The sequence below is a fragment of the Pongo abelii genome, chromosome 2, assembly GCF_028885655.2.
Source record: "Pongo abelii isolate AG06213 chromosome 2, NHGRI_mPonAbe1-v2.0_pri, whole genome shotgun sequence".
Lineage (NCBI taxonomy): Eukaryota > Metazoa > Chordata > Mammalia > Primates > Hominidae > Pongo > Pongo abelii.
In genome coordinates, this window is record NC_085928.1 from 19,656,444 (window position 1) to 19,728,532 (window position 72,089).

The window sequence follows — 72,089 nt, forward strand, 5'->3', positions numbered from 1 at the left end:
GTTAATGGCTTATAGAAAAATGCAAAAAGAGAGAAATGACTTGAAGACAGAATTCATAATTAAAAGGAAAGCAGAACATAAAGATTTGGAAATTTTTTAGCCTGGCCCTATAAAGAATAAAAGGAATGTTTAGGAGAAAAAACCAAAGGTGTGACTAAACAACTCTTTGATAAGGAGATTTAATATATAGAAGGAAGCTATGTGTTTTTCATCAAGAAAATGGGAGAATGGCCCCCAAGGCATATCAGAGATTTTTGGTGCTGCCATGCCCATCATGGGCCCAGAGTGCTAGGCCATGGGGGTAGAGGTGTTTTGGGATAGTGGATCGAGATGCCTGTGGGATATCTGTGCTCACTACCCAGAGCCATGTCAGGTCTTTCCTCCCCATATTCTGACACAGTGCTCCTTAGTTGCCCCAGTTGTGGCTCAGACAGGTCTAGATACAGGTCAGGCCGCAGCTCCAGAGGGTACAAGCAGTAAACCTTGGCAGCGTCCACATGCTGCTGATTCTTCAAAAGTTCAGAGTGCAAGAACTGTGGAGGCATGGCTTCCTCTACCTAGATTCAAAGAATGCCCTAGAAAGCCCTAGGACAGACCTGCCACAGGGTAGAGTCACTGTAGAGAGCCCTCAGTAAGGGCAATATCCAGTGTAAGTGTGGGGTTTGGGTGTAGAAGAAAACCTTCACTAAGGCAGTGCTCAGTGAAGCCATGTGTCAGGGTCTCTGCTAAGACCCCAGATAGCTAAAGCCACCAGTGTGCAACTCCTGCCAGGGAAAGCTGCAGGCATTCACTCCAACCCATGAGAGTTATGATATGAGCTGTGCCCAGCAAAGCCATGGGGCCTTTGGGGATCCAAATCCCACCTCAGTGTGTCCAGATGATGGAACATATAGTTGAAAAAAATACTATTTTTGAGTCTTAAGATCTAATGTTTATCTCGTTGGGTTTTGGACGTAGTTGGGACCTGTTACCCCTTTCTTCTTTACTAGTCCTCCCTTTTGGTATCCTATGTCTGTCCCATTGTATTTTGGAAGCACATAACTTGTTTGATTTTACAGACTCACAGCTGGAGGGAAATTTGCCTCAGGATGAATCATGCCTTGAATTTTACCCATATCTAATTTAGATGAGACTCTTGACTTTAAACTTTTGAGTTGATACTGAAACAAGTTAAGATTTTGGAGCTATTTGTATGGAATTAATGTTTTTTGTACGTGAGAAGAACATACATTTTGGGGGACCAAGGGCAGAATGCTGTGGTTTGATTATGTGCACTCTAAAATTCAGGTGTTGCTAATGTGATAGTATTAAGAAGAGGACGCTTTAGACCATGAGGGATCCTCCCTCATGAATGGGGTTAACACTCTTATAAACAAGGCCTCATGCAGCATTTGACTTGCTTGCCCTTTCACCTTTTGCCACATGAAGACACAGCAGTCCTCCTTTCTGGAGGATGCAGCCATCACCAGACCACGGAGCCTGCTGACACCTTGATCTTGGATTTTCCAGCTTCCAGCACTGTGAGAAAATTAATTTCTGTTCTTTATAAATTACTCAGTCTCAGGTATTCTGTTATAGCAACACAGACTAAGACTGGGAGTTTAATAATGAGAAATTAGAGAACATATTTTGGAATAAAGACAACAAAGTTTATGTTTGATGACATAATAGTAAAACTATCCTACACAATAGCAAGAAGCTGCTGCCTCACTGGTTCCTGAATCAGATTAAATTTAGCAGACCAGCCTGAGAGGGAAATAGATTGAAGGAGGCAATGATGAAGATAATCTAGTGAGGAAATCATCTAAACCCTCAAATTGTTATCTGAGATGTAAGGTATGTTTTGCTTTTGCACTTGCATGTGGCTTGGCTCAACAGCACCACAGGTTTCATTAACAAAGGCCACACCATTTGGTTCATAGTAGTAGGCCAAGCTGATTGAACCCTGGGGTCAGTGTGAGCCAACCTTTTCTAGATATTTGGAAACTGCTGATATAGAGCCATCAGCATTGTATGACTTGGAAACAGAACATTCTGTGATAGCCTTTATAATAAAACAGAAACAAGACTGTTTCCTTTGAAATAAAGATAAAATGTGTAACATCTGAAGCACTCAACAAGAAACACAACAGCACAGATCATAACCCCTAATGTGCCTTTTGTCATGACAAAGTTTCACTGAGTAACTTCTACAAGCCAAAAACCTTCAATGGTGCTTCTGATGGGAACCTAAGGAAATAGATGACTCAGTCTTGGCCCCCCAAGCACCCCTGCTCTATAGACAAAGAGAGCAAACAAGTGAAGTATACAGATTTATGATTCAAGAAATGTACAGATGAGGTAAGCAAAGGAAGGAAACTGTAATGAGATCCATTATATACATTAATGCTTAGTCATGAGAATTAAATCTCTGGATGCTGGAAGGGCATTTGGGGATAATCCATTCTGACTCTCTCATTTTAGGTAAATTGCTCAGGGTCAAATAGCTAGTCGTTCTGATAGATAAGATTGGAGTCAAAAGAGCTAACCCTAGCTCAGTGTATTGTTCTAGCAGATTAAACGGTGAATAAAGAAATTGGATGAGTGAATCCTAGGCAAAAATATAAAGCAATAATAAAAAGATAAATAATTGGAAACCTCTCCTGTTCCTTACAAAAATACATTTTAGCCAGAGGAGAAGAAAACCCTCACTAAAAAATATCTGCTAATAAATGGAGTAGGACATAAAAATTTAATGTCGATTAAAATACTTTGTTAGGCTAAACTAATTTTTAAATCTGTCCTCAAGAAGAAAACTATAGCCTATAAATCTAAACATTGAGAAATAATAAAGCAACTATTGACCTAAAAATGCAAAAGAGTATGTAGAAAATTTGAACATATGCACATCAAGTAAAACATTATTTATCTGCAACTACTGAAATTAGCAAATATGTATTAGCAAAGCAGATATTTTTGAAGAATGATTGGAAAAATTGAATAAATATCTCAAGGTTAGAAAGGACATTATTAAATTATTCTGAGACATAAAATCTCTTGACTGAACATTACACATCAACTTCCATATGTCTAATATGATATAAACAAGAGGGAAATCTCAGTTATATAGAAACATTAACAAAAAAGTATCTTCTAGATAAAAAACAAATAATTAGCATGGCATATATGCCTCCATAATGTGGTGTCTGCTTATGTGTCCAACCCATCTCCTTCCACATATTTCCTTTGCCCTACACTCTAGCCGTACTGAGTCTGACTGGTTCCACATTTTCTCCCACTCTTGGCTTATTCTTAGGTTCTTTACAATTTGCCCCCTTTTCATCTCCTTTTCCTTCTCAGCCCATTGCCAAGTTCAACATGTCCTGAAGTATTCAATTTCTATTTCCTTTGTCTTGTCCCCTTGCCCTGCCCTACCATTTGGATTGTTTTTTCTTTTTTCTCCGTGACTTCCAGGTTACATAAATTCTCTCATTCTCTTTTTAATGCTGACCTTTAATGTGTTCCTTTTTATCTAGTTGCCTGGTAGCCACTTGGTCTCATCTACTAGACTCTAAGAGTAGAAATCAGGGTTGAGATTGCTTCTTATTCTTCTTGTCATCACCAGCTTTGGAGCATGATTTGTCCCCACCCAAATCCCATGTTGAATTGTTACCCCCAGTTCTGGAGGTGGGGCCTGGTGGGAAGTGTTTGGATCATGGAGGTGGATCCCTCATGGCTTGGTGCTGTTTTCATGATAGTGAGTTATTGCAAGATCTGATCATTTAAACATCTATGGCACCCCCTCCCCACTCTCCTCTATTTCTCACTCTTGCTTTTACCATGTGAAGTGCCTGCTCCCACTTTGCCTTCTGCCATGAGTAAAAGCTCTCTGAGGCCTCCCCAGAGGCAGATTATGCTGTGCTTCCTGTACAACCTGCGGAACCGTCAGTCGATTAAACTTCTTTTTTAAAATAAATTACCCAGTCTCAGGTATTTCTTTATAGTAACGCAAGAGTGGCCTAATACAGGGCTATTAATTGAATTTAATAAAAGTTTGTTGAATAAACAATCAGACATTCTCGTCCTTGTCCCCAAAAAGGGGGTTGTAATGGTTTTGGTTTTACAATGAGAATGGATGGATATAGTCAACAGTCTAGATTATTTGACACTAGAGTAAAGAGACTAAATGTCCAGGTTTATTTGTTTCTCTGAACAAAGCAGCCTTTGTTGTGATTGGACTTACAAAGAAGGTGGTCAGAATTGAAAAAATGGAAACATCAGCATTCTAATCAGATGATTGAAGTATGTCCTCGCATGCCCAAGGGCTCATTCTTTTTATCATCTGAAATGGAAAGGAGCAATTCTTTCCCCTGTCATCAAGCTTATTACTAAATCATGTGTGGAATGATATCTCAGGCACCTGCTTGGGGACCTGTCATAAGCTCTGGAGAGCTTACTGCAGTGCGAGGGATTCAAGCAGCTTTTGATGATGTTAAGTTATATGGCCTTCATTATCCTTCCAATGGTACTGATGACACTTAAGAGATGAAAAGGAACAAGGTGAAATGAAAAATAAAGCTAAAAGAACAGCAGACTTAACTCACTTTTCCAGGGGTAGCATGTGAAGGTTTGGCTGCTAGAATGGGTTCACAAATCACATCTAAAAGAGGACAGAGGCTGGGCATGGTGGCTTATGTCTTTAATCCCAGCACTTTGGGAGGCTGAGGCAGGCCAATCATTTGAAGTCAGGAGTTCGAGACCAGCCTGAACAACATGGTGAAAACTTGTCTCTACTAAAAATATAAAAATTAGCTGGGTGTGGTGGCGTATGCCTGTAATCTCAGCTACACAGGAGGCTGAGGCAAGTGAATCACTTGAACCCCTGAGTGGAGGTTGCAGTGAACCGAGTACACCACTGCACTCTAGCCTGGGTGACAGAGCAAGACTCCATTCACTCCTCCCCACCAAAAAAGGACAGCAAAAGTTTGCGGGGGAGAAGCCCATCCCAGTCTACCAAACAAGGAGCTGGAAACCTTACCAAAAGCCATAAAACCTGAAAAGAAAAACTAAAGAACAATACAATAACTGGCCAGCCCACTTATGCAAAAGGACTCTGTGGAGCACAAACAAGCCTCAGTATTTGCATATAAAACCTGAATAATTTGTCAGAAACTTGAAATTATCATAGACTGTAAAGTGTCTTTAGTAACTTTTTATTGTATATGGACATAAATAAGCAAAAACGGTGCTTGTTGATATTTTAAGAGTCTGAATTATTGTCCAAATGTTTGTTGGTTAGTTATATATTTTATTTTGTAAATTATAAACTTACCATTTTCCTATTCTGGATGTTGTTTTTTTCTTAATGATTTGAATAAGTTATTTATTTAATAAAGATATTATTCAGTGCTTTAAATTTTCCATTCAAGAAAATTGAATATGTAATAAAAGAATTAATTTTTAAATAATTTATTCATTTTTTTTAAAGAAAATATTAACTAAACACCTGTCATGTGCTAGGTACTATTCTAGGCACTTGGAATGTATCAGTAAATGAGACGTACCAAATCCTTGTGCTTATGGGGCTTATATTCCTCTGTGTGCATGTGTGTGTGTATGTGTGTGTGTGTATGGAGGTGGAAAGTTCATAGCAAATAAACAGCAAACAAATAAGTAAATCAAATAGTTAGAAGGTGCTGTAGGTATTGTAAAAAATAGAAAAACAAAGCATGAGTAGAGTGCTGGGGGAAGGTAGGTGTTTCAGATTGCATTATTAAGTATGGTAGCTGAGGTAGTTTTATTGGTGGGTGATATTTGAACAAAGACCTGAAGAAGACAGGAGAGAGTCATATGTCTGGGATAAGATATCCTAGGCAGAAGAAGCTACTTGTGCAAAGTTCCTATGGCAGAAGCATCCCTGGTAATCTTGAAAAGCACCAAGGAGGCCAGAATACGGAATAGACTAAGTGAGAATTTTAAGGAATGAAATCAAAGAGAAAAGGAGATCAATTGTGTGGGACCTCACAGGTCATTGTAAGGATTTCCACTTTTCTTCTGAGTGAAACAGAAAGCAGTAGAATGATATGACTTAGGTTTTACCAGTGTCACTCTGGCTGCTAGATTGAGAACAGGTCATAGAGAAGAATGGTTTAGAGCAAGGAAAGCAACTAGGGGCTACTATTAGTTTCCTATTGTTGCTATAACAAATGACCACAAACATAGTGGTTTCAAACAACACAAATGTATGACCTCACAGTTCTGGATGTCAGCAGTCGGAAATGGTTTTCAATGGGCTGGAATCAAGAAGTTGACAGGGCTGCATTCATTCTAGAGGCTCTGGGGAGAATCCATTCCCTCATATTTTATAGCTCCTCCTGGAGGCTTTCTGCATTCCTTTGCTAGTGGCTCAATTCCAGAAATTGTATCACTCCAACTTCTGCTTCTGATATAGTTTGGATGTAGGTCCTTTCCAAACCTCGTGTTAAAATGTGACCTGCAATGTTGGAGGTAGGCCTAGTGGGAGGTGTTTGGGATCAATAGGGGTGGATCCCTTATGAATGACTTGGTACCATCCCCATGGTCATGGATGAATTATTGCTCTGGTAGTTCATAGGAGAGCTGGTTGTTTAAAAGAGTGTGGCACTTAGCCCACCCCATTTGCTCCTGCTCTTGTCATGTGACGTGCCTGTTCCCCCTTTATCTTCTGCCATGAGTGGAAGCAGCCTGAGGCCATCATCAGAAGCTAATGCTGGTGCCATGCTTTTCATACAGCCTGCAGAGCCATGAGCAAAAATAAACCTCTTTTCTTTGTAAATCACCCAGTTTCAGGTGTTCCTTTTTGGCAAAGCAAAGCAAAGCAGACTAGCATAGCTTCCTTCATTGAATCTGCTCTAAGTTTGATCCTGCTACCTCTCTTTTATGAGGAACCTTGTAATTACATTGGGCCCACCCAGATAATCTCCAGGATAATCTCCCCCATCTTAAGGTCCTTAATATAATCACATCTGCAAAGTCCTATCAGGTAACATAGTCACAAGTTCTGAGAATTAGGACACAGACATCTTTCCGGGGGGTGAGGGGGGCATTATTCTACCACAAGGCTGTTCTAGTAACCAGGAAGGAGATGATGGTGATTTATGCTAGGATGTTACAATGAAGATAGTGCAGAATGATCGGGTTTTAGATATTATTTTGAAAGCAAAGCCAGTGGTATTTCCTAATGGATTAGATTTGAGTGTGGAAGAGAGTTGAGTCAAGGCTGATTCCAAGTATCCAAATCCTGGTGATCCTGTGTTCTGTGAGGGCAGCCGCCATAGCTGTAACTCTTACCTCTATGTTTCCAAGGCCTAGCATAGTGCCCAACACACAGTGAATGCCTCGTAAGTATTCACACACTTAAAATTTTCGTATTACAAATAAGCATGAATAAGGAAAATTAGAACATAAAGAAAAAAACATCAAAAAGCATCATCCCCAAACCTGCAAAATTGCTTTAACATTTTTTATCATTTGTTTCAAAATTTTGTTTTATAAGCACATTTTTCTTTTTAGATTTTTGTGGTAGCACTAAACCTGTCATATTGAGCTCTTAAAATATATTTTAAATTAACATTTTCCCATGTTTATAGTCTTCATTGACATTCATTTTGACACCTTTTATACTATTCCTTTCAGTGGATGCTTATAATTTATGTAATCATTCCCTTACTGGTGGATATTCTGGTACTTTTAGCATTTTCACTAATATAAATAAAGTATATAATTCAAATAGTCTTTGAATATATCTCCCACCTTATATTTGTAGCATAGAGTCCCAGAAGTGGAATAAATCACTGACAAAAGTATGACATTTTTCATAAATTTTGATGCAGAGTACCCAGTTGTTTATAAAACAGTTGTTCTAATTGTTATTGTCAAAACCAATGTCTAAGTATACCAGCATCTATGAATTCTTCCAGTAAAAAGTATTGTCAATTATAATAAATATTCTCCTCTATTAAGTAAAAAAAAGTCTCATATTTTTTAAAACTGTTGATTCCTTTTCCTTTGTAATTCCTCTTTTGTGAGTTATCTTTTTATATTCTTTTCATTTGTTTATTTTATTGTCTTTTCTTATTGGTGTATCTGAACTCTTCAGTTAATACAATCATAAAGCGTAGATCCATAAAATATATTTTTAATGAAATTGATTATAAATCAGGAAACAGTACGAAAATATCTAAAGGACAACAAAATAAAATACAGTAAGAGGTACGGACACAAGGCCATGCTGTGTTCATCAATTTCAAGCAGGTCTGTAAGTCCCTTGGTGAACAAGCTAGTCTTCTTGAAGATACATTCTCACTGCATGTCTATTTGTAACATCTACTGGGAACAATAAATAACATCCAAGAGAGAAAGAGATTTTGGAATCTTTTCTAATAGAACTTTCAAACAAATAATTAGAAACCTTATTTTTAAATGAATGTAAGCCACATTTTATTTTTTATTTATTTTATTTTATTTTTTATGCTTTAAGTTTGGGGATACATGTGCAGAATGTGCAGGTTTGTTACATAGGTATACATGTGCCGTGGTGGTTTGCTGCACCCATCAACCTGTCATTTACATTAGGTATTTCTCCTAATACCATCCCTCCCCTAGCCCACCAACCCCCACAGGCCCCAGTGTGTGTTATTCCCTTCCTTGTGTCCATGTGTTCTTATTGTTCAACTCCCACTTATGAGTGAGAACTCGCAGTGGTGTTTGGTTCTCTGTTCTTGTGTTTGCTGAGAATGATGGTTTCCAACTACATCCTTGTCCCTGCAAAGGACATGAGCTCATCCTTTTTTATGGCTGCATAGTATTCCATGGTGTATATGTGCCACATTTTCTTTTTCCATTCTATCATTGATGGGCATTTGGGTGGTTCCAAGATTTGCTATTGGGAATAGCTCTGCAATAAACATACCGTGCATGTGTCTTTGTAGTAGAATGATTTATAATACTTTGGGTATATACCCAGTAATTGGATTGCTGGATAAAATGGTATTTCTGGTTGTAGATCCTTGAGGAATTGCCACACTGTCTTCCACAATGGTTGAACTAATTTACACTCCCACCAACAGTGTAAAAGTGTTCCTATATCTCCACATCCTCTCCAGCATCTGCTGTTTCCTGACTTTTTAATGATCACCATTCTAACTGGGGTGAGATGATATCTCACTGTGGTTTTGATTTACATCTCTCTAATGACCAGTGCTGATGAGCTTTTCTTCATGTTTGTTGGCCACATAAATGTCTTCTTTTGAGAAGTCTGTGTTCGTATCCTTTGTCCACTTTTTGATGGGGTTGTTTTCTTCTTGTAAATTTCTTTAAGTTCCTTGTAGATTCTGATTATTAGCCCTCTGTCAAATGAACAGATTGCAAAACTTTTCTCCCATTCTGTAGGTTGCCTGTTCGCTTTGCTGATAGTTTCTTTTGCTGTGCAGAAGCTCTTTAGTTTAATTAGATCCCATTTGTCAATTTTGGCTTTTGTTGCCATTGCTTTAAGTGTTTTAGTCATGAAGCCTTTGCCCATGCCTATGTCCTGAATGGTATTGCCTAGGTTTTCTTCTAGGGGTTTTATGGTTTTCAGTCTTAGATTTAAGTCTTTAATCCATCTTGAGTTAATTTTTGTATAAGATGTAAGGAAGGGGTCCAGTTTCAGTTTTCTGCATATGGCTAGCCAGTTTTCCCAACACCATTTATTGAATAGGAGATCATTTCCCAATTGCTTGTTTTTGTCAGCTTTGTCAAAGATCAGATGGTTGTAGATGTGTTGTGTTATTTCTGAGGCCTCTGTTCTGTTCCGTTGGTCTATATATCTGCTTTGGTACTGGTACCATGCTGTTTTGGTTACTGTGGTTTGTAATATAGTTTGAAGTCAGGTAGCATGATGCCTCCAGCTTTGTTCTTTTTGCTTAGCATTGTCTTGGCTATATGAGCTCTTTTGTGGTTCCATATGAAATTTAAAGTAGTTTTTTTTTCTAATTCTGTGAAGAAAGTCAATGGTAGCTTGATGGGGATAGCATAGAATCGATAAATTACTTTGGGCAGTATGGACATTTTCACAATATTGATTCTTTCTGTTCATCAGCATGGAATGTTTTTCCATTTGTTTATGTCTTCTCTTATTTCTTTGAGCAATGGTTTGTAGTTCTCCTTGAAGAGTTCCATCACATCCCTTACAAGTTTTATTCCTAGGTATTTTATTCTTTTTGTAGCAATTGTGAATGGGAGTTCACTCATGATTTGGCTCTCTGTTTGTCTATTTATTGGTGTATTGGAATGCTTGTGATTTCTGCACATTGACTTTGTATCCTGAGACTTTGCTGAAGTTGCTTATCAGCTTATGGAATTTTGGGGCTGAGATAATGGGGTTTTTTAAGATACAATCATGTCACCTGATTGTATATCAGAGACAATTTGACTTCCTGTTTTCCTATTTGAATACTTTTGTTTCTTTCTCTTGCCTGATTGTCCTGGCCAGAACTTCCAATACTATGTTAAATAGAAGTGGTGAGAGAGGGCATCCTTGTCTTGTGCCAGTTTTCAAAGGAAATGTTTCCAGCTTTTGCTTATTCAATATGATATTGGCTGTGAGTTTGTCATAAATAGCTCTTATTATTTTGAGATATATTCCATCAATACCTAGTTTATTGAGAGTTTTTAGCATGAAGCGTTGTTGAATTTTATGGAAAGCTTTTTCTGCATCTATTGAGATAATCTTGTGTTTTTTGTCATTGGTTCTGTTTATGTGATGGATTACATTTATTGATTTGCATATGTTGAACCAGCCTATCATCTCAGGGATGAAGCCGACTTGATCGTGGTGGATAAGCATTTTGATATGCTATGTTTGCCAGTATTTTATTGAGGATTTTCACATCAATGTTCATCAAGGATATTGGACTGAAATTTTGTATTTTCTTTTTTTGTTGTGTCTCTGCCAGGTTTTGGTATCAGGATGATGCTGGCCTCATAAAATGAGTTAGGGAAGAGTCCCTCTTTTTCTATTGCTTGGAATAGTTTTAGAAGGAATGGTACCAGCTCCTCTTTGTACCTCTGGTAGAATTCGGCTGTGAATCCATCTAGTCCTGGACTTTGGTTGGTAGGCTATTAATTACTGTCTCAGTTTCAGAACTTGTTATTGATCTATTCAGGGAGTTGAGTTCTCCCTAGTTTAGGCTTGGGAGGGTGTATGTGTCCAGGAATTTATCCATTTCTTCTAGATTTTCTAGTTTATTTGCATAGAGGTGTTTATAGTATTCTCTGATGGGGTAGTTTGTATTTCTGTGGGACCAGTGGTGATATCCCCTTTATCATTTTTTGTTGTGTCTATTTGATTCTTCTCTCTTTTCTTCTTTATTAGTCTGGCTAGCAGTCTATCTATTTTGTTAATCTTTTCAAAAAACCAGCTCCTGGATTCATTGATTTTTTTGAAGGGTTTTTAGTGTGCCTATCTCTTTCAGTTCTGCTCTGATCTTATTTCTTGTCTTCTGCTAGCTTTTGAATTTGTGTGCTCTTGCTTCTCTAGTTCTTTTAATTGTGATGTTAGGGTGTCGATTTTAGATATTTCCCACTTTCTCCTGTGGGCATTTGGTGCTATAAATTTCCTACTAAACATTGTTTAAACTCTGTCCCAGAGATTCTGGTACATTGTGTCTTCATTCTTGTTGGTTTCAAAGAACATCTTTATCTCTGCTTTAATTTCATTATTTACCCAGTAGTCATTCAGGAGCAGGTTGTTCAATTTCCATGTAGCTTTGCAGTTTTGAGTGAATTTCTTAATCCTGAGTTCTAGTTTGATTGCACTGTGGTTTGGGAGACTGTTTGTTATGATTTTGGTTCTTTTGCATTTGCTGAGAGGAGTGTTTTACTTCCAATTATGTCGTCAATTTTAGAATAAGTGTGACGTGGTGCTAAGAAGAATGTATTCTGTTGATTTGGGTTGGAGAGTTCTGTAGATGTCTATTAGATCTGCTTGTTCCAGAGCTGAGTCCAAGTCCTGAATATCCTTGTTAATTTTCTGTGTCATTTATCTGTCTAATATTGACAGTGGGGTGTTAAAGTCTCCCACTATTAATGTATGGGAGTCTAATTCTCTTTGTAGGTCTCTAAGAACTTGCTTTATGAATGTGGGTGCTTCTGTATTGGATGCATATATATTTAGGATAGTTAGCTCTTTTTTTCCATTGATCCCTTTACCATTATGTAATGCCCTCCTTTGTCTTTTTTGATCTTGGTTGGTCTAAAGTGTGTTTTATAAGAGACTAGGATTGCAACTCCTGCTTTTTTTTATTATTTCCATTTGCTTGGTAAATATTCCTCCATCCCTTTATTTTGAGCCTATGTGTGTCTTTGCACGTGAGATGGGTCTCCTGAATACAGCACACTGATGGGTCTTGATTCTTTACGCAATTTGCCAGTCTGTGTCTTTTAATTGGGGCATTTAGCCCATTTACATTTAAGGTTAATATTATTATGTGTACACTTGATCCTGTCATTATGATGCTAGCTGGTTATTTTGCCCATTAGTTGATGCAGTTTCTTCATAGTGTCGATGGTCTTTATAATTTGGTATGTTTTTGCAGTGGCTGTTACTGATTTTTCATTTCCATATTTGGTGCTTCCTTCAGGAGCTCTTGTAATGCAGGCCTGGTGGTGACAAAATCTCCTAGCTTTTGCTTGTCTCTAAAGGATTTTATTTCTCTTTCAGTTATGAAGCTTAATTTGACTGTATATAAAATTCTGGGTTGTAACTTCTTTAAAAATGTTGAATTTTGGCCCCTACTCTCTTCTGACTTGTAGGGTTTCTGCAGAGAGATCTGCTGATAGTCTGATGGGCTTCCCTTTGTGGGTAACCCAAGCTTTCTTTTTGGCTGCCTTTACATTTTTTCCTTCATTTCAGCCTTGGTGAATCTGATGATTATGTGTCTTGGGGTTGCTCTTCTCGAGGAGTATCTTTGTGATGTTCTCTGTATTTCCTGAATTTGAATGGTGGTCTGTCCTGTTAGATTGGAGAAGTTCTCCTGGATAATATTCTGATGAGTGTTTTCCAACTTGGTTCCATTCTCTCTGTCACTTTCAGGTACACCAGTCAAACGTAGGTTTGGTCTTTTCACATAGTCCCATATTTCTTGGAGATATAAGCCACATTTTAAAACATTTTTTCTAGGAATGTAGTTCAAAGGAGACTGGATAAAGAAATAATAAATAATAACAGTTATCAACAGAATAGTAGACTATACAGTTTGATAAACTGCAAAGGGGATAGAGGGTATTATGGACACTATGGAACAAAATACTGTTTCTACTTCTCTTTTTCAGCTCAATTAATATCTGCAGAATGAGCAGTACATTAATATATCTTGAAATGATGCTATATTAAGCAATGTTGTAAATATGGGTAACGACTTAGGAAATACTTATCTGGAACCTGAAAAGGTTATAAATGTGGACTCAAATCAAAATGAGATTAAATTGGGAGAATGTAAACTAGTACATCTGGAAAGAAATTGACTCAGATTCATTGTCCTCCTGAGAAATCTGGTATGTGAGATGGCACTGAGAAAGAGGGTAGCTAAATAAAAATAAATTTATAATGCAATATTGGAACAAAAAAGGTCAATGTGATTTGAGCTGTAAAAATTTTTATTTAAAGCAAAGAAGAAAATGAAATGGGAAGAGTAATAAAGTTTATTCTTAAAATTTTGGGGGTAGCTAGTGTATGAAACATATTTAGACAATAAAGCCAACTAGTCAGAAAATGAAGGAAGTTATTTAGAAAGAAAATGGCTTTAATAGACAAAATAGATCTATGTAAAAACCCAAAGCACTCACAGATGTCGCTGCAAAGTATGTTTCTGGTGTCTTCAGCATGTCTTATTTTTTAATTATTTGGTTTAAACTCTGAAACTACTCCCCACACTCCCTTTCTCATTCTCATTTCCATTGCCATTATCCTTGTCCAGACTATCATCCTTTCTTGCCCAGATTATCACCACTTAGTTGGTTTACCAGGGTTTGCTCATGCTATTGCTTTTGATATGGTTTGGATATTTGTCCCATCCAAATCTCCTGTTGAAATATGGTCCCTAGTGTTAGAAATGAGGCCTGGTGGGGAGTGTTTGAGTCATAGGTTGGATCCCCCATAGCTTGGTGCTAGCCTTGTGACAGTGAGTGAGTCCTCATGGAATATGGTTGTTTAAAAGTGTGTGGCACCTTCCTATACTCTCTCTTGCCCCTGCTCTCACCATGTGAACTGTCTGTTCCCACTTTGCCTTTGTCCATGAGTAAAATATCCCTGAGGCCTCTTCAGAAGCTAAGCATGCTTCCTATACAGTTTGCAGAACCATGAGCCAATTTAACCTCTTTTCTTTATAAATTACCCAGCTCAGATATTTATTTGTAGCAATGCAAGAGTGTCCTAACACAGCTTTAGACTGGAAATCCCTTGCTACTATCTCAACCTAAAAAAACCATGCTAGTCCTTCAACCATAGCATAAATACTATCTTTTTGCTAGCTTTTGTAGACTGCTCCCCCAACCCCACATTAGATTTAATTAGATTTAATTGCTTCTCTGTTGTACTATTTGTATTTATTGTGTTTGAAAATTAATTATATCCCTCTTTTCCCAGTAAATTTGAAGCTCTTCAGGGCAGAAAACAATTTTCATTCATATTATTTATTTTCTCCATTTTCCATAACAACTAACCACAGTACTTTGTATACAGGAGGCACTTACTACATGTTTATTGAATTCAACTGAATGGCAAAACTGCACCATTATTTTTAGAACTGAGGTTCAACCTCATAAACAAGTGACTTTCAAGTGAGCTGATCCATAAGCCAGATCATAAGACCTATAGGCCATGTACACCCACTTGCAGAGGGAGGAGTTCACTTTTACAGTAAACAATTGCTGTTTTTCTATAGTAGTTTCTTTACATATATTAGCCTATTGAATCCTCACATCTACTCTGTGATGTAGACACACACATCTTAGCCCCATGTTGCAGATTAGAAATCTGACTAGAAAATGGTGAACAAGATTTGAACCTTGATCTGCCTGATTCCAATACCCGTGGAAATAAATTTTTGTTTGTTTCTTTATTTTTTTTTGCATTCTATTATACATTGTTGCCTCTTTGATGTCACTACTTTTAAACACAAATATCACTACAAAGTAGGATAGTAGTTCAGGTAGTTTTGCATTATAAAATTATGAACACTATGAAGCTTTCCTACTATCTTTTACATTTATTTTATGCTTTACAGTGTGTGCATGGGGCAGGAAACTGGAAATTCCTCAAAGAACAACAAATGAAAAATTAGCATTTTTTTCATTAGCTATCTCTCTCTAAGTTTACTTGCTACATAGATATAGCTCCCAGTGAAACTAAAAAATTTAACTGAGCTACATTGAACTGATTGGTAAAATTTTAAGTATGTTAAAAATCTATGAGAATGAGAATTCTTATCTTCTTTAGTCACCATTAGAGAAATGTTCAAGTATCAATAACAAAAATGTCTACAATACCAAATGTAATGATTTATATAGAAAGAAAATCTTGAATTAAGGATAACAACAAGGTAGGGGAGGGAGCCAAGATGGCTGTGTAGAAGCAGCTATGGTGTGTGTCATTCACAGAGAGGAACACAAGGGGTGAGTAAATACAGCTACTTCAACAGAAACATCCATGTATTCGCATTGGGACTGATTAGGGAAACAACTCAACCCAAGGGAGAGAACAGAGAAAAGCAGGGCAAGGTGATGGTGATGGCCCACCTGGGAATGATATGAAGCCACCTCCACCCCCAGTCAAGAGAAGTGGTGAGGGAATGTGTGACCCTGGGAAGCCACTCTTCTCTCATGAATCTTTGCAACCCTTGGATAAGGAGATCACCTCATGAGCCCACTCCACCAGGGCCTTGGGTCTGACACACAGAGCTGTGTGGAGTCTTGGCAGAGCAGCTGCTCAGGCATGCAGAGAGACCTGGGAGTTTACATACTCTGGCCTCAGGATTACTGGCAAATGTGACTGCAACTCAGGTAAGGCAGGAGGTCTGTACATATCCTAGGAAGGGGGCTGAATCCAGGGGGCCAAGCAGAATCGGTTTACAGGCCCCATTTCCATGGCACCCAACAAGATAAGACTGACTGGCTTGGAATTTCATCCAGCAGGGTACAGTCTGCCTGAGATGGGACAGAGCTCCTGGGGGGAAGGGGTGGGCCACTACCTTTGCTGTTGGACAGCTCAGCTGTTCGAGCCTGTGGGCTTTGGAGAGTCCAAACAGTCTAGACAAGGAAGGGTTCCCTCAGCACAGCACAGGTGCTTTACCAAAATGTAGACAGAGTCCTTCTTTAAATGGGACCCAGATACATTTCTCCTCACTGGGCAGGACCTCCAAGCTGGGGCCTCCAGCCATCCTCATCTGTATTCTATGGACAGAGTTCTGATTTCTCCCTGGGATGAAGTGCCCAGGGGAAGGGGTGGGTCGACGCCTTTGCTGTTTGGGCAACTTGACCATTCCAGCAGGTGGGCTTTGGAGAGTCCAAGCCAACTAGCACAGAAGCAGTTCTCCAATATGGCTCAGCTATTTTGTTGAGGTATGGCCAGACTGCTTTTTAAAATTGGGCCCCGATCCATTTCTCCTCACTGGGTGGGTCCTCTCAGCTGGGGCCTCTGGCCACCCTGCCTGTGTTCTATAGCCAACAGAGTTCTAATATCTCCCTGGAAGATAGTGCCCAGGAGGCAGGAAGGGCTGCCACCTTTGCTGTTTGGGCATCTCAGCTGGTCCAGCCTGTGAGCCTTGGAGAGCCCAAACTGATCGGGAGCTGAAAGGATCCCCCAACATAGCACAGCTGCTCTACCAACATGCAGCCAGGCTACTTCTTTAAGAGGAACCCTGATCTCACTCTTCCTGACTGCTGAGACCTCCCAACTGGGGTCTTTATCCACCACCTTTAGGTGCATGTGGGCTAGCAACAGGTTAGGACCCCCCTGGGACTAACCTGGAGCTCCCAGGAAGGGGCAGGCTGCCATCTTTGTTGTTTTGCAGACTTCGCTGGTGATACCTCCAATTACTAAAGAAACCGAGGCAACAAGGGTCTGGAGTGGACCCCCAGCAAACCGCAGTAGCGCCACAGATGAGTGGCCAGACTGTTAAAAGCAAGCAAACAACAACAGTAAGAAAAATCTCCACCAAAACCCTACCCAAAGTTTAACAACCTCAGAGATAGAAGGTAGATAAGCCCACAAAGATGAGAAAGAATCAGTGCAAAAACACTGAAAACTCAAAAAGCCAGAGTGCACCTTTTCCTCCAAATGACTACAACACCTCTCCCGCAAGGGTTTAGAACTGTGCTTCAGCTGAGATGGCTGAAATGACAGGGGTAGGCTTCAGAACGTAGATAAAAACAAACTTTGCTGAGCTAAAGAAGCGTGTTGTAACCCAATGCAAGGATGCTAACAATCATGATAAAACTGCAGTAGGTGACAGACAAAATATTAATAGCAAGTATAGAGAGGAATATAATCAACCTGATATGCTGAAAAGCACACTACAAGAACTTCACAATACAATCACAAGTATTAATAGCAGAATAGACCAAACAGAGGAAAGTATCTCAGAGCTTGAAGTCTGTCTTTGTGAAATAAGACAAACAAGAATAGAGAAAAAATAATAAAAATGAATGAACAAAACTTCTGAGAAATATAGGACTATGCAAAGAGACTGAATCTATGACTGAGTGGGGTACCTGAAAGAGACAAGGAGAATGGAACCAATTTGGAAAACATATTTCAGGATATCATCTACGAGAACTTCCCAAACCTAGTTAGATAGGCCAACATTCAAATTCAGGAAATGCAGAGAACCCCAGTGTAGTAGTTTGTTTTCACGCTGTTATAGAGAACTACCTGAAACCGGGTAATTTATAAAGAAAAGAGGTTTAATTGACTCACAGTTCCACATGGGTGGGGAGGCCTGAGGAAACTTAAAATTATGGCAGAAGGTGAAGGAGAAGGAAGCACCTTCTTCACAAGGTGGCAGGAGAGAGAGAGAAAGAGAGTGAGGGAGGAAGAGCCACACTTTAAAACTATCAGATCATGTGAGAACTCACTCAATATCACGAGAACAGCATGGAAACCGCACCCTTGATCCAATCACCAGGTCCCTCCGTTGACATGTGGAGATTACAATTCAAGATGAGATTTGGGTGGGGACACAGAGCCAAACCATATCACCCAGCAAGATACTCCATGAGAAGATCATCTCCAAGACACATAATCATCAGATTCTCCAAGGTCAAAATGAAAGAAAGAATGTTAAGGACAGCCAGAGAAACAGGCCAGGCCACCTACAAAGGGAAGCCCATCAGACGAACTTCAGACCTCTCAATGGAAACTTTACAAGCCAGAAAATTTTAGGGGCCAATATTCAATTTCTTAAAGCAAGGAAATTCCAACCCAGAATTTCATATGCAGTCAAACTAAGCTTCATAAGCAAAGGAAAAATAAGACCCTTTTAGACAAGTAAATGCTGAGGGAATTTGTTACCACCAGACATGCCTTATGAGTGCTCCTGAAGGAAGCACTAAATGTGGAAAGGAAAAACTATTACTAGCCTCTACAAAAACACACTGAAATACTCATACTGGTGACACTATGAAGCAACCACAAAAAAGTCTGCAAAATAACTAGTTAGCATCATGATGACAGGATCCAATCCACCCATAACAATACTAACCTTAAATGTAAATGAGCAAAATGCTCCAATTAAAATACACAAAATGGCAGGCTGGATAAAGAACTGAGACCCATTGGTATGCTGTCTTCAAGAGACCCATCTCACATGCAAAGACATATATAGGCTCAAAATAAAGGAATGGATGAAAATTTACCAAAGAAAAACAGAAAAAAGAAAGGGATTGAAATCCTAGTTTCTGACAAAACCTACTTTAAACCAACAAAGATAAAGATAAAAAAGACAAAGAAGGGCATTGCATAATGGTAAAGGGTTCAATTCATCAAGAAGAGCTAACTATCCTAAATATATATGCACTCAATACAGGAATACCTGGATTCATAAAGCAAGTTCTTAGAGACCTTCAAAGAGACCTAGACTCCCACACAATTACAGTGAAAGACTTTAACACGTCACTGAAAATACTAGACCAATCATTAAGACAGAAAATAAACAAGGACATTCAGGATTTGAACTCAGCTTTGGAACAAGAGGACCTGAGAGATATCTACAGAACTCTCCACTCCAAAACAACAGAATATACATTCTTCTCATCCCCACCTGACACTTACTCAAAAATTGATCACATAATCAGTGTTTTACACTCCTCAGCAAATGCAAAATACCTGAAACTATAACAAACAGTCTCTTAGACCACAGCACAATCAAATTAGAGCTCAAGATTAAGAAATGCACTCAAAGCCATATAACTACATGGAAATTGAAAAACCTGCTTCTGAATGACTTTTGGGTAAATCATGAAATTAAGGCAAAAATCAACTAGTTCTTTAAAACTGATGAGAGCAAAGATACAACATACCACAGTCTCTATGATGCAGCTAAAGCAGTGTTAAGAGGGAAATTTATAGCACTAAATGTCCACATCAAAAATCTAGAAATATCTCAAGTTAATAACCTAATAAGACAACTAAAAGAACTACAGAAGCAAGAGGAAACAAACTTCAAAACTAGCAGAAGACAAGAGATAACAAAGATCCGAGCTGAACTGAAGGAGATAGACATCAAAAACCCTTCAAAAGATCAAGGGATCCAGGAGGTGATTTTTGGAAATAAGTAATACAATAGATAGACCTCTAGCTAGCCTAATAAAGAATAGAGAAGATTCAAATAAGCACAATCAGAAATCATAAAGGGAATATTACCACTCACCCCACAGAACTATGAAGAACCATCAGAGAATATTATAAACACCTCTATGCATATAAACTAGAAAATATAGAAGAAATGGATAAATTCCTGGACAAATACATCTTCCCATGACTGAACCAGGAAGAAATAATAATATGATTCATCATATAAACAGAACTAAAGACAAAAAACCACATGATTACCTTAGTACATGCAAAAAGGGCCTTCAATAAAATTCAACATCCTTTCAGGTTAAAAACTCTCAATAAACTAGGTGTTGAAGGAACATACCTCAAAAGAATAAAAGTCATATATGACAAACCCACAATGAATATCATACTGAATGGAAATAGCTAGAAGCATTCCCTTTGAAAACTGGCACGAGACAAGGATGCCTTCTCACCACTCCTATTCAACATAGCATTGGAAGTTCTGGCCAGGGCAGTCAGACAAGAGAAAGAAATAAAGGTATTCAAATAGGAAGAGAGGAATTCAAACTATCTTTGTTTACAGATGACATGATCCTATATCTAGAAAACCCCATTGTCTCAGCCCCAAAGCTTCTTAAGGTGATAAGCAACTTCAGCAAAGTTTCAGGATACAAAATCAATGCACAAAAATTGTTAGCATTTTTATACATCAAAAACATGCAAGCCGAGAGCCAAATCACAAACTCCTATTCACAATTGCCACACAAAGAATAAAATACCTAGGAATACAGCTAACAAGGGAAGTGAAGGACCTCTTCAAGGAGAACCACCAAGCACTGCTCAAAAATCAGAGGTGACACAAACAAATAAAAAAAATTCCAGGCTCATGGATAGGAAGAATCAATTTTGTAAAAACGGCCATATTGCCCAAAGTAATTTATAGATTAAATGCTATTTCCATTAAGCTACTATTGACATTCTTCACATATTAGAAAAATCTATTTTAAAATTAATATGGAACCAAAAAGAACCTAAAGAGCAAAAACAATTCTAAGCAAGAAAAACAGAGCAGGAGGCATCATACTATCCAACTTTACAGAGCTACAGTAACCGAAACAGCATGGTACTGGTACAAGAACAGACACATAGACCAATGAAACAGAGTAGAGCACCCAGAAATGAGACCACATGCCTACAACCATTGATCTTCAATAAACCTCAACAAAACAAGCAATGGGGAAAGGATTCCCTATTTAAATGTGTTGGGAGAACTGGCTAGCCATATGCAGAAAATTGAAACTGGACCCCTTCCTTACACCATATACAAAAATCAAGTGAAGATGGATTAAAGACTTAAATGTAAAACCAAAACCTTAAAAACCCTAGAAGAAAACCTAGGCAATATCATTCAGGGCATAGGGTCGGGCAAAGATTTCATGTAGAAGACACCAAAATCAATTGCAACGAAAGCCAAAATTGACAAATGAGATCTAATTAAACTACAGAGCTTGCACAACAAAAGAAACCAGCAACAGAGGAAACAGACAACCTACAGAATGGGAGAAAAGTTTTGCAATCTATCCATCTGACAAAGGTCTAATATATAGCATCCATAAGAAATTTAAATTTATAAGAAAAATACAAATAACCCTATTAAAAAGTGGGCAAAGGACATGAAAAGACACTTCTTAAAAGAAGACATCCATGGGGCCAACAAAAATATGGAGAAAAGCTCAATATCACTGATCATTAGAGAAATGCAAATCAAAACCACATTGAGATACCATCTCACACCAGTTAGAGTGGCTATTATTAAAATGTCAAAAATTAGCAGATGCTGATGAGGTTGTGGAGAAAAAGTAACATTTATACACTGTTGGTGGGAGTGTAAATTAGTTTAACCATTATGGAAGACAGTGTGGCAATTCCTCAAATATCTAGAGAGAGAAAAACTATTCAACCCAGCAATCCCACTACTGGGTATATACCCAGTGAAACATAACTATTCTTTTATTAAAATAGATGCATGCATATGTTCATTGCAGCACTTTTCACAATAGCAAAGACATGGAATCAACCTAAATGACCATCAATTATAGACTCGATAAAGGGAATGTGGTACATATACACCATGGAATACTATGCAGCCAGGTACATCTATGAGATCATATCCATTCCAGGGGCATGGATGGAGTTGGAGGCCATTATGCTCAGCAAACTAACACAGGAACAGAAAGCCAAATACCGCATGTTCTCACTTATAAGTAGAAGCTAAATGATAGAAAACATGGACACATGGTGGGGGAACACACACTTGAGCTTGTCAGAGGGCAGGGGTTGGGAGGAGGGAGAGGAGCAGAAAGAATAACTAGTGGATGCTGGTAATGGTATGATCTGTGCAGCAAACCATGGCACACGTTTACTTATGTAACAAACCTGCACATCCTGAATATGTACCCCTGAAAGTTGGAAATGAAACACGCACACATGCACACACACACACACACACACAATGGATAACAACAAAATTATGACAAGAATTGCCATCTCTTCAAGAAAATAAAAAAGTTAATGATCCAGACAAGATTTTGTCTACCATGTTAACACTGGGACCTGATTCTATTAGAATAAGCCTCTAAAATGCTCTATGTTTTTAATGATTTTCTAGGACTTTTCCTAAGAATTTCAGCAAATAATGAGTAGAAAAGATTCTTTCACAGCTTCAGACATCAACAGCAGAGAAGGTCAAGTAAATTCTTATTTCTGTGCTAACTGATAATAAAAGATGACTCAATTATCCAACACATATAAATAATCACCTATTATGTGCCAAGCCTTGTTCCAGGAAGTCACAGATACAATGTTGAACAAAACAGGTATGGCAACTTTCTTCATAAAGTTTCAGTCTAGTATAGTGTTTTACAAACTGTGTTAACCCCAATCGTGGACTATAAAATCGATTTCATGTATTTTGACCTATCATTCTTAAAAAAAATACAATGGATAAAAGAATACTAGAATACAGTGCATATAATAATGGTGACATTTGTGAGTCTTTTACTTCAGTGATATGAGTATGTCTGATATGGCTTGGCTGTGTTCCCACCCAAATCTCATCTTGGATTGTTGTTCCCATAATCCCCATGTGTCATGGGAGGGACCTGGTGGGAGGTAATTTAGTCATTGCAGAGGTTACCCTCATGCTGTTCTTGTGATGGTGAGTGAATTCTCATTAAATCTGATGGTTTTTTGGGGGGGCTTTTCCCTCTTTTGCTTGACACTTTTCCTTGCTGCAGCCATGTAAAGAAGGTCATGTTTGCTTCCCCTTCCACAATGATTGTAAGTTTCCTGAGGCTTCCCCAGCTATGCTGAACTGAATCAATTAAACCTCTTTCCTTTACAAGTTACCCAGCCTCGGGAATGTCTTTATTAGCAGCATGAGAATGGACTAATACAATGCCTATGTATTTGTGTACCATATTTCATTCTGTGGGTTACAATACAAAATATAAAATCTATTATTTTTTCTGGTGAAATTCAAAGCTTACAATTTAAATTATAATAGCTGGCACTTACATGATGCTTTCAATATGATAGAGAGTTCTATTTGTGTTACATAAAAAATAAACAATCTTCACCACAATTCAATGAGTTATGTACTGTTATTCTAATTTTAAAGTAAAGGCAACTGAGAAACAAACAATTTGAAATCTCAAGGCCATAGCCAAATAGAGGGAGAAATGGGATTTGAACCTGACTTCAGAGACCATCCTCTTAATTACTTCCTTGCACTCATTTGCTGATGTAATGAAGCACTTAAAAGCAATAGTAAGAGGCATGACCTGTCTCAAGAGGAGAATATCTTGCATTGCAGGCTGAATGGGTGAGATAATCTATTCTGTATTTGTATGTGTGTATGTCAGGGGTATTGTGTGACAAGAGTGGATATGGGCTGGTGTGCAGACTGATAGAGCAAGATAGGAGTATCCCAGCTTGAAACTAAGACATGAGCAACCCTGGGATACAGAAAATGTGAGGCACATGTTTAAGACCAAGGGGAGCTCTTGAGAGTCAGGAGTGAAGTCTCATAATTAGGCATGACTTAATGGAGACACAGGAGTCTGGACCAGTTGCAATGCCCTGTCATTATAAAGGAGAGTTGTGAGTAAAGCTTAGTATCCTTTTACTCAGGTTGACCTGCCTGCCCAATCTTTAGCTCAAAAGTGGTTCTAATCCTTATATCATCAGTTACTAGATATGTTACTTCAAGCAACATAACTAATGCCTGTGCCTCAGAGTTGTGTTGTTATTGTAATAATCATCATCAACTACATAATTATTAGAACTGAGTCTGAAGGAGAGGGTCCTGCAAATATAGATGGGGAAATGACTTTATTAAAAAGCCTGTGAGATGTTGGAGCACATGTTCTTAAACTTTAATGCACATAAGGATCAGCTGAGAAACATGAAAAAAAATGCAGAGTTTTGACCATTTCTCCAGAGACTTTGAGTCAGTTGTTATAGAAGAGGGCACAGGTAATAAATGAATATATGCTATTTGGGAAAAACTAGTATAGTACAATAGAAAATACCCCTGAGGTGGAAAAAAGACATTCTTGCAGGAGATCCCACTCAGTCTTGCCACACGCAGGCCCAAGTCACCACAGTGACTGTAGTGCCAGGGGCAGGAATGGCCTGCTGCAGTGGGACAGTTCTGTTATAGGAGAGCTGCTTTGCTGGGCAGGCCCTTGACTCAGGATAATACTGGGAGGTTGACAAGAGTGAACATGCACTCATGTGTAATGCTCTAGAAGATGCAATTATTGGGAGAGATTTTGAGAGGAATTGACATTCTCAACAGCGACCTGAAAATAGAATGTTTGCATTTATCATGGCCTTATTCATTATTTACCTGATATAATCTGCAGAATGACATGGCTTGGAAAACACGGGTCAAATATACCTATAATTTGTAGACAAGATACATTTTATGATTTCAAGGAGAAAAATAAAAAAGTAAAGAATAAATAAAAAACGAAAATGTAAACTTAAAGACAAATCTTGTAAAACTGCCTTCATTTTAGGTTCTTTACTTAAATATCTTAAACTACGTTTGAGGTGATTGTATCTTCTTAAAACTTGATAAATAATTCCCACATCAGACAGGCTATTTCCTGTCTGTGATTAGAATGGCCACAATGACCTCAGAATATCCTCAGATATCCATTGAGGTTTCCATACTGCATACATTTTAAATAATATCTCAGGTATGTCTAATGTGGTCTTATAAGTTAGTGGTAGAAGAGGAGAGGGAGGGGTTGAGGAAAGGAAGTGGAGAAAACATCACAGAGCATAAAGGGGGAAGGCTCTAGAATAAAAATTATATCAACCAATAGAAATCTAGAAATATAAAATACTTATTACCCATTTGCTTCCTTTATAATCATAATACATTTAAAAGTGTCCATCTTTTGTCTCTCAAATGATGGCTTTGATTAGGGCAGATTATTTGTTGTTGCTACCTGAGATTAGGCAGATAGACTACTGGGTTGCTTTTCCATCCTTAATAGCATTGTAGCAGGATGATATGGTTTGACTGTGTCCCCACCCAAATCTCATCTTTAATTGTACTGTCATAATTCCCACTTGTTGTGGGAGAAACTCAGTGGGAGATAATTTGAATCATAGGGGTAGTTTCTTCCATACTGTACTTGTGATAGTGAATAAGTCTCACACGGTCTGATGGTTTTATCAGGAGTTTCTGCTTTTGCATCTTTCTCATTTTGTCTTGCCACTGCCATGTAAGAAGTGCCTTTCACCTCCTGCCATGATTCTGAGGCCTCCCCAGCCATGTGGAACTGTAAGTCCAATTAAACCTCTTTTTCTTCCCAGTCTCTGGTGTGTCTTTATCAGACTAATAGACAAGATATCTCAATTTTGGCACTATCGACATTTGGGTGAATTACTTATTTGTTGGAGGAAGCTTCCTTGTAGGATGTTTAGTAGTACTGATATGAAAGTAGGGCAGGGAAATGCTGGGTAGAGAAGGTTGGGGTCCCTGGCAAAGGCTCCACCCCCAGGCCTGTGCCCATGGACCTAAATGAGGACAGGCATTTCTGTTTTCACACCCAAAAAATTGCCTTTTGGCTTGCCACGCCCCCATCCTGTGCCCGTAAAAACCTGAGACCCTAGTGGGCATGGACACAGTGGCTGGACGTCAAGAGGAGCCCAAGAACACACTGACAGACACCAGCAGACACTGGCAGACTAGCAACGGCAGAACAACATGGACGCTGAGGGGAATTCGGCTGGGGGTGAATTCCCAGGAGGAGAGTCTGGTCTCTGGGAAGTCCGACTCCAGGGGAAGACCACTTTCCCACTCCATCCCCCTTCTGGCTCCCCATTCATCTCATTTAGAGCTACCTCCACCACTCAATAAAACCTTGCACTCATCCTCTAAGCCTATGTGAGATCCGATTTTTCTGGTACACTAGGGCAAGAACCCAGGATGCATAAAGCCCTCTGTCCTTGCAATAAGGCAGAAGGTCTAATTGAGCTGATTACCACAAGCCGCCTGCAGACAGCAAGGCTGAAAGGGCAGGCTGTAACACATGCCCACTTGGGCTTCAGGAGTTGTAAACACTCACCCCTAGAGCTGCTGTGGGGTTGGAGCCCAAAAACACGCCCCACAACCTCTGCACCTGCCCATCTGCATGCTCCCCCTAAGGGTTTGAGCAAACCCCTTTGGGGTACCAAAGAAGCAAACCACACCCTTGTCCCATGTCCAGTGAGGGGGACAGGGAACTCTCCTGTTTCAGTATCGCTGGCCACTACCTATTAGATATTATTAGCACCCTTCTCCCAGTTGTTACAATCAAAAATGTCTCAGATATTGCCAATGGTCTTCTAGGGGCAGAATTGCCTCCCATGAAGAACCACTTCATTATAGGGGCACTAGTGATACAGCTACCCCTTTCCTTTCCATTGTGTGGCACCAGGCCAATAGTCTGCTGTGAAGCCTGCCACCATCCTCTTGGAGACATTTCCATAGTGCACCATAGCTGAGGTTTATGGATCTCAGTACTGTGCTACTTGACATTATTAGTTTATCTCTGACCTCTGGCAAAGTTCCCAAGCAATTTAAAAATAACTATTGTTTCTGGGTTGCTAAAAACATTGCCTCCAGATCTGAGAACTATTTATTATCCTACCAAGGCCCAACATTTCCAGTTTCTTATTATTTATGTATGCATTTAACCGATTTGGGAGCAACTTTAGGGTTCATGAAATTCAAAATCTAATAAGGTTAGCCAGGCCTAGTAGCTGCTTCTTCCATGGGAAATGCCTTTCTTCTTACCAGCAGTGTGTTGCTGCTCTCCAGGTCATGGGTTCTCTTGATTTACGTAAAGTGGACCTTTGTTCTGACCAGCCCTCTGCATTCAGAACTCTCATCTTAATGTTGCTGAGTCTGAATCAGACAAATTATTTCCTCTCTTCCTTTTACACTTTGTAAGGGCTTGCATTAACCAAAGAAATTTTTGATCATTTATTAGCATGACTTTGACTTTCCTGATTTGGTTATTGCTAAATTAGTGAAGCTTCAGAATAGGATAATAATTGATTTATATGTGGATTTCATAAATAACCTGCTTATAAATGCATTCTGTAGCTCACCTAAATAGGAATATACCCAGTTAAGGCAGTTCTTGGGAGGAGACTAAGTACTCATGAGGTTTCTCTTCTTAACCAAACTCTAGACAGGTTCCTAGGAGCCTGTTGTGAATTCTTATAATTTTAATTTTTGTCACCATCCATTTTGAATACAAGAGAAACTTTCTTATACCAGAAGCCAGGCTCAGTGACCCTTGACACAGCTTCCAGTTCCCACAGCCAATTTAACTTATGAATTTATAAGGAGCACAGAAAGGTTGATTGAGAAAAGTGAGAAGAGATAAATCTGTGAAACATGTCGTGCTCTCTGGTGTTCATGGATGATGGAGGGAAGAAAAGTTTACTAAAATGTTCTGTGTCCTTTAGAGATCAAACAGCTTCAAGAGAAGGAGCTTACTCTGGGGTGAGGTAAGGAAGCAGGGTCTGGCTCGCTTATTAGGAGGCCAGTGAGTCCTCACAAGTTAGGAGAGAAGGAGAATTTTGAAGAGAAGTGAAGAGAGCTCAGATTGTTGTGTTTCACCATTTCCCCTGAGACTTCCGTCAGGTGATAAGAAAATTAAAAAAAAAATTATTGTTCTAATCTCTGTAGGATGCTAGAATCTTAAGGATGGACAGTTTTGTGCCTTCTAAATGAATTAGAATAAAAGAAATAGGTTGAAGCAGGGTCTTAAACTTACACATTTGAGAGAAGATTCTTTAAGAATACAAAATTAGGTACATTGCCCTGAAAGAGATGGAGCAAATGAGGGGCCTTAAAACTCAAGCTTTGTCAGCATCATGATAAATATGACTCTGGATTGAAAGATCTTGGTCCTGACTCAAATGTTCACTGGTGCAGGATTCGAAATCAAAGATGTAATGTCGGAAATGAAAGCTGCACTGTTGTGATTAGGGCCAGGAGCAAGAGATAACTCATGCTGAGGACAGAATAGAGTAACTGAGAAATAGCGTAAGACCTTCACAGTGATCTGGAACTCTCCCAGCTATTGTTGGAGGCAGTAGAGGAGAAGGATTGTGTGCAGGAACCAGGAAGCCTGTATTTATGGGTAAGGAACCCAGGTAACCTTTTGGGAATCTCCAGAGTCATGAGGAATTCCATGGGGCTTATCATCCAAAAATGCGGTTAGTGAGGGTAAACCAGAGAAAGCCCATTTTGTTACCTGTCTTGTAGGTTCACTTTACTACCTTTTGCAGGTAGTGTGCCCCAGAATGGTTTGCATGAATGGGGTAAATTTTCATTAAAAAATGAAAGAAGATTTAAAATAAATTCTTGTTTTCGGAGGGTTGGGAGCACAGGGTCTCACTCTTTCACCCAGGCTGGAATGCAATGGTTTGACCACTGCTCACTGAACCCTCGACCTCCCTGGCTCAAACAGTCCTCCTGCCTCAACTTCCTGAGTAGCTGGGACCATAGGTGCATGCCAACATGTCCAACTAATTTTTGTATTTTTGTGAAGACGGGTTCTTGCCATGTTGCCTAGGCTAGTCTCAATCACCTGTGCTCAAGCAATCGTCTCACCTTGGCCTCCCAAAATGTTGGAATATAGGCATGTAAATTAACCTCTTTTCTATGAAGTTAGTGTAGGAAAATTTATGCGAAACACAGTAGACACCAGCTCATATTCAATGAGCTCCAATTAACTGCAATTCTTCATTCATTTGGTCAAACACGCTGAATAGTGTCCGTGTCAAGCTTGATGTTATAGCTACTATGTCCTGTCTAATATGCTCAGACATGCTTGCTCCCACCAGTCAATTTGTGTGCCAGTAAAGGTTCTGTTGTGTTTATCCCTAAACTTTTTTATTGCTTATTTTGTTTTAATCTAATAGAATAAAGCATAAACTGATAACGCACAGATGTGAAAAGAAAGGGATTATTGATTTTATAAAAACAGTGAAATGCTTAGGTAAGACTTGTTGGAAGAGAGTTATTAAAAATGTATAGACACAGGGGTGGGTGAGACAGTGATAATAAAAAAATGTAAAACTAGTAGGATTTTATATTCAGGTTGCTTTACAAGTACCCATAATTAGGTTATTGTTTTACTTCAAGATGCTGAAATAGAAAACAATTAACAATGCATGTGGCTGTGGTTTATGAAAGAACTGTGACTCAGAATGCAACTAACAGACCCTCAATAAAAGCTCTGCTCCTATGTCAAAATATTATATTTTTATGTACATTTATATATTTTACATGAAAATAAGGTATACAAGACATGTAAACATTATTATTTTAATACCTGCTGTTATAAATTACATTTTCTCATAACTGATTAATACCAGCTCCAATTACAAAATGATATGAACCAGGGTTCTGTCATTAATTTCAACTTCTTCCTCATTAGGACCTTCCTCATTAATAAGACCTTTGGTTAGATGCTGCCAACTGAATCCTTCGTTTTTGGGACCTTATGAATCTCCTCTCTTACCTACATGCTCTCGTGCATGGCTTCTGCCCCACTAATATTCTATATAGAAATGGTCACTTCCTTGTATAGGAGCTTCAATAACAGTACGTGGGACTCTCTGTTTTTGCCTGAGTTTGCCTATGGAATAGCAATGTTCTTGTTAATTGATTTCTAATGATTTATTTTCTTTCTGTTAATATAGTCTGCCAACTGAGCTCAGACAAAACCATTTTTACCTTTAGTTACTATCAGAACTGAGAGATGATTCTTTAGGTCCTAAACAGTTCTGAGGTGATTTGGCTAAGTCACACTAAATATAGAAATAGAAAGAACAAACTGAAATAAGATTATGGTTACAAAAATAAAATAATCTGTAAATGGTATTACACATAGAATCCCAACAATAAGACTTGTGATCACCACCACCACCACCACAATCATGCTTTCTTTAGGTGCCTGCAACATGGTCATTTACTGGAGAAGACTTGTTCATTGAGCACTATTCTTTTTGTGCACTGTTCTAGAAAACTATTTTTCCTGATAAAAAGGCCAATTACTATATTGCTTATTACTCCAGATAATAAAGGCCCATTTTTCTCCAATAATGTTACTAATACAGGCATTATAGATTAAATTTACCACAAATGCCAGAAGACAAAAAGTCCGCATTTTCCCTTTCCCTGTCTTAATGACTACAAATCTGAAATGTGGTAAGATGTAGGTTCTGAATGCAAAGAATCCGATCTGATCACCAACTTACTGAAACTTAGCATTATATATCAACTCTAGAACCAGCTTGTAGGACACAAAGTTTCTCATGTTCAGAGATTCGAGTTATTTGCTGTTCTGGCCATAAAGTAAAGTAATTTGGGTAGAGGTAAAAGTGCACTAACCATATGATGGTAGTTAATGTCAGGGAAGTTTTTTGAGTTATTCTTAAAATTGTATGTCTTTTGACTTCGATTCAGCTACTGAGAAAGACTGACCTTCTATATATTTATGTTTTTATTCCTATAGCTAAGGGCATGCAGATTCTTTACATGTCTAATTTCAACTTGACAGTCCCTTGAACTTTATAGTCCCTGCTCCCATTATCTGACACAATAATTTTATGAGGTCTAAATGCTAGGACTGGCTATGGTACTAACATTTTCACCTCTAGGACATCTAATTTGCAAGATTCTTTATGGGCCCACTCTTAGAGGGATAGCTGAATGCAAAGAAAATAAGAAAATACCTACTTTAATTGTTCCATCTGTGAGCATTCCCTAATAGAATTAAAAAGCAACTTAGGAAGAAATGCAAGGTGGAACATACTTTTCATCATAAGAAATGGTCAAGGATACCTATTGTTCATTGACTAACTGGCTTCATTTTGCTTATCATCATCTTTGAGAAGGAACTCGTATGTGAAGATATCTCTGTATTATTATGAACTTCAATGTAACTCTCTTTTTGCCTGTTTTTCTCATATTTAGAAGAGTGAGATTGAAGTACTAATGATATAGAGCTGGTGTCAACACTTTTCTATTTTATAAACAGCCTTGCTTTTTAAATTTTGTTTTCTAGGGACAATCATTATTGAGTCACATCACCTGTTCTCTCTGTCTCCACCAACCAAGATTAATCATCAGACAACGGCTTCCAAAAGTTATTATCTAGGTTTGAGCATAATTGCTGCTGAGCAAAAGAGGTCTTAGAATATATTACACACACACACACACACACACACAAATAATGAAATATTTGTTTGGGTTTGGTTTCTTTTGAGATATAAGTTGTTGTAGGTGAAAATCACCAGTGAGGAACAACCCTAAGTTTGAAATAGAAAAAAGATGCTGTACTTTGATCTGGTGTGTGATATGATACCTTGAGATGGCCTTGTTGCTATGTACATGCTTTATCCCTATGGGACCAGATAGCGTCTGCTTAGCTCTTTGGGGGAGAATTATTACTATGTGACAATGGTACTGGTTGGTCCCTTATGTGTATCTTGGGAAGTAAGTTTGGGGAAGTTAGAAACGTAGGCTTTTTACTACTGATGGAATGCCTAGTGAGGGCTAATGGGAATGCAGGTGTGTTGACTTCCTCCACTCCTGTAACATGGGGGAGTCTAATGACTAATATAATTTTAAAATAATGATTCTTTAAAGCTAAGTTTAGGCTTGCTAAACTATTGTCGTTGTCCAGGTTGACTTGGATTCCACGTACCATGACTAGAGGCTCTGGATTCAGCAGAATTTTTCTTTCTCATAGTCATTAGAAAACAGAAGAGGATGTGCCAGAAAGCTTATATTCTGTTCAATCATCTATAATTATTTGTTATGGGACTGTTGCTCTCAAACATAAAGGCACCTATTCTACCTTCAGAAATTGAAGTGTGTATACTTCTACTTTGGTCCAGCTTTCCTTTCATAGCAAGTTTTCAGTTTAGGCTTAGGTCTAGGCCATCTCAAAATCAGGTTCTCACCTTAGCCAACCTTACTTCTAAGTCTTTTTGAGCACTAAACTCTAAAAAGAGAGAGAGAGAAGGAGAAGGAGAGAGAAGAGGCTGCAATGGCTCAAGGACAGTTGTCAAAATGGAAGGAAGATTCTGAATATAACAAATCTCTCACTCAGTTTCTTTTTGCTGGCTCATGGTTGAGGAGGCTGCAATAAATAAAAGACTGAAAACCAAGTTTTTTTTTTTTCCATTATTGTCTCTGTAGCTTATTGATGGCACAGTGTTCCAAAGGAGATTGTAGGCAGCACTAAGACTAAGACCTGTAGTAGTGACACATGCCAGGGCCCTCCATGCAGACAGCTTAGCCTCATCACTTTAACTGGCTGCCTTCAGACAGACAGACGGGTGGCTGCAGCCAGGGTAGCTTTTGCATGGATCACTGTTAGCTGTGGCATTGCCTTCACTAGGCATTCCATCAGGAGGCCTTAAACAGAGAAAAGTCTAGTAATATATGCCATGTTATAGCTTAGAGGACTAGTCCATAAAATGAGCATGTAAGACACTTGCTGAGGGTTCCGCAGTTTGAATTTCTGCAGAGTGAGTGGGGATAAACCTAGAGATACTGAGGTTTGTGATAAATGTGATTATCTTTCTATATACTTATTATACTCATTTATACATATATTTATAAATTATAATATATTCAAATCGTATTTATTATGACTCCTTATATATTACATTATTATGTATATTAAGATCTACTTTTTGCTGTCTGTTCTTAACCACCAATTTATTTTTATTCTTATACCTTCACTACATTTGAGATTATTTTGCCTTGAAAATATGAATTATCATTTCATAAGTCTAGTTTCTTATACTCCTCAAAGTCACCTTTGACATTCTTAACTGTCTGTTCTTTCAGATGCTATAGGTTTCCGTTCTTATAAGCCTCAGATCCTTTGCAGTGGTAAGATAGGGAATAAATGAAACATTAATGAAAGAATTCACATGCATACCTGCATACATCCATGAACAAACAACCAAGCAGGCATGTTCTTCCTTAAAGATTTAGTTGTTTTCCTACGTCTATCAGAATAAGGTCCAAATCCTTTAGATAAATATCCAAAGGCTTCCAGAATCTGAGTTGAATTTTCCTTTACATCATTGCCATGGGTCTTTCCTCACACCAGGATGGTTTACTTCCTCCAAAAGCCAGCCCTTTATTTTTGAGTGTCTTTGCCCATGCTATGTACTTTTTTTTTTAACAGTTGCTCATTCTCCTTAACTCCATCTGTTAAACTATATCTATTTTCTTGCTCCACCACAGGGCCCAACCCCAGGGACCTTGAACTCTTTCTCCTTTGAACTCAGAGCCCACTCATCTGTACTAGAACTCAATATGTACCTGATGTTGATGTCCTGCCTTATTTGGTCCTTTAATGTTTATGCCTTGTGTCCTCAATAATGATGTAAGTTCTGTTATCAGAGAGAGCACCTCTCTATCTTCATGCCCTCAGGCCTCACATGGTTCCTGAAGCACAGTGGGGCCTGAATAGGCTCTTATTGCTTGATTGATTGATTGAAGTGCATAAAATAGGGGAAAGAGGCTAGTAACAAACTGGAATAGGGTTGAAAAAAAAAGAGAAATGGCAGGAAGGCTAAAATTCCTTTAGTTTTAACTTCAAGGTTTACTGCTTGCAATAGATAAGCTGCTATTACAGATAAGCCTCTTCAGTCCCAGAACTCTCCCTCAGTTGCTGCTGCTTCACCAGTGATAACACCGGAAGGGGAGGGGGAAGAATGAGAGGGAGGAGGAATTGGGACTTCACATCTGCCTCCCTCCCTGAATCCTGGCAGAAGACTTCTGTAATCTAGTGCACAGTCAAAACATAAGCATCTTTGAAATGCTTCCCTGACCCCTGTCATCCTATATTCACAGCTATTGGGATTCACTCTGAGGACTTTTTATTTTTTTTTACAGTCACTTCATGACTTCAACCACTTACAAGCATATACTTCTTTGCTTCATTTCCTGTTTAGTTTTTCCAACTGCTGCTCTCCTTTTTATCCCCTTCTCTCCACTGACTCTTCTTTAAATTTGCCAAATTCCATGTAAGGGAACTGCTTAGTTCTTCTGGTGGCACACACATTTAAAGAACTGCTTGGCCTAGATTATTTGATGGGGTCTTTAGAAGTTATAAAATGCAGTTTTACAGTATTGTATTAAGTAAGCTAGGAAGTAAATGAGGCCACGTTTGCGAAGTGAAGTGGAAATTTGTACATTACCTTGTAGAACTGGGCTGTAGAGTGTTAAATCAGATCATTCAGGCCATAGGTTTTTTTTTTTTCTCTTATCAATTATGAAATGTAACTGTCTATACCACCTGAATTTAATAGATATTAGCTGCTTCACAAGATTGAACTGACTTAATATACCTGCTCCAATTGGGTCCTTGGCCTTGAACAAGAGTTCTGGGCACCCTGGAGTTAAGCCACCAAGGGCTTAATTGCTTCAGATATCTCTGCTTGTTTGTAATTTGGATTTTGTTTGCTTCTAGTCCCTCGGGAGTGCTTTATGCTGTTCAGTTAATTGAAAGTGGCTAAAGCTGAATGAGGCAGCAGCATTGTAGGTGGCATCTTTGGGATCAATTTGAGAAGACTATTGAAATCCTCTTACTTAGTTTAATAATTATCTCTGATTGAGGTAGGATTTCAGTCTTGAGACAAATAGGAGATTCCAAAAGTTTCCCATTGGCTTTAGGGAATAGAAATTCCCCAAGCAATTAGCTTTTCCTAGAGGGTGTTTCTAGTTAATAGGGTAGTCGATGATGTTAGAAAATGGAGTAGAAATGACATGGGGGGAATTACACACAAAAGACAGGGAAGAATAAAAAGGCAGTTATTAAAGACTTGGAGTGAAAGATAAAAAAATTTACAAAGCTCAGTAAGGAGAGAAACTACAGAGGTGTATATAGAGAAAAATGAAGCCCATTTTAGGATTTTAAAAGAAAATTATTATTGTAAAAATATAGAAAAGCATTTCTAAAGCACAAAATAATACTAGCATTTCAAAATAATGTAAAAGGGATATTAGAACTAGCATGGACATGGATAGAGGAAAGAAAGGGAAAAGCTTTAAACAATAAAAAAGGCAGATTTTGGATAAATAATAAATAGGATATTGGTTGTTTTTCTTTTATATTTTTGAATCACTCCATTCAAGTTTGTATGTGTTGTACCCTCCAAGTTCTTGTAAAGTTTTGAAGCTATGCTTCTTATCTTAGCATTCTGGTACCTAGAGTGATATATGACTCTACCAACTTACAATTCTTGGCCAGGTATACATTAGTGACAGCTTAGAGTTGAAAAACATTAAAATATCACGTAGTCCAGTTTCTTGGTTAAAGCCGGTTATGTAATTCAATGGAGCCACTGAGTTCCATAGCAATCACATACATTTTTCAAGATAGTGAAGAAGGAAGGAGATAGCTCTTAGAATCTACTGTATGACAGGAACTCTGCTGATTATACACAATGCTTAGAGCTAGAAATAATTGAGAACTTGTGAGGTAGGCACTGTACTAAGGGCTATACACGTACAAATCACTCTCAAACTCACAATGACTCTATATTGTAGGTTTGAAGAAGAGCAAATTATGAATACACAATTATATGTGAAAGTAACATATATTTAGAAAAAGAAAAAAGTCACAAAATTTTGCAAATCACAAAATGCTGACAAATACCACAGATATCACATTTAAAACATAGTATCTTTATTAACTGCATAGTTGCCTTGCACACCTCTGTAAGTCTTTGACTTTGATATGATCAATAAGTATAAAATGTATATTTAATCTGAAATCAAGGCATAAACAAAAGGAAATTAAATGCATTTACAAAATGTGGCTATATTGTATTGAGCTACATAATTGTGTAATCACATTACTCTTAAATTGCATACATTGCCTTACTGATCAATATGCATGGGAGTTTTTGTCACTGGAGCACTTGGTTCTTCTGACTGTTTTGTTGCCTTAGTAGCAATTTCACTCACTGATTTGCCTGAATGTGTCAGAGAGTTCAGGCCAACATGCATCAGATATGCTAAGATATAGTCCAATACCTTGAGATACACATTGCAGACAACTTCACATTCTGATGTCCTGGCTCTTTGTAGCACTGTTAGAGGAATGTGCCCTATAAACAAAAGAATTTGGGGCAGTTCAACTTTGTGCCCAATTCTCATTTAAAAATGTGTTGTATGTTTATAATTGTACGTGCTGTGTTATTGAGTATATTCCAGACAGGTAGTATTTTTTGTTTTCTCTAGGCTCTATGAAATTTAAATGCACTGTTTATAATTTTATACCACTGATGACTGTAAGACATTTCCACAGGCTGCCTCCTGATCATGCAGATTTCAAATATTATTTCTTTTCTATTATTCTGACTTCCAATACTGAGAGATGTAGGGCATGTTCATAGAACAGGAACTCCAATACCATTTGTTTCATGGAACTGGGTGAGTTCAAACAGTGAGAGGTGCAAGTGTTCTGAAATCCATTTCTATACCTGGATGGTTAACAAGAAGCTCACTATACAGAGAACCAATTGTGAATCACATAATACATATCCCATTAAACTCAAATGAAATATATACTCCTCTGAAATTCTCCTTTGCAAGATCGCCAAAATGCCGACAGTCACTCTAGTGCCATCTGTCACAAGGGAAGAGTGATGAAAGGGAAGTAAGAGTGTAGAGAGACAGTAGTGTTTACTGATTAAGGTTAAACTATCTTTTCCAAATTTTCCATAAATGTGTGAACATGTGAACACATTTTTGGAACTTCTTCTAGGGCCTTGTAAGAGCTCCATGCAAGTGAGGGTCCCTGAGTCCTAAAGTTCCATTCATTTCATGACAAATCCATCTCTGGCAATGCATAATTTATTCAAGCAATTCAGGAAAGTTTCAATGGAAATATTATGACTCAATTTTCCAAATAGATTTTAATAATCATATATCACCTCTAACTATCTATTCTATTTTTAGCCATTAACTATTATTCAAATCTTTTATAAAATATAGTCTTTCATTTATTATCACTTCTTGTATGTTCCTAGAAGGCAATCACAATTATAAATTTTTCTATCCCCCAATATACCTAACTCAGCGCTTTGCATAATCAATGAATATATAGTGAATTGATTAGAAACAAATTAAATAATCAGAAAATGGACTACATATCTTTTCCTCATGGCAGTTAAGTGTATCACCATAGATATGAGAAAATTAGGCACCAAATTAAAAGCTAGTGAGATGGCCTTGGGTGTTTAATACTTCATAGCACAAATGACCAGTAAACCTCCTGACACTGTCTTGATTTCAGTGGGTTTTCTGTTTGCACTGGTTGAGGATAGATGTGATTGCTGCTGTTCTTTGAGCTTTTTGGCAAAAGTAATACAAACTAATACATATTGAATAATTATTTTGTGGCCGGCAGTATTCTAAGTGTTCTTTACGGGTATTAAGTCATTTAACTCTCAAAAGAAACTTAGCAGGTAGATACTATGGTTATATCCATTTAATTCTGAGGCAATTTATGCACAGAGGCTATGCAGTTTGGAAATTGGAGAGACCATGCTCTGAAACACTAAGATCTACTGTCTCACAACAGGAACACTGTAAACTCGAGAAACCAGTGGAATTTCCTTATCTCGGAACCCCTGTCATTGATCACCTTGTTGAAGTACTCTCACTGCGTCTGAGGCCATCAGAAAGAAATACAAAATTCAGATTGCTCTCCACTTTTTCCAAGGCTCCACTAGAGTCACACCTGAGGAATAAGAAATGTGTAAACTCACATGAACAAAAAGTACAGAAGAGAAGATAAATTTTCGAGGGTAGAAAATAGATGCACGTAGCAAACAAAAGAAAACTGGAACCTAAGTTAAGAGGAAGGAGATCCAGATGATTTGTAGGACAGAACCATGGAAGCCTCAGGAACTCCAGGCACCAAATACCTCTGAAGGTGCAGGCGGAGGGCCAGGTGAGGTGAAACAGGATAACTATATGGAAATCTGTATAAGAATCAGTTAGATAAACAGATCCTTTCTCAGTCATGTTTAGGACATGATAATAATAGGTAATAAAGATCAGTTCTTCCCACACTCCCATTCACAATAGCCACAAAAATAATATAATACCTAGGAATACAGCTAACCATGTAGGTAAAAGACCTCTGCAGTGAGAATTACAAAACACGGCTCAAAAAATCAGAGATAATACAAATGAATGGAAAAACTTTCAATGATCACAGATAGGAAGAATCAACATTGTTAAAATGGACTGCTGCCTAAAGCAATTACAGATTCAATGCTACTCATGTCAAACTACCAATGACATTCTTCAAAAAACTGGGAAAAAAAAAACTATTTTAAAATTCATTTGGAACTGAAGAAAAGCCTGAATACCCAAAGCAATCCTAAGCAAAAAGAACAAAGCTGGAGGCATCATGTTACCTAACTTCAAACTATACTACAAGGTTACAGTTATCAAAGCAGCATGGTACTGGTACAAAAACAGATATACAAATGGAACAGAATAGAGATCCCAGAAATAATGCCACACATGTACCACTATCTTTGACAAAGTCACACACACACACACACAAAGCAAAATAGGGAAAGGACTCCCTATTCAGTAAATTGTGTTGGGATAACTGGCTAGCCATATGCTGAGGACTGAAACTGGACTTTCTTACACCATATACAAAAATCAATTCAAGATGGATTAACAACTTAAATATAAAACCTAAAACTATAAAAATCCTGGAAGATAACCTGGGAAATACCATTCGGGACATAGGCCTTGGCAAGGATTTCACGACTAAGATACGAAAAGCACTTGCAACAATATAAAAAATTAGCAAATGGGACCTAATTAAACTAAAGAGCATCTGCACAGAAAAATAAACTATCAACAGAGTAAATGGTTGACCCACAGAATGGGAGAAAATATTTGCAAATTATGCATCCAACAATTCTCTGATATCCAGAATGTATAAGGAACTTAAATAAACTAACAAGCAAAAAACAAACTACCCCATTAAAGAGTAGACAGGCTGGGCATGGTGGCTCACCTTTGTAATCCTAGCACTTTGGGAGGCTGAGGTGGGTGGATTACTTGAGGTCAGGAGTTAAAGATCAGCCTGGCCAACATGGTGAAACCCCATCTCTACTAAAAATACAAAAATTAGCTGGGTGTGGTGGTGGACCCCTGTAAGCCTAGCTACTTGGGAGGCTGAGGCAGGAGAATTGCTTGATTCTGGGAGGTGGAGCTTGCAGTGAGCCAAGATTGCACCACTGCACTCCAGTTTAGGCTGCAAAGGGAGACTCCATCTCAAAAATAAATAAATAAAATAAAATAAAAATTAGACAAACAACGTGAACACTTTTTGAAATAACAGAACACATGTATGTGGCCAGAAAGATGTAAAAAAGTGTCCAGCATCACTAATGATTGAAGAAATGCAAATCAAAACCACAGTGAGATACCATCTCACACCAGTTAGAATAGCTATTATAAAAAAGTCAACAAATAACAGATACTGGTGAGGTTGCACAGAAAAGGGAACACTTACACACTGCTGGTGAGAATGTGAATTACTTAAACCATTGGGGAAAGCAGTGTGGCAATTTGTTAAATAACTTAAAACAGAATTACTATTTGACCCAGCAATCTCATCATTGGGCAAAATAAACTATCAACAGAGTAAATACATGACCCACAGAATGGGAGAAAATATTTGCAAACTATGCATCCAACAAATCTTTAATATTCAGAATGTATAAGGAATTTAAGCAAACTAACAAGCACAAAACAAACCACCCCATTAAAAAGTAGACAAACAGGCCTGGCATGGAGGCTTTCCAAGTACAATTACAAATATACCCAAATGAGTATAAATCATTCTACCATAAAGACACATGCACACATATGTTCATCACAGCACTATTCATGATGGCAAAAACATGGAATCAATCTAAATGCCCATCAATGATAGACTAAATAAAGAAAATGTGGTACATATACAGTGTGAAATACTATGCAGCCATAGAAAAATGAGGTTCTGTCTTTGGCAGCAACATGGATGGAGCTGGAGTCCATTATTAGGTACTATACTTATTACCTGGGTGATGAAATAATCTGTACACAAAACCCCCATGACACACAATTTGCCTGTGGAACAAATGTGCACATGAATGCTTGAACCTAAAAGTTTAAAAGAATCAGTTCTTTCAGTGAGATAAATTACAAAATTTGGATAAAATGCAAGATTTATCTTTTTAGAAGCATCAAATGCTAAAAATTAGCAGTGAAGTAGTTGGAGTCAAATGTTCCAATCGAGGAGATGGTATCCTCAGAGAAGTTTCATTCCCCATCTCACTCTTGATCCTCCATTCTCACTTCCCTGTTCTCTCCACCTGTTCCTACCTACTCTCTGTAGGTGATCTTTCTCATTTGATTCTAGTTTATCCTTTTAGTGTTCCATTTGCACAAATGAGCAGATTCCTATATATTTTGTGGTATCCTTTTATTTGTTATATAAAAGGCAGCATATACTATAGGTACACTTTTGCACTTTGCTTTTCCATTTGATTTTATATCTTGGAAATCACTCCCTATCCATTCATAGAGTTTTGCCTCATCATTTTTTGTAGCTGTATAGTATTCTGCTTTGTGGGTGCCATAGTTTATTCACCCATTCTCCTCATATAGGCATTTAGATTATTTTCCAAGTACAGTTACAAACAATGCTATAATGAATAACATTACATAGACATTTTCATATTGTTGGAGGTGTATGTGCAGGATAACTTCAGGAGTCAAAAGTATGTGCATAAGTAGTTTTATTAGATATTGCTAAATCCTCCTTTAAAAGTTATACCAAGCCGGGCACGGTGGCTCACGCCTGTAATCCCAGCACTTTGGGAGGCCAAGATGGGCGGATCAGGAGGTCAGGAGTTTGAGACCAGCCTGGCCAACATGGTGAAACCCCAGCTCTACTAAGGATACAAAAAATTAGCTGGGCGTGGTGGCTCGCACCTGTAATCCCAGCTATTCAGGAGGCTGAGGCAGGAGAATTGGTTGAACCCAGGAGGTGGAGGTTGCAGTGAGCCAAGATCATGCCATTGCACTCCAGCCTGGGCAATAGGGCGAGACTCCATCTCAAAAAAAAAAAAAATTTATACCGGTTTTCATTCTTAGTAAAAATGTATGAGAGTACTTGTTTCTCCACAACCTCACCAACAGAGTGGATTATCATACTTGTACAATTTTCAGTTATCTAATAGGTGCCAAATTTATATTTAAGTGTTATTTTTATTAACATTCCTTTTTCTTCTTTTTCTTGAGACAGGGTCTCACTCCTGTTGTCTGGGCTGGAGTGCAGTGGTGCGATCACAGCTCATTGTAGCTACTACTAGGTAGCCTACTAGGTAGCTGGGACTACAGAAATGCGCCACCATGCCCAGCTAGTTTTTTGTATTTTTTGTAGAGATGGGGCTTCGCCATGTTGCCTAGTCTGGTCTCTGACTCCTGGGCTCAAGGGATCCGGCCTCCTCAGTCTCCCAAAGTGCTGGGAGTACAGTCGCAAACCACGTTTTAACGTTTCTTTGATTATAAGTGACTTTGAATACCTTTTTGCATGTTTAAAGGACTGTTTTCACTTTTTATTTGAGTTGTTTTCGTACCTTTCCTCCATTTTTCCATCAGATACTTGGTTCTTTGTCTCTCAATTTTTAAGAGTTATTTATATATTAGGGATATTATCTATTTGTGATATATTTTGCAAAGATTTTCTCCCAGTTTGTCAATGTCTTTTGACTTTTGTATTTATATTTATTTTATTTTACATTTATTTTGTCATTCAAATACTTAAAAAAATTTATGTAGTCAAGTATAGCAATCTTTTGTTCCCTCTGGATTTTGAATCCTAATTAGAAAGACTTTTCTAGTTGGACCCTGGTGCTCATGCCTGTAATCTCAACAGTTTGGGAGGCCGAAGTGGGAGAATCACTTTAGCCCAGGAGTTCAAGACCACCCTGGACAATATAGTGAGATTTTTGCCTCTACAAAAAAAAATTTAAAATTTATCTGATCCTGATGGTGTGCACCCATAGTCCCAGCTACTCAGGAGGCTGAGGTGGGGGGGTTGTTTGAGCCTGGGAGGCAGAGGTTGCAGTAAGCCAAGATTGTACCACTGCACTGTGGCCTGAGCAACAGAGCAAAATCCTATCTCAGAAAAAAAAAAAAAAAAGAAAAAAAGAAAAAAAAGCTTTCCCTACACAAAAGGTAAAAGGAATTCAACTATAATTTCTCCAAACCCTAACAGCTAAGGAGACAAATAGTGTCTGACTTTGAGCTTAGTCAGTTTATTTCATTTAGGTCCCTGATCCAGTAGGAACTTACTCTAGTTTGTGGTGTGAAGTAAAGATACAATTTTGTCTTTTTCTAAATAACTAGCCATTCCAGGACAATTTAGAGTCTATCTTTGTCCCAGTGGTTTGAGATGCTACTTTTATGACATTCTAACTTTTCATATGCACTTGGGATTATTTCTGGGCCATTTTATGCTATTTACTGGCATATTTGTTTATTCATATTTTAGTAACACATCATTTTGATTGTATAAGTTTTACAGTATTTTAAAATATGCAATAAGGGAAAGCTACCCTTGTGGCTTTCTTTTTTGGTGTTTTCCTTTCTATTCTTGCATGCTTGTTGTTGCATATATTACTATGCATATATCCACATTGCTAATGTGGATTTGACACAATATCTTGATTCGTTCAGCAGATGTAAGACAACATTAGTACAAAAAAAAGTCTACTCAATGCACTCGTATCACCTTCCCAATGGAGAAAGAAACAGAATCCCCAAAGGCAAGTATTTAGGAACAAATCATTTATAAGACTATGAAAAGTTTAGGAGGTGGTCTGACATTTTTCCCTATTTCTGTTTTGCCTACACTTAACACCTTTCCCTAAGATTTTAAAAGTGTGTTAATGTTAATACAAGAATTGTAAATCTACAAACAAAAAAATCAACAAAAACATTTTTGCCTAAGAGGATGGAGCAAAGTGTCATTTAATGTGATTGCTGTTACATGTCTGTTATTGATTTCACCATCATTTTTTTCATGTCCTTCCTTCTCTCTTGGTGTCTCAGGAAGAACTTACTCCTGTGAGCAAGACAGTGGCCATTATTATTGACTAAGCTCAAAGTCAGACACTTACTATTGGCCTCCTTAACTGTCAGGGTTTGGATGACATTTAAACCAGTGACTTTGGAGGATTATGGATTTAGTTTTCTTGCTTCCTGACACTGCAACTTAAATGGAGTGAATTCATTTGAGGGGAAAATATTTGTTCTATTTTGCGTTACATGTGTAAAGTAATTTATCATTGCATTAGTGTTCTGGGTTGCACCAAATCAGTGCTGGAACTTCTAAAGAAAGTTAAGTTGACAATGATGAAGAATGTGATTTGAACAAATAGCCAGTAAAATAATTATTTTTTCACCTTCATTCTTCTTGATTTCCTCCACTCTAACATTTTGTTTCTTTTGTTTTGAGACAGAGTCTTGCTCTGTCGCCCAGGCTTGAGGGCAATGGCATGATCTTGGCTCACTGCAACCTCCACCTCCCGGGTTCAAGCGATTCTCCTGCCTCAGCCTCCAGAGTAGGTGGGACTACCGCACTCCACTGTTTTTTAGTGTTCCCAGCTTATGGGCAGTGACAGGCCATTGTTAGGAAGGAAAATAACAGAGTTCTTTGAAGCTAACTTACCAGACATTACATTTTTTAAAAATCACAAAAACACCACAAACATTTAATTATTATGAGGAAGAAAGCTGATTGAGGGATTTTACTAAACTTTAAGTCAAAGTACATATTGATGGTGGACCTATTTATTGTGATCAATGTCAGAATTTAATTCCATATTTTCCAACATGATTTTAATTTCAGAAAGAAGAGGCTGTTAATAATAAACTTCCATGAAAAATTAAAGAGACAGTCTATGTAGTTGAACAGATGGAAAATTTGAAAGAATACTCCAAAATTGCAGTCTCTTTCATTTTTCTAAAAACTTATTTATCAAATATTCACACCAGAATTCTTTCTTGTACATCTTAAATTATGAATGAAAAATGTGAACCAGTGGCATTCAATTGCAAACTTAGCCTTATTTCTTACCTTTTAAAAATATTCTTTTTCTTCCTGTGTGGTTCCTCTTCAAGATATTTATTTAACAATGCATTTTTTTGCGTAACAAAGTTACTATTTACATACTATCAAACTTACCATTCTAAAATGTACAACTTGGTTGTTTAAGTAGGTTTACAAGGTTATGGCACCATTACTACTATCCAGTTTTAGAACATTTCTTCACTCCAAAAGGAAATCCCCTTTCTGTTAGCAGTCATTTCCCAATCTTATCTCCCTCTGCTTCATGGAAACCACTAATCTATTCTCAGTCACTTTATAGTGCCACATACCATATGATTATATATATTTGAAATGCAATCATATGATATGTGTTGTTTGTGATTGGCTTCTTTTACTTAGCATAATGCTTTTAAAGTATATTCACTTTGGAGCATGAATCAGTATTTCATTCTTTTTATTTCCAAATAATATTGCATTGTATAGATATGCCTCATTTTGTTTTGCCCTTGTTCAGTTAATTAATATTTGGGCTGATCTCACTTTTCAGTTATTATGAATCATGTTATTATGAAGATTTGTGCACAAGTTTTATTTTTGGCAGATGTATGTTTTTATTTCTCTTGGATATATACGTAGGAGTGGAATTGCTGAGTCATATGGTAACTCTATGTTTACTTTTTTGAGGAATTGACAAACTGTTTTCCAAAGCAATTATAAAATTTTACATTCCTACCAGCAATACAACGTTTTTCTATTTCTTCACATCCTTACCAACACTTGTTATTGTCTGTGCTTTTAATTTTAGGCATCCTAGTACATATAAAGTGGTAAGTAATTGTGATACTCATTTGTATTTCCATAAAGCCTAGCCTAAATGATAAAGCATATTCCCATGTGTTTATAGACCACTTATGTGTCTTATTTGGGGAAATGTTTATTCAGATGCTTGGCCTACTTGTCAGTTGTGTCATTTGTCTCATTATTATGGAGTTGCAAAATTTTCTTATGTATTTTTTCTGAATACCAGCTACTTAATAGATACATGATTTCTGAATGCTTTCTCTCCTTCTGTGTGTTTTCACTTCCTTATGGTATTTTTTACAGATAAAATAGTTTTTAATTATAATGAATTTCAACCAATCTATTTTTTTATTTGTGCTTTTAGTGTTTTATCTAAGAAACTATTGTCTAACCCAAGGTCACAAAGTTTACTACTGTCTTTTTGTAAGACTTTTATATTTTTAGCATTTACATGTATGTGTATTATTAATTATTAGTTAATATTTGTGCATCATGTGTGGTAGGAGCCCAAATTCATTCTTTTTAAAATTGATATATAATCATTATACATATTTATGTGGTACATATGATATTTTTGTATCTGTATACAATGTGCAATGGTCAAATCAGGGTAATCGGGATATACATCAACTGAAGCATTTATCTTTTCTTTGTGTTGGAAGCATTACAGTTCTTCTCTTCTAGTTATTTTGAAATGTAGAATACATCATTAACTGTTTTCGTTCATACTATCAAATATTGGAACTCATTTTTTCTATCTAACTGATTTTTGTACCATTTAACCAACTTCTCTTTATCCTCTCTTCTCCCTTTCCCTTTCCACCTCTGGTAATCAACATCTTCTCCCTACCTCTATGAGATCCAGTGTTTTATCTCCCGCTTGTGAGTTAGAACATGTAATATTTGTCTTTCTGTGCTCACAATGACCTCGAGTTCCTTCCCTGTTGCTGCAAATGACAAGATTTCATTCTTTTTTTCAGCTGAGTAATATTCCATTGTGTATACATATTACATTTTCTTTATCCATTCATACACTGATGGACACTTAGGTTGATTCTATGTCTTAGATACTGTAAATAGTGTTGCAATAAACATGGGAGTGCAGATATCTCTTTGATATACTTACTTTTGAATATAAACCCAGTGGTGGGATTGCTGGATCATGTGGTAGTTCTATTTTTAGTTTTTAAAGAAAACTCCATACTTTTCCATAATGACTACGCTGGTTTACATTCACGCTAATGGTGTACAAGCATTACCCTTAATGTGCATTCTTTCCAGAATTTGATATTTTTTGACTTTTTGAAATAGCCATTTTAGCTGCGGTTGATATCTCATTGTGGTTTTGATTTGCATTCCCCGGATGACTAGCGATGTTGTCCTTTTTTTTTTTTTTCATATATCTCTTGGCCATTTGTGTATCTTCTTTTGAAAAATGTCTATTCAGATCGTTTTGCTTGTTTTTAAGTCAGACCATTTTTTTTGATATGTGTTTGAATTCCTTATATATTCTGGTTATTAATCCCTTGTCAGATGAATAGTTTGAAATATTTTCTCATATTATATAAGTTGTCTCTTCACTTTGTGATGGTTTTCTTTGCTGTTCAGAAGTTGTTTAGCTTGATGTTATCTCATTTGTCTGTTTTTCCTTTTGTTGTCTGTGCTTTTGAGGTTTACTCCCCCAAAAAATCTTTGCTCATACCAATGTCCTATAGCATTTCTCCAAAGTTTTATTTTACTACTTTCATAGCTTCCTGTCTTACATTTAATTAAGCCTGTAGTACATTTTGATTAGAGTTTTGCGTATGATGAAGTTTTTTTTTTTCTGCATATGATTATCTGGTTTTCCCAGCACCATTTATTAAAGAGATTCTCTTTTCCCCAATGTACGTTCTTGTCACCTTTTTTGAAAATAAGTGAGCTGCAAATGTGTGGATTTATTTCTGGGTTCTCTGTTCTGTTCCGTTGGTCTATGTGTTTGTTTTCATACCAGTATCATGCAGTTTGGTTACTATGGGTGTGTAGTATATTTTGACGTCCAGTAGTATGATGCCTCCAGTTTTGTTCTTTTTGCTCAGGATTACTTTGACTATCTGGAGTCTTTTGCGGTTTCATACAAATTTTAGAAATTTTTTCTATTTCTGTGAAGAATATCAATGGTATTTTAATAGAGATTGTATTGAATTTGCAAATCATTTTTGATAGTATTGACATTTAAAAAATATTAGTTTTTCCAATCTATGAGCATGAAATCTATTTCCTTTTTCTTGTATCCTCTTCAATTTCTTTCATCAATGTTTTATACTTTTCAGTGTAGAGAACGTTCACTTCTTTGGTTAAATATATTCCCAGATATTTTATATTTTTTGTAGCAATTATAAATGGGATTAGTTTCTTGATTTCTTTTCCAGATTGTTCACTGTTAGCAGATTTAAACGTTATGGAGTTTTGTTTGCTAATTTTGTATTCTGCAACCTTACTAAATTTATTTATCAGTTCTAACCATTTTTGATGGCATCCTTAGGTTTTTCTAAGTATAAGATTATGTCATCTATGAACAAGGATAATTTGTTTTTTCCTTTCTAATTTGGATATCCTTTGTTCTTTCTCTAGTCTGATTGCTCTGGCAAGGACTTCCAGTATTTTATTGAATAAGGGGAGTGAAAATCAGCATCCTTGTCTTGTTCCAGATCTTAGAGAAAAGGCCTTCAATTTTTTCCTTATCCAGCATGATGTTAACTTTGGGTTTGTCATATATATCCTTTATTGTTTTGAGGTATATTCCCTTTACATCCAGTTTGTTGAGTGTTTTTAAACAGGTAACAACTTATCCTTGATCACAAAATGGAATAGAAATAAAGGAAAAACTAAAAAAAATTCACTATAGCTCCATCCCTCCACATTTTGACTTTTTGTTTTCTGAGTTTGCATTTTAATATGGTCTATTCCTTAAAAATTGCTGTACTTACTATTATTTTTAATAGATTTACCTTTTAGTCTTCATACTAAACATATGAGTGGTTTGCACACCACAGTTACACTATAAGATTATTCTGAGTTTGTCTGTGTACTTACTTTTATGAGTGGGTTTTATACCTTTAAATGTTTTCTTTCTGAACATTATTGTATTTTTCTTGCAGGTTGAAGAATTCACTTTAGCATTACTTGTAAGTTGGGTTTGGTGGTGATTAATTCCCTTAGCTGTTATTTGCCTGGGAAAGACTTTATATCTCTTTCATATAAGAAGGATAGCTTTGTTAAGTACAGTATTCTTTTTTGGGTTTTTTTTTCCCCCTTTGGAAAAAAATATGTCATACCACTCCCTCCTGCCCTGTATGGTTTCTGTTGAGAATTCTATTGCCAGTGAATCGGACATCCTTTGTACGTTATTTTGTTATTTGTTTCTTTTCCTTCACTGCTTTTAAGATTATCGCTTTGTCCTCGACTTTTGAGAATTTGATTATTATATGCCTTGGGGTAGTCTTATTTGGGTTGGAGCTGTTGGTGATCTCTGACTTTCCTTGTACCAGAATATATTTTTATGCTTGCAAAGTTTTGTTACTATTTTTTGGATAGTCTTTATACTCCTTGCTCTTTCTCAACTCCCTCTTGAACACTAATGATTTCTAGATTTACTCTTTTGAGGTAATTTTCTATATTTTGTAGGATTTCTTCATTCATTTTCACCCTTCTTTTCTTTTTCATCTTCTATGTATTTTCAAATGGCCTTTTTCTGAGCTCACTATTTTTTTTTTCTTTGCTTGATCCATTTTGGTATTAATGCCACTAATGCATTTTTCAGTTCAGCTAATGTATTTCTCACATCAGAGATTTGTTTAACTATTTTGTTATTTCAACCTCTTTGTTCAATTTATCTGATAATTTTCTGAGTTCTTATTCTATGTTATTTCAGAGTTCTGTGAGTTTTCTTAAAACTGCTATTTTGAATTCTTGATCTGGGGCTCTCGCATTGCTATCTCATTAGGGTCAGTCACTGGCTTCTTGCTTTGTCCATTTGGGGAGGTCATGGTTGCCTGCCTGCTGCTGTTTCTTGTGGGCGTATCTTCATAGTGAATAACTACTTATTTATTCCAGTCTTCTCTATCTGGCTTGTTTTGTTTTTCTTGGATATATTTACTTAGAAGTTCTTTGCAATTTACCAGTTGAATTTCCTTTGTGCTAAATTACTACGTCCTTTTTTGGCATTGGATGGCACCTTAAGCTCCACTTTGCCTTGGTTGTAGAAAATTTTTGGAATGCTATCTGTCCCATATGGGGTAGGTCCCATAGAGGATACCCCAGCTGTGTGGGAGGGCTATCTAGGGGTTTGTGCCCAGGAGACAAAAGGAACATGCCTACTATAGCATGATGCTGGTGAACAGCCCATTCTGAGCTGACAGCTCTTTTGGAGATACAGAGCAGAGTTTTTATGGGCTGGGGATGGTAGTCCACCTCTTCTCTTTGTCTCTGGCGGCCCTAAGGGGTTTTTCTCTCCACAGGCACTTTCAGTACTTTCCTTGAGTGAGGCAGAAACAGTTCTCCTGAAAGCGAACATCAAATGGTGGGGAAGTTGGTTGTCTACCTCAATCTCACTTTTTCCAGTGTAGAAACTATGAGTCTGGGGGAGATTTTCCATGTGCAGTGCCTAGTATATTAAACAAGGGGCATCATCAATATAGAAGTCTGAAACTCTTACCATCTGCTTGGAGTTTTATCACTTCTCTGTGGCCCCAGGGATTGTCTCATCCTTAGACTTGACTTCTGAGATATTGCTAGTGATAATCCTGGTGCTAGGTATTTGTTTTTGGCTTTCTTGGGCTTGGGGCGGCAAGTGAAGCTGGATTGCTTCTATTCTGTCATTTTGGTGACAAAACTCTCCCAAATGCTTCTTTTTTTAATGTCTACTGTTAAGATCATGTGTTTTTGTTCCTTTAATCTATAAATATGGTCTATTACACTGACTGACTTTGGGATATTAAACAGATTTTTCATTCTTAGAATAAATTCCATTTGATCATAGCATAAAATTATTTTAAAGTGTTGGATTCTGTTAGTATTTTGTTGAGATTTTTGCATCTATGTTTATAATGAATATTGTTGGATAGTTTTCTTTTTCTTTTAGTCTTTTTGTATGGTTTTGTTGTGAGGGCAATACTCACCACATAGATTAAGATGAGAAGTATTCTTTTTTCTTTTTCCGTTTTTTTGAAGGAATATGTAAGTATTGGTATTAATTATTCTTTTAATATCTGGTAGTTTTCACCTGTGAAGCTGTCTTGCCTGGGATTTTCTTAATGGCAATTTTATTTACTAAATCAATCTCTTATATGTTATATGTGTATTCATATTTTTCATTTCTGTTTAAGTCAGTTTCAGTAACTTTTGTCTTTTAACAAAATTTTGCATTTTATCAAAGTTGTCTAACTTGTGGGTATGCAGAGATTTATATTGTGCCCTTATAATCCTTTTTGTTTCTGTCAGGTCATTATTGATGTCTGCTGTTTTAATACTGATTTTATAATTCCATTCTTTTTTTTTTGGATAGTCTAGCTATAGGCTTGTCTATTTTATTGATCTTTTCAAATAATCAACTATTGTTTTGCTGATTTTTCACCATAATTTTTCTATTCGCTATTTCATTAATTTATTCTCTAATCATAACTATTTCATTCTTTTAGTTTTCTTTGGGTTTATTTTGTGCTTCTTTTTTTAGTTTATTAAGGTGGAAGTTTAGGTTACTGCATTGAGATATTTCTAATTTTTAATATAGACATTTGCAGCTGTACATTTAATAACCTGCTTTTATAGTATCCCATAAGCCTAATAAACAGTATTTCTATGCTTTCTTTTTTCTATCTCCACTCTCTTTCTTTTCTTCTTAACACTTATTTGAGCTTTGTTCTAGGCCAGTATTCATTCATTCATGAACATGGAAAAATTTCCTTCAGTTTCCCTATGCAATGATTAAAATTTTAAGCTAATTCATGAGTACCTCTAGAACCCAAAATTATATCAAGAGAAGCAAGAACACAGATTCTTAGCACCACTGATAAGCAAGAATCTGTAGTAATCATGCAATCTGAGAAAAAGGACTTGACAAGTTAATTAATTTGTCTTTTCCCTTACTTATACTCTGCTACCATTCAAATCCTCCCCAACATTTTCAACAGTTTCTGTTTTTCTCTTCAAAAAGTAAGCAGTAACACAACTCACAAATCTTCAAAGCACTCAGATGTATTTGTCTTTCATTTTAAGGCAAGAGAAATAGAGGCATTTTCCTAGAGCCAGAAAATTATTAGTTACAAGAGCAGATGTTCAAGGTAGTAGATTTTGCTGTGGTAAAGCTATGTGTTTACCAATTGTCACCCATATTTTCTTCAATAAATTTATATTTTGTGTATTTGTGATATGGGGGGTCTCAAGGAGTGTAAGCCCAGGATACAACCCTTTGACCCAGGTCTGGTTCCAGTCACATCATGGTCCAAATTTGTTTTCACATGAATATTTTAGGAATTTGAAAAAAAAGAGATAATATTAGTCTCTCCAAATAAGGCTTGTCAGAAATCAGCTCTTGGTTGTTCAATATCAAACAATTAATATCATTTTAGGACTAATATATGTGATGACTTTGTGAAGCCAACTTGGACAAATTTTTCTTCACTGTCTATTCAAGGACATACAGCTCTCATGTGGTGGCCCCATTGCCATAGGCACAGATTCTGTGGAAGGAGAAGAACAATTGTATTATTAGAAGTATTACCTTTTGAGCAATCAACTCTGTTCCTAACTCTATGTATCTGCGATAGTCTTTAGCGAATTTATATTTTGGTCATTAAGTTTAATGCTTTTATTTATATATGTTGAGTACTTGAAATGTAACTAATACTGCACTCTAAAGTTAGAGTATAAAGAGGTTAAACCACTGCTAATGTTCTCAAAGATATTTTAGTTACAAACTAAAGAAATCCTACTAATAATGACTATGGTGCTCAATAAAAATAATAATTCAAACTATTATTATTTGAGCACTTAAAAGATAAATAAATGAAAAGTGAAGTTTAAAGAGGGTAAATAACCTCCCCCAGATTAAACAAAACTTAAAATTAGCAGTAGAAATAACCACACACGATTCTTGTAAAAAGAATGATCCTAGAAGGTGACTTCAAATTTATTTGGAAAAAGAAGAAAAAATGAAACACAGATGAACTGGAAAAATAAAGCTCAGCTGTATTTTCTCTAGCTTATAAGCCCTTCTTTGTATGCATTGACCTCCTTCCTTGAAAATTTAACTCTGACACATCATCATACATAATAATAATATCAGCACATTGTCTTCCATAGACAATATGGGCAGAAATTGTGTTCAATGCAGGGCCAAATAACCTTTTAGGCCAGGAGACTCCTGACACATGATTTGGGTATTGTTCTAGTTTACGCTAAGGTACCTACAGCTATAATGTTTATTTATATCCTGTGTTTGCATCTGTCTTAGTGTCGTAGTTTATTCAGGCTGCTATAAAAATGCCTTAGACTGGTTACTTTTAAATAATAAAAATTTTATTTTTCACAGTTCTGGAGGCTGGGAATTCCAAAATTGGGAAACCAGCAGATTCAGTGTTTGATGAGAGCCTATTCTTCCTAGATGGCATGTTCTGTGTGTTCTCACATGGTGAAAAATCAAGGCATCTCTCTGAGGCCACTTAAAATAATTCTGTAGGTACCTGGTAGGTGTATATATTTAAGGGTGGTATGGTTTGGCTTTGTGTTCCTACCCTAACCTCACCTTAAATTTTAGTTCCCATAATCCCCATGTGTCACGAGAGGGACCCTGTGGGAGGTAATTTAATCATGGGGGGCTAATGTACAGCTCAGTCCATTGCTTCAGAGGGTGGAAGCCCCAAGCCTTGGTTGCTTACACATGGTGTTGGGCCTGCAGGTACACAGAAGTCAAGAATTGAGGTTTTGGAACCTCTGCCTAGATTTCAGAGGATGTATGGAAACACCTGGATGTCCAGGCAGAAGTCTGCTGCAGATGCAGAGCCCTCATGAAGAACCTCTGCTAGGGCAGTATGGAAGGGAAATGTGGGGTTGGAGTCCCCACACAGAGTACCCACTGGGGCACTTCCTGGTGGAGTTATGAGAAGAGGTTCACCATCTTCCAGACCCCAGAATAGTAGATCTACCAACAGCTTGTACCATGTGCCTGGAAAGGCCACAGTCACTCAACGCCATCCATGATGGCAGCCTGAAGAGGGGCTGTACCCTGCAAAGCCACAGTGGCAGAGCTTTCCAAGGCCATGGGAGCCTACCTCTTGCATCAGCGGGACCTGGATGTGAGACATAGGGTCAAAGGAGACCATTTTGGAACTTTAAAGTTTAATGACTTCCCTATTGGATTTCAGAGTTGCATTGGGCCTGTAGCCCATTTGTTTTGGCCAGTTTCTTCAATTTGGAACAGGTGTATTAACCCAATGCCTGTACCCCCAATGTATCTAGGAAGTAACTAACTTGCTTTTGATTTTAGAGGCTCATGGGCTGAAGGGACTTGCCTTGTCTCAGATGAGACTTTGGAGTTGGACTTTAGATTAATGCTGGAATGAATTAAAGATTTGAGGGAACTGTTGGAAGGGCATGATTGTGTTTTAAAATGTGAGGACATGAGATGTGGGAGGGGCCAGGGGTGGAATAATGTGGTTTGGCTCTGTGTCCCCACCCAAATCTCACCTTGAATTGTAGTTCCCATAATCCCCACATGTCATGACAGGGACTCAGTGGGAGGTAATTTAATCATGGAGAAGATTACCCTCATGCTGTTCTTGTGATAGTGAGTGAGTTCTCATGAGATCTGATGGTTTTATAAGGGGATTTTCCCCTTTTCTTGCATTTTCTCCTTCCTGCTTCCATGTGAAGAAGGATGTGTTTGCTTCTCCTTCTGCCAAGATTGTAAGTTTCCTGAGGCCTCAGCCATGCTGGATTGTGAGTCAGTTAAACCTCTCTCTTTATAAATTATCCAGTCTGGTATGTCTTTTAGCAATGTAAGAATTGACTAATACAAAGGAATATTTTGATACAGGCATACAATGTATAATAATCACAGCATGGTAAGTGGGGTATCCATCACCTCAAGCATTTATCTATTTATTGTGTTACAGACAATTCAATTATACTTTTTTAGTTATTTTAAATGTATAATAAATTATTGTTCACTATAGTCACCCTATTATGCTATTAAATCATAGATTTGACTCATTCTATTTAACTATATTTTTGTCCACATTAACAATCCCTTCTCCCCTGGCCCACACTACCCGTCCCAGCCTCTGGTAACAATCATTCTACCATCTATTTCTACAAATTCAGCTGTGTTAATTTTTAGCCCCCACAAATGAGTGAGAACATGTGAAGTTCTCTTTTCTGTTCCTGGTTCCTTTTACTTAACACATTGTTCACCACTTCCAACCATGTTGTTGCAAATGACAGGATCTCATAATTTTTTTATAGCTGAATAGCACTCCATTGTGTATATGTACCACATTTTCTTTAACCATTCATTTGTTGATGGACACAGGATGTTTCCAAATCTTGAGTATTGTGAATAGTGCTACAATAAACATGGGAATACAGATATGTCTTTGATATATTAATTTCCTTTTTTTTGATATATACCTAACAGTAGGATTCTTGGATCATATGATAGAGCTACTTTCAGTTCTTTGAAGAACCTCCAAAATGTTTTCCATGGAGACTGTACAAATTTACATTACCACTAACAGTGTACAAATGTTCCTTTTTCTCCACATTCTCACCAGCATTCATTATTGCCTGTCTTTCACATAAAAGCCATTTTAACTGGGGTGAGATGCTATCTCATTGTAGTTTTTATTCACATTTTTCTCTGGTTATCAATGATGTTGAGCACCTTTTTCATATGCTTGCTTGCCATTTTATGTCATCATTTGAGAAATGTCTATTCAGATCTTTGGCCATTTTAACATCAGATTATTAGGTTTTTTTCATTTTGAGTTGTTTGAGCTCTTTATGGATTCTGATTATTAATCTCTTGTTAGATGAGTAGTTGACACGTATTTTCTTCCATTCTGTGGGTTGTTTCCTCATTTCATTGATTGTTTCCTTTACTATGCAGAAACATTTTAACCTGATGTAATCCGATTTGTCCACTTTTGATTTTGTTGCCTGTGTTTGTGGGGTATTACTCAAGAAATTTTGGCCCAGATCAATGTCTTGTAGCATTTTCCCAAAGTTTCCTTTCAGTAGCTTCATTGCTTTATGTCCTATATTTAAGTCTTTAGTCCATTTTGTTTAGATTTTTGTGTATGGTGAGAGATGGGGGTTTGCTTCATTTTTCTGCATATGGCTTTCCAGTTTTCTCAGCACCATTTATTGAATAAACTGTCTTTTCTCCAAAGTATGTTCTTTGCACCTTTGTTAAAGATGAGTGAGGTGCAAGTGTGTGTATTTATTCCTGGGTTCTCTATTCTTTTCCATCGGTCTATGTATCTGTTTTTATGCCAGTATCATGCTGTTTTGGTTACTGTAGTTCTGTACTATAATTTGAAGTCAGATAATGTGATTCTTCCAGTTTTGTTCTTTTCGCTCAGAGTAGCTTTAGCTATTCTTGGTCTTTCATGGTTACATATAAATTTATTTTTTTTTGCTCCTATTAAGAATGTCATTGGTATTTTGATAGAGATTGCATTAAATCTACAGATTACTTTGTGTAGTATGAACATTTTAACAATATTAATTCTTCTAATCCATGAACACAAAATATTTTTCCATTTTTTGTGTCTCTTCAATTTCTTTCATCAATATTTTATGTTTTATTGTAGATTAAGCTCACTTATTTGGTTACTTTTTTTCTAGATATTTTATTTTATTTGTATTTATTGTAAATGGCTCTAATTTCTTGATTTCTTTTTCAGATTGTTCACAGTTGGTATATAGAAATGCTAGTGACTTTTGCATGTTGATTTAATATCCTATAACTCCACTAAGTTTACCAGTTCTAATAGATTTTTGGATGAGATTTTAGGATTTTATAAATATAAGATGATGTCATCTGCAAACAAAGATAACTTAACTTCTTTCTTTTCAATTTCAATGTCCTTTAGTTTTCTTTTCTTGTCTGATTGCTCTAAATAGGACTTCCAGTACTATATTGAATAAAGCGGTGAAAGTGGGCATTCTTGTGTTATTCCAGATTTTAGGGTAAAAGCTTTCAGTTTTTTCCCATTCTGTATGATACAAGCTGTTGGTCTGTCATATACAACTTTTATTATGTTGAGGTATGTTCTTTCTACACCCAGTTTCTGAGGGTTTGTACTATGAAGAGATGTTGAGTTTTATTATATGCTTTTTCAGCATCGATTGAAATGATCATACGATTTTTGTCCTTCATTCTGTTGATGTGACATATCACATTGATTGATTTGCATATATTGAATCATTCTTACATTCTGGGATAAATACCACTTGGTCATGATAAATGATCTTTTAATGTATTTTTCAGTTCAGCTTCCCAGTATTTTATTGAGAGTTTTTGCATGAATGTTTATTTTTTTTTTTGCGGGGGTGTATCTTTTTCTGGTTTTGATCTCAAGGTAATACTGGTCTCATAGAATGATTCTGGAAATACTCCCTCCTCTATTTTATAGAGTATTTTGAATAGAATTGCTATCACTTCTTTAAATGTTTGGTAAAATTCAGCAATGAAGTCATTGTATCCTGGGCTTTTTTTTTTTTTTGCTTGAAGACAATTTATTACAGCGTTAATCTTGTTAGTTATTACTGATCTGCTCAGGTTTTGGATTTCTTCATGGTTCAATATTGGTAGGTTGTGTGTGCCTAAAAATTTATTCATTTCTTCTAGATTTTCCAATTTATTGACATATAGTTGCTCATAGTAGCCAATAATAATCCTTTGAATTTATGTGGTATCAGTTGTTATTTCTCCTTTTTCATCTCAGATTTTATTTATTTGGGTTTTCTCTCTTTTTTTCTTAGTCTGGCTAAAGATTTGTCAATTTTATTTATCTTTTACAAAACTGGCTTTTTGTTTCATTGACCTTTTGTAGTTTTTTTGTTTCAATTTCATTTATCTCTACCCTGATCTTTATTATTTATTTTATTCTACTAATTTTGGGTTTGATTTTCTCTTGCTTTTCTAGCTCTTTAAGATGCATCATTTGGTTATTTACTTGATGCTTTTCCTCTTTTTTGATGTTGGCATTTATCTCTATAAACTTCTCTCTTACTACTACTTTCGTTGTATCCGCCAGTTTTTGTATATTGTATCTCCATTATTATTTCTTTCAAGAAATTTTTCAATTTCCTTTTTAACTACTTAATTTACCTTCTGGTCAATCTGTAGCATATTGTTTAATTTCCATGTGTTTGTATAGGTACCCAAATTCCTCTTATTGATTTCTAATTTTATTCCATTGTAGTCAGAGAAGATACTTGATATAATTTCAATATTTTGAATGTTTTAAGACTTGTTTTGTGACTTAACATATGGTTTACCTTTGAGAATGATCTACAGGCTGAATAAAAGAAGGTCTATTCTGCAGCTCTTGGATAAAATGTTCTGTAAACATCTATTATGTCCATTTGGTCAGATTAAGTCCAATGTTACTTTGCTAATTTTCTGTCTAGATGGTCTGTGTGAAGGTAAAAGTGAGGGTGTTGAAGCCTCCAGCTATTATTGTCTTGGGGTCTCTCTCTTTCTTTAGCTCTATTAATATTTGCTCTAGGTACCTGGGAGCTCCAGTGTTGAGCGCATATATGTTTAAAATTGTTATATCTTCTTGCTGAATTTACTGCTTTATTATTATATAATCTTCTTTGTCTCTTTTTATAGTTTTTGTCTTTAAATTTGTTTTGTTTGATTTAAGTGTAGATAGTTTTGCACCTTCTTGTGTCCATTTGCAGGAATATGCTTTTCCATCCCTTTATTTTGAATTTATATGTGTCATTACAAGTGAAATGTTTTTCTCATAGGCAACAGATCATTGGATCTTTTTAAAAATTCATTCAGCCACTCTGCCTCTTGATTAGAGTTTAGACTACATTGAGTGTTATTATTGATAAGTAAGAACTTGCTTTTGCCATGTTGTTATTTATTTTCTGGTCATTTCTCAAATTTCTCCTTTCCTTCCTTCCTGTCTTCTTTTCAGTGAAAGTGATTTTCTCTGGTGGTATATTTTCATTTTTTTCTTTTATTTTTGTGTATCTGTTGAAGATTTTTCTGATCTGAGGTTACAATGAGGCTTGCAAATAATGTTTTAGAAGTCATTATTTTAATCTGATTTTATAAACAAATTAACAACCAAAGAGAAAACTAATACTCTACACTTTAAATTCACTCCCCATTTTTTAACTTTCTGTTGTTTCTATTTATATCTTATTGTACTGTCTATGTATTGAAAAGTTGTAGTTATTATTTTTGATAGGTATATCTTTTATTCTTTCTACTCAAGATATGAGTAACTTATATTCCACAATTACAGTGTTATAATATTCTGCATTTTTCCATTTTCTTACTATAACCCACGAGTTTTCTTCCTTCAGATTTTTTTATTGCTCATTAATATCCTTTTCTTTCAGATTGAAGAACTCTTTAGTATTTCTTGTTGGACACATCTTATATTAATGATATCCCATAGGTTTTGATTATCTGGGAAAGTCTTTATTTCTCCCTAATGTATGAGAGATATTTTTGCTGAATATTCTATTCTGCGATAAAGCTTTTTCTCCTTCAGCACTTTAAATATGTCATGCCACTCTCTACTGGCCTGTAAGATTCCCCATGAGATGTCTGTTGCCTGACATATTGGAGCTCCTTTTTATGTTATTTGTTTCTTTTGCTGCGTTTAGGATACTTTCTTTCTCCTTGACCTTTGGGAGTTTGATTATTAAATGTCTTGAAGTAGTCTTACTTGGGCTAAATCTACTTGGTGGCCTGTAGCCTTCTTGTACTTGAATATTGATATCCTTCTCTAGGTTTTGAAAGTTCTCTGACATCCCTTTGAATAAACTTGCTGCTCTGATCTCTGTCTCTTCTTTACAGTCAAGACTCTTAGATTTGCCTTTTTGAGGCTATCTTTTTTAGATCTTATGGGCATGCTTCACTCTTTTATTTTGTCTCCTCTGTCTCTGTATTTTCAAATACTCTTGTTCTCAAGTTCACTAATTTATTCTTCTGCTTGATCAATTCTGCTATTAAGAGACTCTGATGTATTCTTTGGTATGTCCACTGCATTTTTCAACTCCAGAATTTCTGCTTGATTCTTTAAAAGTATTCCAATCTCTTTGTTGAATTTACCTGATAGGATTCTGAATTCCTTCTGTGTATTATTTTGAATTTTGTTTAACTTCCTCAAAACAGCTATTTTGAATTCTCCATCTGAAAGACACTTACCTCTGTCTCTTAAGGATTTGTCCCTGGTGCCTTACTTAGTTCATTTGGTGAGGTCATGTTTTCTTAGATGGTCTTGATGCTTGTGGACGTTCATTGGTTCTGGCCATTGGAGTTAGTTAATTATTGTAATCTTCACAGTCTGGACTTATTTATTCTTCTTGGGAAGATTTGCCAAGTATTCAAAAAGACTTGGGTGTTGCAATCTAAGTTTTGGTCACTGCAGCCATATCTGCATTGGTGGGCACCCTAAGCCCAGTAATACTGTGGCTCTTGCAGACTCATACAGGTGCTGTATGCTCATTCAAAAAGGTACTGCCTCACACACACAAAAAAATAAAAGCAGAACTAATAAATTTAGCAAAGTTTAGGATATAAAATCAACATGCAAAAATTGGTTACATTTGTCACTAGAAAATGAGTTAGCAAAAAGGGAAATTTAAGAAAAAATAATTTGCATTAGTATCAAAAAGAATAAAATGCCTATGAGTAAAGCTAACCAAAGAGATAAAAACTTATATACTGAAACTACAAAACATGCTGTAATCAAAGAAAACACAAGTTAATGGAAATACATCCCATGTTTACGAACTGGAAAACAACATTTTTTAAAATGTTAATATTGCCAAAAGCAATCAACAGATTCAACAAAATCCCTTTTAAAATCCTAATTGTATTTTTTGCAGAAACAAAAATAAATTTTTCTAAAATTCATATATCAAGAGGCTGTCAATAGCCAAAATAATTTATAAAAATAAAGTCAGATGATTCATACTTCCTGAATTTGACACATATTACAAAGCTACAGTAATTGAAGCTGTGTGGTACTGACATGAATGCAGACATATTCACCAATGGATTAGGATACAGTCCAGAAATAAACCCTAATATATGTGGTTCAATGATCATCAACAAGGTTATTCAATGGGGAAAAGACAATCTCTTCGGTAAATTGTGTTGGGAAAACTGAATATTCACACGCAAAAGAATGAGGGTGGGCCCTGATCTTACACCATACACAAAAATTAATTCAAAATGGATTACATACTTAAACATAAGACCCAAAGCTATACAATTTCTAAAAGAAAATATAGGAAAAAAACTTCATGACATTCAATTTGGCAATGACTTCTTAGATATGACACACAAAAAAGTGCAGGCAACAAAAGCAGAAATATACAAATGAGGCTACATCAAAATTAAAAATTTTTCTCTATCAATCAAAGGCCACAAACAACATAGTGAAAAGGCAACCTATGTAATAGGAGAAAATATTTAGAAATAATATGTCTGATAAGGAGTTAATATCTAGAATATATAAATAACTCCTACAACTCAATAACAAATATAAAATGCCCTAATTTTAAAATGGGCAAAAGACTTGAGTGTACATTTCTCCAAAGATGATATACAAATGGCCAAGAGGCATATAAAAAGATGCTCAACATCACTAATCACCAGAGAAATACAAATCAGAAATCACAATAAAATATAATAAATATAACTTCACATCCAATAGGGTAGTCTATTAGTTCCTTTTCACACTACTATAAAGAAATTGCCTGAGACTGGGTAATTTATAAACAAAAGAGGTTTAATTGACTCACAGTTCTACATGGCTGGGGAGGCCTCAGGAAACTTACAATCATGGTGGAAGGCAAAGGGGGAGCAAGGCATCTTTTACATAGTAGCAGGAGTGACAGAAATAGCAAAGGGGGAAGTGCCCCACTTTAAAACTATCAGATCTCCTGAGAACTCACTCACTGTTACAAGAACAGCAAGGGGGAAACTGTCCCCATGATCCAATCACCTTCCACTGTGTCCCTCCCTCAACACATGGGGGTTACAATTCAAGATGAGATTTGGATGGGAACACAGAGCCAATCCATATCAGGTTGTTACTATCAAAGATAAAGAGCAGAAAATAATAAGTGTTAGCAAGAATTTGAGAAACTTGGAAAACTTCAGCAGTGTTGGTGGGATTGTAAAGTGGTGCAACTACTATGGAAACAGTACAGTAGTTAAAAAAAAATAAGAATAGAATTCTTGTGTGATCTAGCAATACTACTTCTTGGTATACATCCCCCCAAAATGGAAGCAGTGTCTTTGCCTACCCATAATTGTAGGAGCACAATTCATAATAACCAAGAGGTTAAGGCAACTCAAATCTCCACTGATATATACATAGATTAAAAAATGTGAGATATATATATATATTTATATATACACATACACACACATACACATACAATGGACTATTGTGCAATCTTAAAAAGGAAGGAAATCCTGTCACATGCTACAACATGAATAAACTTGAGGATACTATGCTAAGTGAAGTAATTCACTTATATAAAATATCTAAGGTAGTCAAATTCATATAAATAGAAAGCATATCAGTGATCAGCAGGAATAGGGAGAAAGGAACAAGGGAAATTTTTGTTTAATGGCTATAGGGTTTTGGTTCTACAAGATGAGAAAATTCTGGAGATATGTTTCGTATCAACTTAATGATACTGAAATACTACTAACCTGTAAACTTAAAAATGGTTAAACACAAAAATTTTATGATATGTGTTTGTTTACCACAATTTTAAAAAATGGTACCAGCTGCTACTATGAGGGATTCTGAGTTAGAGGTCAGAAAGTGAAAAATGAGCAATGTGTCATTGTGATTTAGTTTAAATGGGTGTGGTGGCTCTGTTGAAATAAAGATAAATCATGGATTTTTAACAGTGGTTTCTCTTAGATACAGCTAACTTTTTTAAGTATCAGTTTTAGCTTTTTTGGTGTTTCGCGTATTTTCTCCTGCTTATGGTTTCCGTAGATATTGAGGCAACAGAGGCTGCCTCAAGGGCTATAATCAAGATTTTGGACCAGAAGCTACAGAACAACTTTTTTTTTTTCTATTAAACTAAAATCTAAGTGAAAGCTATTGTGTAGCATATAGGATTTCATAAGAATTTGATTATGCCTCATCTCCTTTTCCTACCCTTATCTATGCAGACCCATCAGACAGTGCCCTATTTGAAGAAAAAAAATGACAAAATAATCAACTGACAATATCAAATAGCAAAGATAATTTTAAATTAATAAAACTACTTTATGATTTATAGATGACTCTATGAAAATTGAGTTTGACAGTGATTGAAAACCTTGAGGGTTTCTCAGCTTCATAAGGTTGGAAGGATCTCCTTCTTGGTAACTGCCAGGTCTCCCTGAGGCTGGCATAGTGCCTGGCACATAGTGACTACTCAATTAATCATTGTTGGGTAAATGTGGGGCTTCCAGAATTAAAAAATCCTGCAGTGGTATAGGATGATGAATAGGATAAGAGAAGGAGGCAATGTTGTATGTAAGGCTTGACCAGCAAAAAATCCTCAACAAAGTGAAAAATATGTAAAAGCAATAGACTATACATCTTACATTTAAGATAGAAACTAAAAAAAAAAAAGTTAACTGAGGTTTGGCAACCAAATTAGATGGAATAATAACCCAGAATATTTCAATTAACCACCTGATGGAGACTGAGATAGGATGAAATACTAAGTTGAAACAAGGTCTGTGTATGAGGCCTGTCTACTTTCTAGAATAGGCCATCTTAAAATTCACAAATAAAATCTCCATCGACTCTTATAGGTAACAAAAATTTGTATCTTATTTATCTGTAGAAGCACCAAAATTCAACACAATGATCATATGGTCAACAGAAAGTAAACAAGCAAAGAGACATGCATCCTAACATTGAAATTTGAGAGTGAAAAATAACAAAATAAGATGGTAGAGACACCATGAAATTAATAAAATTGAAAGCAAATAACTCAGTGGAAGCCTGAAAGTCAAGTTTTTAAAAAGGATCCCTGCAAAGAGGAAAATTATCTTTTCAGAAAGGAGAATATCAGGTAAGGCATGAGAACAGGGTAGTTCAGAATTATGGCAGCTCAAGGGCATAGTAAACATTAGGCAGACTGAAAAAATAATTTGAGGAAAACCTGTAAGACACTCTAATGCCAGTAGTAATTTCTTTAACATATCAAAGGCACAGAACCAAATAGAAAAACACTTGGCATGGCCGGGCGCGGTGGCTCACGCCTGTAATCCCTACACTTTGGGAGGCAGAGGCGGGTGGATCACCTGAGTTCAGAAGTTTGAGACCAGCCTGGCCAATATGATGAAACCTTGTCTCTACTAAAAATACAAAAAAATAGCTGGGTGTGGTGATGTGTGCCTGTAATCCCAGCTACTCAGGAGAATGAAGCAGGAGAATTGCTTGAGCTCTTGAGCTGAGATCGTGCCACTGCACTCCAGCCTGGGCAACAAGAGCAAAACTCCATCTCAAAAAGAAAAACACTTGGCAGTGGTGGTGTGAAGGATGTGCTTGAGAGTGAAAGGGAGAGGGCAGGAAGAATGAATGAATTATTTGCTTGAGAGTTTTCTGAGAAAGACCTTAAAGGAATCTCCACTCCCAAATTATCTTTTAACAAAGACAGATCAGAGATACTAGATCAAATGCAAGTAAATGCTAGGTATGTTTTATATGTAATCGAAAAACTAGATGAAGATAAATAACTGCAACTGCTATCATCCATCCATTTTCTATTTTTGTCAAGAAAATGCCTTTGTTCCACCTAACGTTACACTCACTGTCCAACATGGCAGCTGTTTGCAAGCATCTCCCTATGGTCAGGTTCACTACAGACTGGCTCACACCTAGGTGAGAGGAACATGAAGGCAGCTGATCAGTGTTTTCATATCCCAGCCAGGGCCCTGATTTCCTTCTGCTTTGTGCTGTATCCCTATTTCTTTCCTACCTTTCAAACCATTTTCAGACTGTCTCCCTGTGTACATAGCCACTGACCTTCTGGACTTTATAATCCCTCTTACTCTGCTCTATATAGGTCTATATACTCGAGACCTATTGCATACCTGGCTCATGACTTTGTTTGCCCAGGTCCTAGTGCTTGGAGTAAGGGATCTACTTTCTCTTCCTCCTCTCCTGTGCTGTGGCTCCAGCATCTCTCAGGTCCCCTAGGCTGTCTGCTGTTAATGATGTGTACAGCGAGTTTTAAAGGTACTCAGTGGTAAAATTGCGGAGTCATTGGCATAAATATGCAAGCTTCCATAAACAGGCCAGTCTGCTGTGTGATTGTTAAGGCAACTCCCAATCATGAGTGAAAAGGGTTCCCTGGGGACACAGGAGTTACAGACCAGTAAGTCTCATTCTTTGTTGTACTCATGGATAGGATTTTAACAAAACATCATTTGACTAATCACTGAAGCTACCACTTTTGAGACTTTCTCAGAGAAGAATTATAATGACAGAGTAGATTGAACAGGTACAACCTAAGAGTTGAGGGGCATATTTTGAAAAAGTCTGTTGCAAAAACAAAATGTGTCTTCACTTTTTATTATATCTGATATGTTCATGTGAACCTTGCATTCTATTCCATAATAGTATTTGCTTCAGGAGGTAAATTATATTTTGAATTTTGGTCCCTCAAAATTGATGTAGCAAAAACTGTTAGCTCCTTCCCTAGGGAAGCTCAAATCTGGAAACTAACACAAAAATAACAAGAAACCTTGAGCTGACATATAGAGGAAGGGGATGGAGGTTTCAGTAGCTTAGAGTAGAGGTCAGCCAGACACAGCAGTGGAAGATGGATGGGGGTGTTTTTGAAATTATGCTTTGTTTTTTCTCCATACTGAGTTGGACAATAATTGCTGACTCCATCATCTCAGCAACAACTCAGGCTACCTGGTCTTGGAAGACAATATCAAGCAATATAAAGAAATCTGTTGGGGCAAAGTAGTAGATGACCAATGGCATGGCTGACTGGCTACTCTGTGACATTCATTCCTGCATCTCACTCTCCTCCAGATCCTCAGGGCTGCTGGATAATTACTAGAGTGGCTACCTTATCCACTGCTATTTTTTTTTTTTTTTTACCAGTAGTTAGAAAATGAATCCCTATTTAGTAAAAGTGGCAGCAAATGGGAGCAGTAAATGCAGCCTATGATGGAATCTTCCCCAGGGCTCGTTCCTTCACTTCTTTTGCAACTCACCACAAACACAAACTGAGACTTAGGCCCTTACATATTACCTGACATAATAGCTGATCTACTCATGGGAACACAATCCCAATTACCAAAATAACTAGATATTTAGAAGTTGAACTACAAAAAGGAAAGACAACAGATTATATACAGCACAAAGCAGAATTATTGGAACTTATTAACCAAGAATTTTCAATAAGCAAAATAATATGCTTAATGAACTATAGAAGGCTCAGAAGCAGAAGATGTCATAGAAGAAATCAAGCAGAAATAGTAGGTCTGAAAAATGGTAGTGGAAATCAAGAACACAATAGCTGATGTAAACAGCAGGATAAATATAGCTGACGAATGAATCAGTGAGCTAGAAGTTTAGTGTGAGGAAATTTCTTAGTGGGTGGCAAGAAAGAATAAAAGCAGTAAAAATGAAAGTCAGAGAGAGATAGAGAGAGAGGGAATGAGTAGAAGTAGTAGACAAGGGTAACAAGAGTCCCAGGAAGAGACAAAAATTGTGTTTTAAAATTCTCACCAGTTATTTGATAACATTCATTTTTCCCTCAAATCTTGTAGTAAAGTTGATACTCCAGGAAAATGTATTACATTTATCCTACAGATTCATATACTGCTTTTCCTACAGAAATATCAGGGGAAAAGACATGCTAATCTCACACTATAGTAGCCTGCATTATGTATTGATGAGCGAAAAGAAGAGGTGTGCTGGAGGCCATAATGTGTACATAAACACTTGGAAAAAGAGAAACCAGAAAAATATGTTCCATTATAACTTAAACTTTTTGACAAAGATTGACATCAAATGTATACTCATGCTCACACACACGTACCCGCACACATGGAAGTTATTCTGATGTTGGTGGTTGGTGGCATTGCTTATGTCTAAGTAATCATATAGGATAAGAACTGAGGAAGTCAATAAACCAAAATATCTTTGAAAAATTGTTATTTCTCTGGTTCTAGGACAGTTAAAGTGAGTTCCTTCAGGTATTTGACATGATTTATCCTATGGAAAACTGTCAATAAATTTCTTAGGAGTTTTCAATAAAGCCTCCACATTTACTATTCCTAGCAGATGTGCTGAGAAGTTGGGCAGATTGGTGTTGTGTAGCTCTGTGACTTGGTAATGTTAAACTAATCTCAGATCAAGACATGAATCAAAGTTAACATAATACAGTTTTCCTTAACTTTCATATCTGAATTATTCTAGCAAATCTAAGAAAGGTATAATTGCTTGAAGAAGAGGGCCTATGCCGTGAGGAGAGATGAAAATTGTATGTGTGTTTTCTTAATCCTGAGAAACCTAGGGCTAAAATAAACTGATGTTCTAGTTTAATTTATTAGAACTAAGACATTCATGAAAAGTTCATATGAACTCTAAAATGAATCTCTTTATATGTATGTCCTATTGGTTCTGTTTCTCTGGAGAACAATGACTGATACAGACCACAAAATCATGGAATAATCTGGATAAATAGGCACTAGACAATTCAATTTATTTAAATATAGTTGTCAGGCAAATGATATAATTGAAATCTATTCAAATCCTATCACTTTTACCGTCTAAGTATCTCTTAAATACAACCAATTTCATTAGTTCCACGGTCAAACCAACCTAAGCTTCCCTTCTTTTGAGTAGACTGGTAGAATGGCCTCAAAACTAATTTACTGGCTGGTAGAATGGCCTCAAAACTAATTTACTAGCTTCCATTTTGCATGACTGTACCTCTCCCCTTTTGCCAAAGGATCCATGACACTTTCAAATGCAAATCATATCCCAATCATATTTACTACCCACTGCTTTGAAGGGCATGTGTGGATTTACTCTTAATTATTTTTTTCAGGCTTATCTCACCTCAATCTTCATTATTGTTGTTGTTAAACTGTGCTCGTCTCAGTTCTAACCACACAGACCTCTTGTAGTCTCTTACACTTTTACAATGTTTTATATATGGAGTGATTTCTTAAAAAATCCTTTTTTGTTGTTTGGGGGAATTTTTATTCATTCTTTAGAGAGGCTCTAGTGTCACTTCTGGAAAACAGTCCCAGACCTTGACCAGGTCAAATCTCATTATTAATATACTCTTACAGCACCCTATAGCTCTAGTTTATAGCAGCTATCATAAATTAACTTTTAGGTTTGATTATGCTATAATATGTGATGTATATCTGCTCAATGGGATCATAAGCTCCGTGAAGACAGACGTCATTATTGTTTGTGCTTATCTCTTATTTCCAGGGCTTAGCACAAGCTGTGACATATAGCCACTTAATAAAAATTTAACAAATAATTATTTTTATTGATTTATGAATCATTCATTTAGAATGATGGAAACTAGGGCTATTTGGGGTTATATCTTAAACATCTAAATTTGGCAAAATATAGGGTGGTATAATTTCTAAGTAGATATTTAGATTAAATGGGTCAAAGAGAAACATGTTATTTTTATTCCATTTTATACAATCAGTCACAAATGTAAGTTCCAAGAGTATAACATTCCCTGAATCCAAGTAAGCTTAACTTGGTTTTTGCTGTGAAAAGTTTACATGGTTTTAGATTATTTATGTTCAACAGAATATATTTAGATATCTCTTATGATTTGCTTGGCAATCAGTAGAGAAAGGAAGAAGCAACTTAAATCAATTAGAGAGCTGCTGATTCACAAAATGTAAGAGTTTAATGGAGACTTTGGCCAGCACATTAAATGTCATTAAGTGTGTGATAGTAGCATGCTAGGTGGATTAGCTGAGTTGGTTAGATTGAAAGATAGAATGGGGGAAAATATGAGTCAACCAGAGGCAAATACAAGAGACCGAGAGTTTTTGTTGTTGTGGTTCTTCAAGTGGTTCAATAATTTTTAAGAAATAGACAACACCAAATATATGCTGCTATAGATAAGGTTTATAAAATACATGATAATAAATCTGATATATTTGATTATCAGTATCATTAATAAATCAATTTGTAAACAGCCTTAAAGGTCAATTAGCTCAACTTCCCACCCCTTTTTAATGGGGAGGCATCTAAACACCAAAGTGGTGATTATCATGAGTATTTGTAGTGATTAGTGAGTACAGTGTTTCCATAAAGCTTCTGTTTCAGACAGCTGTGATCATTAGAAAACCATTTTTCTTCTTAAGCTCAAACCTATATCTCTCTAATTTCCATCCTTGAGTCCCAGTTCTGGATCTACATAGAATAAATTTAATGCCTCTTTTATATGTCTTCATTTCTTTCACTAAATAAGAGAGTTGCCGTAGACTGATTTTCCTGAGGCTAAACAGTCTCAGATCATTAACCGTTACACGCTTTTTTGATAATTGTCTTTTCACTCTTATAGAGTCTTCCACTTTTAAAAATTTATTTCTTAAATAACAACTGAACACAAGACCTGTATTTTCTCTGGCAAGGGGAAAACATAGTTGAATTATTACTTTAGCTGATTTGTAGATTCTACTCCTGTTAAAATTGCTTTTACTTGTCTTTTTTTTTTCCTCTTGGTGATAGAGGAAAAAGTTGAGTTTGCATCCAGTTGAAGTCCCAGGCTTCTATCCATGATTTGCTGTTGGACTCTTTTTCTTTGTCTGCTTTTATGCAATTGACTCTTAGTTTTTGTGTAAAGCTATTGATTTCTACATATAAAACAAAATCTCATCAATTGCAGCTCATTTTCTAGATAGTGTAATATCTCTAAATCTTCATTTTTAAAGTTATATAATTTTTGCTGACTCCTAGATTTGTGGATGTGAAAGATGATAAGTATGTAATTTGTATCTTAATCTAGGTTTGTGGTAAAATGCAGACTAGGGCAGAACAAGGGAGCTGGATACAAAATCCTTCTCTCAGGTCCATAACTATGATTTATCTAAATTCTGTGTGTAAAATGAATATGCAGTTGGGAATCTATGTAAATGCACCATCTTCCAGTTCAATTTCTTTATGATTTCTCCAGCAATGCTAAAACAGAGTTCATCAAACTCTATTGGGATTTAATAATAAAGATAATTTTTAACATCTAAAACATAATAAAAATATTATTTTGTAAAAAATTAAAGGTATCCTGGTTTAATTATAGCTTGATAATTCTGGGGATAGGGTTACATGACAGCATCAGGACCTGGGTCTCTTACTATCATAGATCTGGCTCTCTTCTGGGTTGCCCTAACTCTCATTCAGGTTGTTTCTACCTGGTGGTCCTCAGCAGTTCTAGGATATATACACCAACTTTCATGAATAGTTCGTGGGTAGCAAGGAAAGGGAGTAGCCTTCCAGTTGCAAGAATTCTGTCTGATTTTTTGTCTGTTTGGATCTTGTGCTTATTCCCAACCAATTTCTGTAGCCAAGGGGATGTGATACTTTCTTATGTGATAAAGCTTATATAAAATAATTATTCCTCATATTGAAGGACAGATAACATAGTACTTTATTTGATAACTATATGCAGCAAAATATATGTTTTTGCTTCATTATGATATATCCAATTCAAGCAAATTTATTTTTAATTAGTGATCCTAAAGTGTAATTTTTGTCCTTACTTTTTCTCTTCTCTTTCTCATTTTTCCCAAAACTTTTTATTATGGAAAATTTAAAACATATACAAAAGTAGGTAGAATAGTATGATGAACCTCCATGAATCATTACCCAACCTGAACAATTGTCAATTATAGCTAATCCAGTTTTATTCTCACTGACTCACTCCCTCAATATTGAATTGAATTTTGAAGCTAATCTCAGGCATCCTGTTACTTAATTTGTAAATACAATCATGCATTGCTCAATGACAGGGTTATGTTCTGAGAAATGTGTAATTAGGTGATTTCATAATTGTGTGAACATCATAGAGTTCACTGACACAAACCTAGATGGCATCATCTACTACACACCTAGGCTATGTGGTACAGCCTATTGCTCTTAAGTTCCAAACCTGCACAGCCATGTTACTGTACTAAACTCTAGAGATAATTGTAACTCAATGGTAAGTATTTGTGTAGCTACACATATATAAACATAGACAAATACTGTATTTTAATCATATAGGGCCATTATCATATAGGCAGCCTGTCAGTGACCTAAATGTAGTTATTTGTTGCATGATTGTAAATCAGTATGTCAAAACTTAAGGCATCTTTTGAAAAGTAAACATAAAACTATAATTTTTAAAAACCCAATAATTCCTTAATGACATGAAATATCTATCAGTGTTCAAATTTCTAATTTTTGAAAAACTGTTCTAATTTGTTTTAATAATATATATATTTCTTCAGATTCCAAATGAGATTCAGATGTGATGACTGATTTAATGGCTTTTAAATGTCTAAATCTTTAGGCTTGCTTCTTTCTACTGCTCCTCTTTCTCTATTACCCTCTGTCACATATATAAAATGTTATTTATTTATTTTGCAATTTATATGTTGAAGAAACCAGATAATTTTTTTTCTGGAGAATCTTCTACACTCTAGGTTTTGCTGGTTGCATCCTGTTGGTGGAATTTATTTTTTATTTTCTGTAAATTGGTACTTTGACCTAGGAGCTTGATCGGATTGAGTGTCGTGTTATCAGCATGACAGTTTTGTAACTGATGTTGTCTTTTTCCATTAGTAGGCACATAGTGTCTGGTTGTTAAGCCAGTCCTTGATATTACCATCTAGATCAATTATTGATTTATTTAGGTATTTTACTATTCCTTCTTTGTTTTATTAGCAAGAGTATTTCTATAAAAAGAAGCTGCCCTTATCTTGATTTGGTTAAGTGTATGAGAAAGTTATAGCATGAATGCCTGATTCTTTCCTTTTTTTCTTAGTTCATTTCCATAATTTCCAATTCAAATAATGATTTGAATTGTTAGTATATTGACCAATGATGTCTTCAAAAAATTTGCTATTATTTAAAGCAATAGTTGAAACATACTTGTATGTTTCAGTTCATTGCAGTTTTAAAATTCTACTTGATGTTGAAATTTCCCCATGTTTGATAGTGGGAGACTTTACAAATTGACTCCTGAGTTAATCTGACTCCAACTTAATAGTCTTTGATAGTTTTCTCTGGTTTGCCAAAATGTCCCAGATACGTATAGAAATGAATCAGGTAGGCCAGGCATGGTGGCTCGCATGCCTGTAATCACAATACTTTGGCAGATTGAGGTGGAAAGATCCCTTGAGGTCATGAGTTCCAGATCAGCCTGGATCACATAGTGAAACCCCA